The 67500-nt window shown below is 38.2% G+C and overlaps 5 protein-coding genes across 9 annotated transcripts in view; 2 read left to right on the forward strand and 3 right to left on the reverse strand.

Moving 5' to 3' along the window:
* Positions 1–4383: 4383 nt before the first annotated feature.
* On the forward strand, positions 4384–13775 carry LOC135107248 (probable inactive protein kinase DDB_G0270444; the record flags this gene model as incomplete). Its single annotated transcript, XM_064016908.1, has 5 exons — positions 4384–4485; positions 5884–6017; positions 6612–6693; positions 8129–8249; positions 12952–13775. Coding segments are annotated over exons 1-5 (1263 nt in total), but the record flags the coding sequence as incomplete, so codon positions are not given.
* Position 13776: 1 nt separating this feature from the next.
* LOC135107249 (bromodomain-containing protein DDB_G0280777-like) lies at positions 13777–14875 on the reverse strand. The gene is made up of 3 exons (XM_064016909.1): positions 14859–14875; positions 14671–14764; positions 13777–14286 (listed from the first exon to the last, which is right to left on the reverse strand). Exons 1-3 carry the CDS (start codon positions 14873–14875, stop codon positions 13777–13779), a joined length of 621 nt encoding a protein of 206 aa, XP_063872979.1.
* Positions 14876–26937: 12062 nt separating this feature from the next.
* Positions 26938–28195, reverse strand: LOC135107250 (myb-like protein I). The gene is given in 3 exon segments (XM_064016910.1): positions 26938–27468; positions 27471–27990; positions 28146–28195. Coding segments are annotated over 3 exon segments (1008 nt in total). The 3' UTR covers positions 26938–27030.
* A 292-nt stretch (positions 28196–28487) lies between these two features.
* On the reverse strand, positions 28488–30491 carry LOC135107251 (GATA zinc finger domain-containing protein 10-like). Its single transcript, XM_064016911.1, is given in 4 exon segments — positions 28488–29601; positions 29604–29828; positions 29830–29868; positions 30342–30491. Coding segments are annotated over 4 exon segments (795 nt in total). The 3' UTR covers positions 28488–29220.
* Positions 30492–48132: 17641 nt separating this feature from the next.
* LOC135107564 (rho guanine nucleotide exchange factor 7-like) overlaps positions 48133–67500 on the forward strand; it is a 61353-nt gene continuing 41985 nt past the window's right edge. For 3 of the 5 annotated variants that reach the window (XM_064017562.1, XM_064017565.1, XM_064017566.1), the window contains exon 1: positions 50991–51150. The gene's annotated coding sequence lies outside the window, so the exon portion shown is untranslated. Of the gene's footprint in view, positions 48231–50990; positions 51151–56836; positions 57228–67500 lie in introns of those variants that run through there. The other 2 variants (XM_064017564.1, XM_064017563.1) reach the window with 2 other exon arrangements.

Genomic DNA, 67500 nt, shown 5'->3' on the forward strand with positions numbered 1-67500 from the left:
TTTTGTAGCCTAGTCACCAATATTTCGGGGATTAGGCTATAGCTGGTGAATAATGTGATCTGTTCACAATTTCTACCCCTAGCTGGAAATAATTTGCTACATAATGTTTATGTATGCATAGATTGTTGGTTTATGTTCAGTTACTTTTTGCTTCAACAGTATGGTTTCAGCTGCAAGTGATTACACAACTACTACAGACGAGGACAGTATTGGCACCAGCATTCAAGAACAAATAAGGAAGAAATGAGGAGTGAAGACTGGTGCGAAAAGAAGCAAGTACTTCAAAAGCTCAACTAATTAAAAAAAAAAAAAAAGTAGAGAGAATCATAACAACAGCTGAGAATGATGCCGACTTGAAAAGCTGTTACAGAAGCCAACGGTGTCCCTGTTTCAACTGCAAATGGGGTGGCCACGGAGAGCAAATGAACCAGCAAAAACCCGCGGTTGTTTTCGCCACGCAAAACTTCGCCCAGAGCACAGTAACAAAATAGTACAGTAGTATATGCAGGAAAACCCACTAAAGCAGATTGCTGTCAAGTTTGTCAATGAAACTGGCATCACTATTAGTATAAACACACTTGTGAAGTGTCTCGATACTCAGTTGTACACAACGAAGAAGGTAGTGCCATAACCTATCTCTATGAACTCCGAAGAAAATAAAGAAAAACGAAAGAAATGTGTTGAAAAAATAATGAACAGAACTGGACGAGGGAAAATTGTCGTGTACATCGATTAAACAAATGTGAATCTCTTCCTTCGACGACCGTAGGATCGTGCATAGAAAGAAACTCGCTGCTTAGTGAAAAGTCCTACACGGAAAGGAAAAACATTCACATCATTGGTGGAATTTCACAGCATGATTTGATCTACTGGAAACGCAGAAGGGAGAGCTGCTATAAGGATGACTGTCATGAGCAGTTGCAACGAATACTCAGCACATTTGATGAACCCCTCGATGGCACTTTTGTTTGTGATAATGCACTTGTTCATACTGGCCTTGAGAGAGTGTTATTAACGAGTAAGAATTCTACGGTGTCGAGATCCTACATCCAAGCCCATATAGTGCCCCACTGTATCCCACAGAGCATCGTGAAAGCTGCTATGAAACGCGATCTTGCAGCTAATTTTACTGCTATGATGGACATTCTACTCTTGGTATGACTTTTTTTTATTTTTATTTTTACTTATTTTTTTAATGTAAAATTTTCTTTTTACTTTAAATTTTTTTTCCCTGAAAGTGTAGATGTTGTTCCGTCGTTCAAACAGAATGTTTTTTTTTTTTTTCATATGTAACTAGAAATTCATTTGAAGCATGGAAATGTGAAAAGAGGAAGATGAAATTAGCAAGGTAAAAACTGGACTAGGCTATATTTTAATTTCTTGAAAATTCCCCCATCCCCCCAAAAAAAATACTCATATTACTCAGAAACCGGTGGTATATATATATATATATATATATATATATATATATATATATATATATATATATATATATATATATATATATATATATATATATATATATATATATATATATATATATATATATATATATATATATATATATATATATATATATATATATATATATATATATATATATATATATATATATATATATACTCTTTCCTGAAGATTTGCAGCCTGCCATTTCTATCAATTGTTACCCGAAAAATAGATCACAAAGCTGAAAACGGCAATGCGGTGAATGATGAGCAGTTGTGATACTGATAGTTATGATAGTAAAAGCCTTGAATGTTAAAACGTGTGTGTTTGTGTGTGTGTGTGTGTGTGTGTGTGTGTGTGTGTGTGTGTGTGCTGCTAAAATTAAATAAATGTTTTTGAAAGAAAACATTAAAATATCTTCAACTGATTTTGGAAACACTGCAGGAATGTTATAATAGTAAATACGTAAGTATATATCGGTTGTGTGTATTAGTTTGATAGAAGCGTCTTTCATCCTTGTTCTTAAGAATATTTTGTAACAAGTATAACAACTTTGCAATACGCGAACGCCTGTGGTTTCTACACCGTTTGTATCACTGTTAGATGTAAGCTTCTTATGGCTTTTGCTACTTAAAATTCGCATCATAAAGTCTTAATGTATAGGCTAGAAGCGTTTAGATTATATTATGCTTATCACCAATGGGAGCAAAATTAATGTTCATCGCAGGAGATAGCTATGATGTATTTGTAATAGTGATAAATAAGAGATTTATCGAGAGAACGTTCCAGAATATCCTCTGACATTGTATTGACAACAAAGGTAAAAGGAAATATTCACAGCACATTCCAGACTTTATCACACAATCAAAAAAAAAAAAAAAAAAAAAGAAAGAAAGAAAGCAGCGTCCAGTATACATACATAAAGATAATTAAACATCTGAATGCGTTGTTTGCTCTGGATTTTTTAAATCGTTAGATGAGCATCACCACCACTGGGATTTTCTCCTTCGCCTTACAGTTATTTTGCCCTCAGCTGTTTATTCAACCCCTTTAACAAAACAGAAAAAGACATCGCATTGTTTCGGGAAACAAAGGAGCACTGCCTTTCCATTTGGTGGTCTTTTCTTATGTAAATAACCACTTACCCCTCTGTCTCTCATACATTTTTTTTTTTTTTTTTTTTTTTGCCAAAAAGTGAGCTGTTTCAGAATATTTGTTTATGACGGGTAATGGAACCCCGCTAGCAAAGTAATTAACGATAACAAGAACAATTTCATACAACACTAAAAGCAATAATATCTCCTGCTCTTGTTGTTGTTGCTGTTGCTGTTGCTGCTGCTGTTGCTACTGCTAATAATAATAATAATAATAATAATAATAATAATAATAATAATAATAATAATAATAGGCTACTACGTGCTGCTGCTGCTGCTGCTGCTGCTGCTGCTGCTGCTGCTGCTACTACTACTACTACTACTACTACTACTACTACTACTACTACTACTACTACTACTACTACTACTACCAAAGCCTATCTTTTTAGTCTACTATAACTTCTATTTCTACTACTATAACCACAATTTCTACTACCACTAGTACTACTACTACAAAAACAACAACAACAACAACTACTACTACTACTACTACAAAAGTATATATAGTCTACTACTAATACTAATACTACTCGTGCTGCTTCTGCTGCTCCAACTGCTGCTGCTACTACTACTACTACTACTACTACTACTACTACTACTACTACTACTACTACACCATCGCCATCACCACCATTACTGCTACTACTGTTAAAACTACTGCTGCTGTTAGTTATTGCTGCTACTGCTGCTCTCCACGTCACCCGAGGAACAGGCTGCAGGACATTTCTCAGGTTGAAGAGCGCTCTCACTGCTTGAGGGAGGAAGAAGATAAGAGGATGAACTCCGTGCCTGGTATACCAGCAGAGTTACTTCATCCAGTTCTGTGACGCAAACAATAAAACCTTTCTTATGCCACTGGGAACAGATACGGTATCATGAAAATGTCATCGTTTCAATAAAGAACGGAGAGTTTTTAATATGTTATGTGTAGGGTAAATTATTAGAAAGAAGTGAGAAGCAAAATTGGAAGTGGGACAGAGTCCAGTGCAGCGGAGAGGTCCTGCCGCTGAGTAGGCTGCCCTAGTTGTTTTAATATCCCCCCTCCCCCTAACTCTCCTTTTGAGCACCATGTTGGGAGTGCTATTGTTTGAAAGATTAGAAAGTAATGAATATCTTGCCACAGTCAAATTGTCACTAGCCCATTCAGGGAAGTGCAGCAAGCAAAATTAGTAAAGTGTCATTGCTGTTCTCAGCGTGTGGGGGACGGGGCGAGGCATGGTGAGTCATCCCCCTGTCCCTCCCCCGTCCACCCACCTCCCGCAGCCGAGTGCAACCGCTTTTGTTTCCGTCCCCTCGCTAGTCGGTGACCAGTGCCCACAGATATTATACGTACGAGAGGAAAAGCAAGGCAAGGCACGGCGACAAAGGAGGGGATACAAATTAGAGGGATTTTAGTTTTATCATACATTATTTGCTTGCTGAAGCAGTAGTCCCTGCTGATATAGGAAAGCGGTAGGAGCCTCCCTAAAGCCTGCTTGTGTTGTGGCCCCCTGAACCTTGATATAAATATTATCACCGACTCCCTGGCTTTGTCCGGATATTTGGCGTAGTGAAGAGAGGTTAATAAGCTCTCTCCTTTTGTCTGTGGGCTGTTTGTTCTTGTATCTGGCATATTTTCGTTGAGTTGTTAAATGTTACTGCGTTCCAGTGTTCTTTTGGGGACTCTGTGATTAGAGGATAACTGTCTGCTTCATCTCCGAACTCTGTCAGCTTTCGGTGGCTGTGGTTTGTCTTCCGAAAAGTTGTAGATGGTATTGCTTAGCAAAAGGAGAGAGAATATTCTATGGATGTGGGAGGTTTGTCTCAAGAGAGACAAACTTTTGTAAGTCATGACCTCACACTACATTATGGCATTGTACCAGAAAACAATGATGTGTTCGAAGTTGTGATGCCGGTCCCCGAATAGAGTCGAAAGCGGTAGTCAAAAAATTACAGGACAAGCGTCTTGAAACCTCCCTTTTCAAGGAGTACAAGCCATAGAAAGGTGGAAATGCAGAAGCAGGGAGTTACTGAGTTTACCAGAGAAAGGATGAATGATTGACAATACTAATAAACTCTCCTCTTGCATTGGAGAGGTGGACAGAATAGAGGTAAGAGAAAGAAAGTCTCGTGCAGCGAGACTTCAATTACTTCAATTACTTCAATTAAATTAAATACTCAACGCACACTTGTCGTCTCTCTTCTGAAAAAAAAAAAAAATGATAAAATCACCAATAGAGGAATTACAGTATCTTCAATTTCTCGATGAAAGTGATTTGAAGTGTCCTAAATCAACGTTATCTGTATGTTTTTTTATTTTTTTTATTAAAAAATTTACTGTGTCACTTCAAGGAAAACTATCATCCTTTAATAATCAGTGAAATATTCTGATCAGACTCTCGCTAGAATTTTACTCTAAGTTATATGATTTAAAAGAGTATGCCTTTTTTTTTTTTTCTTCTTACATTTTATTTTTACTGCATTTTGTTAGGTCAATGACAAATATGTTATTGACTAACTGCTGGATCGGACAACAATAATATATCAGGAGTTATCAATATTATACAGTGGTGATGTTCTATCTGTGGTGGCTGCAGTCTTTCTATGTATATGGAATGGATAGACTTTTCAGCATCCCTTTATATATATATATATATATATATATATATATATATATATATATATATATATATATATATATATATATATATATATATATATATATATATATATATATATTTATTTATTTATTTATTTATTTATTCATTTATTTATGTTGAGTGATTTCAAAATTTGTTTCATGTCATTTTGAAGGATGAAGGTTGCTTAATTACTTAAAGAAATTGCATCCTTATAATGTCAAAAAGTATTTACAAACAGACGATACATACTGCACTTGGTTTAGTACAATACATAAAAAATGAATAAATAAAAAATAATAATAATAAATCTATTAACACTTAATTTTATTTAGATCACACAGCAATGATGTGGCAAGTTATAATAACGGGAAGAAAGAAAGTTGTTACCTATAAATAAACTATCTCTTATTTATGTACGTATTCACTTATTTATATTTATTTGTTTATTTATTTATTTTATTTATATTTTATTTTATTTATTTATTTATTCATTTATTTATTTATTTATTTATTTTATTTATTTACTTATTTGTTTTATTTATTTATTTATTTATTTTATTTATTTATTTTTATTTATTTATTTATTTTTCTTATTTATTTATTTTTTTTTTCTTTTTTTTTTTTCTTTTTGCAATCTTACTCTTATTCTATTTTTTGCCTAGCCAGCAGTGACCCACCTGTCAGCGCCCTTCACCAGTTGTGCTCCAGTCCATGGCTGGCTTGGTCGCCACGGTTGTGACCTCGAGGCCAACTTGCTGCCTTATGAAAATTGGAAATTGAAATTGGATTGCCGATGGTATACATACGTAGTAAGAAAGTATACTTTATATTTCATGCCTCATAATATATAAATATATTCATCTATCTATCTGTCTATCTATCTATCTATCTATCTATCTATCTATCTATCTATATATATATATATATATATATATATATATATATATATATATATATATATATATATATATATATATATATATATATATATATATATATATATATATATATATATATATATATACATACATACATACACACACATACATGCTTCAAGATGTAGCTCAACCAATACAGTAGAACAAAAAGAAAACTTGCTCACGAACTCAGTAGGGAAACTTAGGACAGGAAATCAGAGTAGTAAATGATGAAATAGAAAACTTAAGAATAAAAAATCCTATGTAATGGTACATTATTTTTTTATTTATTTATTTTTTTTCTGAAAGGGATATATGAAAGCTAACGTCATACATTTGGGCGAAAGTGCAGTGTCTGAATCGCTAGTGAAATGTATTTCCTAAGTAAATATTGAAGGAGCACAGCGCATTAAGAGACTTACAATACCCGGGTGCTCATTAGGGACCATTAGCGTGTGGGTCTTTGTGGACAGTGTTGACTCCTTCCTTGATGAAGAAGCAAGAGAAGGAAGGCCGCTGCAGGGGGATGACATGCTAAGGAATGTCGGGAGAAGAGTAGCTACCTTTTTTTTATTTTTACGTATATATATATATATATATATATATATATATATATATATATATATATATATATATATATATATATATAGATATAGATATAGATATAGATATAGATATATATATATATATATATATATATATATATATATATATATATATATATATATATATATATATATATATATATATATATATATATATATATATATGTAAAACTTTACAATTTCACATTGACCTGCGTTGTTAATAACGGTGGCAAATATATTGATTGGCCGCCTTGTTATCCCATACCGGAAACACGCTGTACGTAAAGCGTTTGATTCTACAACTAGATTAAGCTGTGCATGTATATACATGAACATCTGTGCATTTGTTGTGATCTAAGGCGGATCCCATGACCGAAGCCCTTAGGGTAGCCAAAAGAAAGAAGCGAGGGAAGGAAGCAAGGGGATTTGTATGTATACTTTTTTTTTTTTTTTTTTCAAGGAAACAGATAAATTGCGTTTTCCTATGTTGCTTTAGCAGTGGGACCAAAGGTTACTTAGGATGCTAATTAGTGAGAGTGTATTAGCTGGTTAGATTAACGAGTCCATCTCCGCGCAAATTGCTTTCCTCTGTGGCACGATTATACACGCCCAGGGTGCGCACGCCTCTGCCCTCTCCACTCATTAACACGATATTAGTTCACACACAGCATCCCTCTTTCGTTCTTTTTTGCACGTAAAACTGAATTACAGCAGACTTTACGTTTATCAACTTAAATCCATTTTCGCCATAAAATTGTAGGAATATTCTTTCTTTCTTATCCGTATGACTCTTGTGCTTGTCTATATGAAGAGTTTGAGAAAACTACCAAGCTATTTGCTGTTAGCCTGATTCGGGTAAGTCTCTCTCTCTCTCTCTCTCTCTCTCTCTCTCTCTCTCTCTCTCTCTCTCTCTCTCTCTCTCTCTCTCTCTCTCTCTCTCTCTCTCTCTCTAACCATAATTGGAAAAAAAGTATTTCCCTGCTTACCATCATCGCGTAACTCAAGTCAGCGAAAGTCGCCTTGCAATGGTAGTAGTTTGTATCAAGGAGGGAGTAAAGGTGGGGACTTGCATGCCTTCAAGACCTGCAGGAGAGTTTCATCAGTAGATGCTCCATCCAAGAAGATTCTTTGTAGTTCCTAAGATTGGGTCATCAGAAGAAAAGTACGTTTGAAATTCTAGTATTCGATGGTAAGCTATCTATGTCACTGAGGGTTACGAACAAACTTTTGCATCACTGGTGTAGTAATGATGATACAATTATAGCCAGAAGTCGAATAAGACGTCATACACTCCTGTTATGATTACCGTTTCTCATTAAGCTTTACCTGCTCAGAGAGAGAGAGAGAGAGAGAGAGAGAGAGAATCTATGAATTGTAAGGTTTTGTGAAGATATTGTCGACAGATCAGGGAACATAATATTGAGGAAAAACACGAAACTCAGAAGTGGATCCATTATGTTACTCGACTAATGACCACAACTGTATGCAATCAGTGCAGGGCCACACTTGATTCTGCATTTCTCGGTGAGTTGTTTCCTTTGAATCATGCTGCCAATACGCAGTTGTTGTTTTTTTTTTAAGAATAGCAAGTAAATCACTATATGAACATCTTTTTTTTTTCAGTTGGGTTTTAACAAACGTTTAACTTTTTGTTGTATAACCGATACAACAAGGCCAGTGATGCTACTCTCACCTATAAAATTCAAAAAATTAATTAATCTTATTGATTTTTTTTTTTTTTTCCTCTAACGTTTAAAATAAGAAAAGTCTGAGTTTACTACCTAAACTCACAATACGCCACGCAGTAATATAATCCAGTAGTAAAAAGAATACATTGTTTTTTTTTTTTTTTAGATAAATAAATAAAGCTTGGAACTGCATCTTTTCCTCATTGAAGACTGAATTATCATTTGCTAAAAAATATACGATTATTATCTTCTATGCATGTTATAAATATTCTCATTCATATTTTTTTTTTTTTTTTGCGAGTAAAATATGCAAAGTAATTTATACTTCAAGATTTTTTTCTACATCTCAGGCAATATTTTTGTGCAGGACATTAGACAGTCTGCTGTGCCCCAGCCGGCGGACGACCTCCTCACCGGATGCCCACATCGATGTGGCGAAGATGATAGATATATCCTCTGGAGAACGGCGTAACTACATGAATAATTTAGAACAGAAAAACAAGCGTTATGTTAGAGCCATCATTAAGGACGTCATGGTAAATATAATCCCTCGTTGGGTGAAACGGAAAGTACAACTTGATAAGCACCATTTCTTACGGGGAAGGTACTTTGAGCGACAGCGCCTAAACAAAGAACGTCGCCGGCGCTGTCACTGTCATTACCGGCTTGGCCGCCAAAAAGGCAATCACCTCGCTCGCCCTGGATATCAACCAGCTCAGCATGGATACCACGAATCATTATGCAGCAGAATTATGAAAGTCGTCAAGCGATTCTTTATTTGCGGATCCTTACAATAAATATTACTCTGGAGAAATTAAGACATTTCAGCTCTATGATCTCTTTTCTTAAGAAATTAAGATACTTTAGCACTCTATGATTTTCATTTGCTCTTCTAAAAAGAACTGACCTTGGATTTCTGGATGAGATGGTGTTTCTGCCAAATATATGTCATTTTTTTAAGAGTACCTGAAACAAATAAATCAGTTTAAAAGTTTAAATTATAATGCCAACTTTTTATTGTAATCACAGTCTCTAATATTTTGTAAATGTAAATAGATATTTTTGTACGCGTTTTTGTAAATAACACTATGTAACACGATTTTTGTCTTTGACAAGATTGTCTTGATGAACTGACTACATATGTAGCATAATGCATCTGGAGAATGATTGCAATCTCTTGATGCCATTTCACCTCTTGTGATGTGTCTTCTCAGGCAGCCAAAGCAGAATTGTTTGGTGGTCTGCAAGCCCCTACTAAAATTTTATATTGTCAAGCAGTACTCTATAATATTCTTAGTCTTTCTAGAATGTGTTCCAGAATGTTCTCAATCTTTCTTGAATATTCTTGAACCTACTTTAGAATATTCTGAATCATTCTAGAAAATTCTTGATTCTTCTACATTTCTATTTTATTGTAGAAAGTTCTAGAATATTCTGGAAATGTTTACATGGAATAGAATGTTCTAAAATGTTTTAGAAACTTCTAAAAGCGTCTGGTAGAACATTCTGGAAGATTTGAGATTTCTGAAATGTAAGCAAGTTCTTCTAAATATGAGAAATTTCTTACTAGATCTGGTCAGTTCAAGAATGATCTTATTAAAATAAAATAAAAATCCTTAGAACGCTTTATATTCTTTCTTTCATTGTTTTAACTTATTTGCAACATTTAAAAAGCAATTAAATAAGCAAATGAGATTTTGCAAAGGTCTTTAACTGACATGAAAACCAATAGTAACCTATATTATAATAAAATAAGGCTAAAAGGTAAATTCATTGTTCCAACCACAAAAGCAAATTAATTAATAAATTCATTGTTCTAACCACAAAAGAAAATTAATTAAATTTTTTTTTTTTTTTTCTATTTTGTTTAGATGGAAATAACTGGAAAATTGTGGTTTGGGACCAAGGACAAGACAAAAGTGAAATTTTGTTACATAATGATGTAATTGCACAGTAAATTACGCAAAAGTACTGTAACTCGCTATGGATACATAACCATGTTATCATTAGGAAAGTAAATGTTGTGCATATTAAGACCAAAGATTTTGCCGTGTGTTTCGGCAGATTCCTGTTTTCGAAATGTTCAGAGCACAAGAATATTCAGAATACAGGAATTTCCTATGTTCCCACACTAGCCTTCATCATATCTACTATCTCGCTGTAATAATTCAAAGTAAGGTGTACTATTAAACAGATCTAATAATTAAAATTTAAAGATCATAAATAAGGAAACATTAACTTCTTGGTATTCTTGATCGTAGATAAGGAAGCATTAAGCTTTTCCTATTCTTTTTCACACATCATTCATGATACATGAACAGAATGTACCCCTGAAAACTTGAAATTCAGACTTTATCTCACTGATACGAAATATTTTCCACAAGCAGTGGCATCAAGACAATTGGCATCCAGTATCCTCCGAGTCGGCTCTGTTTCAGCTATCTTATCCGAACCAGTGCCATCACAATATTAAGGTCACCATTCACTCCTTTAGAAGTGAGTATTTGTCTGGTTTCTTGTGTAGAAATTGAGATGGTAACAAACAACAAAGTGAGGTCTTATGTTGCTTGAGTGCAGGAAGTACTATGCGTTGCCAACAACTGTGGCGCTGGATCCAATGATCGGCAGGCCGTGCCTCGGTCTGACTATACATGGGTTCGCTCGAGACACGTGAATGAAACATGACTAACATATAGTAAAATACGTTAATGAAACAGAAAAAAAAGAATCACCAAACCACTGCACAACTGTGTTAGTGCGTTTGTGTGTATATTATACTTGCGTAAAGCAGACGTGCTGTCAGTGGATGTAAAACACATCAAAACATCATGTTATGTTAGCTAAGGGCTGAAATCTAGGAAGTACTGGCTTGGTCAAAAGAGTTCAACATCTGTACGCCTGCAGTGCGCACAGCATTTTTATTGTGCCTCGTACATGTTAAAAGCACTTTTTTATGAAAACTGTAAGATGACAATTGTTTTCCTCTTGGTATCGATTTGTGTGATATATTTTACTCATTCATAGTTTTATCTAATTTTTACCGTTTGTTAGATAGCTTGTAGATATTTCCATGTTTTTCTATCTTCCTCTACATTTCGACATTATCCTTCATTGCCAGCTAAATTTGTTCACGAATTGTGCATTTCTAAGTAGCAATTATTTAGTAGCTGAGAATAAGACTAGGCAAGTATTCACGAAATATTTCGCGTTGAGCATCCTACGAATTCTAAGCTTTTACTCAGGTAGTCTACTTTTGAGAACAAAGGAATTCCTGGTGAGTGTGTGTGTTGCACATGGGAAAATACAAACCTAGTTAATTACATGCCAAGTATCACACAATGTATGATTTAGTAATTAAAGTATGATGCATGCAGTGCAGTTTATTTAAGAATTATCATTGTGATGTATATAATGTAGAAGACTCATGTTACAGTGACATACTTTAACAATCAAGAAAACATGCATTTGGTACAATAGAAGAAAAGCCAATGATCCAAATATTTGAGAAAATATAGAGCAACTCTTTTTCTTGGAACTTCACCCAACAAAAGCAATCTAGCACGATAATAGGGCTTGTGTTGCTGCGCCTTGTATCTTTCTTCATGGTTTCCTACTTACTTAATTTCAATGCAATATCTATTTTCCTTTTACTTTTGTCCTCTCTCTCTCTCTCTCTCTCTCTCTCTCTCTCTCTCTCTCTCTCTCTCTCTCTCTCTCTCTCTCTCTCTCTCTCTCATGCTTTCATCATATATAGTGAGTGTTTTGCTTCTAAAGATTACTTTTAAGCTAAACACAGTTACAAGGATGACAATAAGACCATCTCACTTACAGCAAAGCCAAGACAATGAGACTGCATACGTTTCAATGAAGACTAGATAATATTATTACGCGAAATTTGTATGTGATTGGTGCTTATTTTTCTATCGCAGTTACATACTTATATTTTGTTCTCGCTTTTACGACCGGTTTCCCTAGTCAATTAGGGCGAGGACGGTGCCTTTGGTTGTGGCATTTAGGAGCCGTTACTCCGAGTGGATGCCCTTCCTACCATCAGACCGTGGCCAGGATTCGGAACTGTGCGCCTGAGGACCTCTCAGCTCTCAAAGCGCGCGCGCTGGTACCACTATTTGCATATGTATATATATATATATATATATATATATATATATATATATATATATATATATATATATATATATATATATATATATATGTTACAGTCAATACCTGAATCCAGACAATTTGTAAAGTGACTTATTTTTTCAGGCAATTTGTGAACTGCCTGGTTAGGTTAGGTTAGGTTAGGTTAGGTTAGGTTAGGTTAGGTTAGGTTAGGTTATAACCTAACCTAACCTAACCTAACCTAACCTAACCTAACCAGGCAGTTCACAAATTGCCTGAAAAAATAAGTCACTTTACAAATTGTCTGGATTCAGGTATTGACTGTAACATATATACCTTTGTCTGATGTGCATGGAGCCTGAACTAGATGGATAACTCTGCACAGACATGGATCAGACTCATTTACTAATTTGTAGTGGTTGAGGAAGAGGTGGAAGTGGAGGAAGAAGTCGAAGAAGACGTTGAAGAAGTAGTTGAAGAAGTAGAGGAAGAAGTCGAAGATGACGTCGAAGAAGAAGTTGAAGTTGAGGAAGAAGTCGAAGAAGAGGTTGAAGAAGTTGAGGAAGAAGTCGAAGAGGTTGAAGAAGTTGAGGAAGAAGTCGAAGAAGAGGTTGAAGAAGAAGTTGAGGAAGAAGTCGAAGAAGAGGTTGAAGAAGAAGTTGAGGAAGAAGTCGAAGAGGTTGAAGAAGTTGAGGAAGAAGTCGACGAAGTTGAGGAAGAAGTCGACGAAGAAGTTGAGGAAGAAGTCGAAGAAGAGGTTGAAGAAGAAGATGAGGAAGAAGTCGAAGAAGACGTTGAAGAAGAACTTGAGGAAGAAGTCGAAGATGTTGAAGAAGTTGAGGAAGAAGTCGACGAAGAAGTTGAGGAAGAAGTCGAAGAAGAGGTTGAGGAAGAAGTCGAAGAAGACGGTGAAGAAGAAGTTGAGGAAGAAGTCGAAGAAGACGTTGAAGAAGTTAAAGAAGAAGTCAAAGAAGAGGTTGAGGTAGAAGTTGAAGAAGTCGAGGTAGAAGCTGAAGACGTTGAGGTAGAAGTCGAAGAAGTTGAGGTAGAAGTTGGAGAAGCTGAGGTAGAATTTGAAGAAGACGTCGAGGAAGAGGTTGAGGAAGACGGTGAAGAAGTTGAAGAAGTCGAAGAAGAGGTTGAGAAAGACGTTGAAGAAAAGGTTGGGGTGGAAGTTGAAGAAGTCGAGAAAGAAGCTGAAGAAGAAACTGAAGAAGAGATTGATGAAGCCGAGGGAGATATTAATGGCGAAGTTGAAGAATAAATTGAGGAAGAAGCTGTCGTTGCTGCGGCACCTGCAGCTGTCGTTGCTGCGGCACCTGCAGCTGTCGTTGCCGCGGCACCTGGAGCTGTCGTTGCTGCGGCACCTCCAGTTGTGGTTGCTGCAGCACCTCGGGTTGTCGTTGCAGCAGCACCTGGAGCTGTCGTTGCAGTAGCTCCTGCAGCTGTCTTTGCTGTGGTACCTGCAGCTGTTGTTGGTGCAGCACCTGGGGCTGTCGTTGCTGCAGCACCTGCAGCTGTTGTTGCTGCGGCACCTGGAGTTGTCGTTCCTGCGGCACCTGCGACTGTTGTTGCCGTGGCACTTGGGGCTGTCGTTGCTGTAGCACCTGCAGCTGTTGTTGCTGCAGCACCTGGGGCTGTCGTTGCAGCGGCACCTGCGGCTGTCGTTGCCGCGGCACCTGCAGCTGTTGTTGCTGCGTCTCCAGGGACTGTCGTTGCTGTTGCACCTGCAGCTGTTGTTGCTCCGGCACCTGGGGCTGTCGTTACTGCGACACCTGCACCCGCCGTTGCTGCGGCACCTAAAAACATAAAAACATGAAAACATAAGGGAAGCAGTAGGAAGGAATCAAGCCTTCACGTGGCAGTCCCTATATAAAACATATGTGTATCTACCTACTTCAACCTGTCATACTCATCCATTAACTTCTGCAATCTTTTAAATCCCGTAATGACTTGGCACTAATAACCTAATCACGGAGTCAATTTCATTCATCAACCACTCTATTTGAGAACTAGTGCCTCCGTATCTCTTTTTTTATAGATTTTTTTTTTAAGCTTGAACCCATTATTTTAGTTCTATTCTGATTACTGATCCTGATAATTTGGCTTATGTCACCCTTGTTATATCCCTATACCATTCTGCGATAACTACAGTACCTGTAGCTATCGTTGCTGCGGCACCCGGGACTGTCATTGGTGCGGCACCTGCAGCCGTCGTTGGTGCGGCACCTAAGAACATAAAAACATGAGAACATAAAGGAGGCAGCAACAAGGCATCAGACCTTCACGTGGCAGTACCTGTATGAAACATACTCGTACCTACCTATTTCCACCCGTCATACTCATCCATAAACTTCTGTAATCTTTTAAATTCAATAATGACTCAGCATTAATAGCTTAATCACGGAATCCATTCCATTCATCATTCATGAGAACTAATGCCTTTCTATTACTTTTTTTTTTTCAAGCTTGAACCCTTTATTTTTTATTCTATACTGATCCTGATGATTCTATATGCTGATCCTGAGAATTTGGCTTACATCACCCTTGTTATATCCCATATACCTGCAGTTGTCGTTGCTATGGCACCTGCAGCTGTCGTTGCTCCGGCACCTGGGGCTGTCGTTGCTGTAACACCTGCAGCTGTCGCTGCTGCAGCACTTGCAGCTGTCGTTGCTCCGGCACCTGCAACTGTCGTTGGTCCAGCATTTGCAGCTGTCGTTGGTCCGGCACCTGCAGCTGTCGTTGCTCCGGCACCTGCAGCTGTAGTTGCTCCGGCACCTGCAGCTGTTGTTGCTCCGGCACCTGCAGCTGTCGTTGCTCCGGCACCTGCAGCTGTCGCTGCTGCGGCACCTGCAACTGTCGTTGCTCCGGCACCTCCAGCTGTCGTTGCTACGGCACTTGCAGCTGTTGTTGCTCCGGCACCTGCAGCTATCGTTGCTACGGCACTTGCAGCTGTCGTTGCTCCGGCACCTGCAGCTGTCGTTGCTGCGGCACCTGCAGCTGTCGTTGCTCCAGCACCTGCAGCTGTCGTTGCTCCAGCACCTGCAACTGTCGTTGCTCCGGCACCTGCAGCTGTTGCCCCGGCACCTCCAGCTGTTGTTGCTCCGGCAACTGCAGCTGTCGTTGCTCCGGCACCTGCAGCTGTCGTTGCTGCGGCACCTGCAGCTGTCGTTGCTGCGGCACCTGCAGCTGTCGTTGCTGCGGCACTTGCAGCTGTCGTTACTCCAGCACCTGGAACTGTCGTTGCTGCGGCACCTGCAGCTGTTGTTGCCCCGGCACCTGCAGCTGTTGTTGCTCCGGCAACTGCAGCTGTCGTTGCTCCGGCACCTGCAGCTGTCGTTGCTGCGGCACCTGCAGCTGTCGTTGCTGCGGCACCTGCAGCTGTCGTTGCTGCGGCACTTGCAGCTGTCGTTACTCCAGCACCTGGAACTGTCGTTGCTGCGGCACCTGCAGCTGTTGTTGCTCCGGCACCTGCAGCTGTCGTTGCTCCGGCACCTAGGATTGTCGTTGCTGCGGCACCTGCAGTTGTCGTTACTGCAGCACCTGCAGCTGTCGTTGCTGTGGCATCTGAAGCTGTCGTTGCTGCAGCACCTGCAGCTGTTGTTGCTGTGGCATCTGTGGTTGTCGTTGCTGAGGCACCTGCAGTTGTCGTTGCTACAGCATCTTGGTCTGTCGTTGCTGCGGTACCTGGAGCTGTTGTTGCTGCAGTACCTGCAGCTGTCGTTGTTGCGGCACCTGCAGCTGTCGTTGCTGCATTTGTCAATGCTACAGTTGTGCTCCCAGATTGTACGAGTATTATGTTATTTACTGTTCCTTCGATAGAATCGTCTATCTGTTCCAACTCGCTTACTGTTATCACAATTGTCTGAGAAGCTTTGACCAAAGTAACCTGAATGGTCTCAAGCAAAGCAGAACTAACCTGTAGCGTACCGTCCTGGATATCATTCGTGACCTTCATGACGCTGTTAGTAGAGGATTCGACCTTTATCTTTAGTGACTCGAGTTCAATATAATTATTTGAAGAGAGCGCTTCTTGCACGGTTGTGAGTAATGCATCCGCTGCAAGGATGTCAGAAATATCTCTGGTCTCTCCACCGGTGGTTATAGCTTGTGCTGCGGTCAAGGTGTTCTTTAGAGCAGCCTCCAGCTGCGTCACCGCAACCTGTATAGATTTCACTCTGTTCTTCTCTATAATTAAGTTTATTAGCGCGGTGAACAGAGGATTTAACGTTGAGGCGCTTGTCGAAAGTGATGCAGGTTCGGTTGTTGATACTGAATAAAAAATAAAAAAATAATAATTAGGGTTTTTTTTTTTTTTAACCAACGTCACGCATTACCTTCAAACTTATTTTAGCTGCTGGTCTATTTTTGCATCTACTTGTATAGTTTCATTATGGATGTCGCTTACCTAACGTGACACAACACCGACACGTTTTCTTGCAGCCCTTAGGCAGCTCAGTCTCAGTCACCTTGCACTTCTTTCTACACTTGCCTCCTGCTACATCACATTTCTTCTTAGAGTTCCCTTTACAGCCCGTGGTGCCTGCAGAGTTTGTGTTATTAAAAAGCATTATGAGAATTATGATTCTTTCACAGATCAGAAAAGACATAACGAAAGCTTACCTTTTAACTTGCAACAAACACATTTGCGGCCTTTCTTCTTCTTACAGCCGTTCTTCACTTTCACTTCCTTAGAATCGCACTTTTTCTTGCACACTCCGCCTTGGCGCAAGCAATTACCCTTCGTGTTGCGGAAACATGCTGTGGCAGAACATAGGGAGGAACATAAGCAAGCCCCAGCAATAGTTGTGCGTTCTCGTAATTTATGCAAGACCTAGCGTCAAGTTTCAGCTCGGAGACCCAAGCGGAGGGAATGTAAAAGACACTAATGATTCATTAGTTAAATTGTGCCGCAACAAATGAGACATATAGCGCAGGGGACAGAAGCTAAGAAATATATAGCAGTTAAGGTAGCCTTGTAAGTCTACGAGTATGTTAGCCTCGAGACAAAGAACTTACCTGAGCGACAGCACTCGCACTTGGCGCCACGACACTTGCCAGCAATGACGGCTGTGCGACATGTACCAAGCGTCACGCATCTGGCTTCATTGGAAGAACATTTCTTAACCTGGCGACACTTTACCCTTCCTTCCGGCAATGGTTTGTCTTTTTCTACCTTACCTTTTTTTCTGCCACCTTCATCTCCCACTGCATTAACCTTTCCGGCTTTATCCTCACCTTCAGTATCTTTCAACATCCTGGACTCAGATTTGCCTCTCTGTATCTTAATTTTATATGCCCCATCTTTATTGTTCCCTTTTTTCTTTCGCTTTCCTTTACTTCGCGCTTTATTTTTTTTTGCATTCTTGAGACTCTCTTTTCCTCTCATCTTCGTCCTCCTTCCAGTGCTTTTGTTTCGGAGTATATTTTTCTTTACCTTGCTTGAGCCACCTTTCCTTAGTCCTTTTCCTTCCTTTTTAACTTTTTTGCTATTTCCTTTGTTTTGGCCTTTGTTCTTCGCCTTTCGAACACCATCTTTACCTCGTTTTTTATTTTCTTTTCCTTTCTTACTTCCATTCCTAACTCGCCCCTTGGCCTTCACTTTTTTGTTGTACCTTATTTCTTGCATTACATTCTTCATATTTTCAGCGCCAGGTTTACTTTGTCTTTTGGCCTCTTTCACTTTTCCCTTTCCTCCATTGGTATGTATTTCATTCTCCTTCACTTTCTTAGAACCATCTTTAAATCGCCCTATGCCGTTTGTCTTCATCTCTTTCGAGCTGTCCTTGCTTACCCTTTTAATTCCATTCTTCTTCTTCCCAGAATTATCTCTCCCTCGTTTTGTTTTAACTTTCTTCCTCTTACCGAACTTCACATTTTTTCTTCTCTGAGAAGCAACTTTCTTTTTCGCCTTCTTAAATTTCTTCTTTCGTTTTCTGCCAGACTCACCGTTTTTAAGAGTCTTTCCCTTGTAGCCTCTGCGTCTGGATTTTAGCTTAGGATGCCCTTGGGCTGCAACCCTCCGCAGTTCGGAGTCTTTACTTAAGGCCAGCGCTTTTCTTGACTTGCTAAAGGTCTTGCTGTGGGAATTCTTCCATTTTTTCGGAGGAGATCTTTCCCCTTTTTTACGAAATCTTTCAAACTGTCCCTTGCTGACGGACACGTCTTCCACTTCAAAATTTCTGTCTGCTCGATTAGTGCTGCGAATCTTGTTTTTTGGAGCCATTTTCTCTGGTAGCTCTGGTTTTCTCTTTGCTGCTCGTTCTCTTCCATCGTTCTCAAGAAGCTGTCTTTGTTCTAAAAGGTTATATGCATGTAATTAGTATAAGAAACATTAACAAATAACGATTATGTTTCACGTAAATCACGAGTATTTAATTGCAAAGCGTGTAAAAGGGATAGTATTGTACCTGAACCAGCTGAAAGACAACATATGAGAAACGCCGGACAGGAAGCAAGAGACGAGGCGACACGTTTACATCTGGAGGCCGAGACGCATTGTCCGTTCAGTTCAGCACATAGTGGAGCCTCGCTTTGTCCCTGACAACAAAAAAATTGCGTAATCTAATTAAGGAGGTACTTCTTGTGACCTCCAATACATAAGAACGTTATTAATTTATATTTGCAGTAGACATGAATGTAAAAGTTTCTTACACAGGAGAGGTTCGCTACGATGAGCACTAAGGCCGCCGCTGTTATACTATACATATCTACTGCCGTCTGCCACTTTGTGAAGACTGGGGCTGGGCCTGAAGGAGTGGATCCAAGTCTCGATCTCTCCGTCACAGGAGAACCAGAGTGCAATAGAGCTTCCCTGTATCTTACTATGGAACTTGTTCCCTCCCTTTATACGATTCTCAGAGGCATATGTGGTCTATTGTATGCATTAATTAGGTGTCACTTGGAGTCTTTGGCAAGACAATGAGCATTTCAGCAATGAGAAGGAAATGTAATGAATGGTAACTCACCTGTCTATTATGAGCGTGTGTGTGTGTGTGTGTGTGTGTGTGTGTGTGTGTGTGTGTGTGTGTGTGTGTGTGTGTGTGTGTGTGTGTGTGTGTGTGTGTGTGTGTGTGTGTGTGTGTTACCACTTTGACCACGTTTTTTTTTTTTTTTTTTTTTTTTTCTTTCTGAAATTGCCGAGATTAAGATTCAAAATGTGACTGTTAAAGTATCTGTCCAACTTGTTGCTTACATCTTCGTTCCTACGTTGCTGCAATGCCTCTTTTTTTCATATTATTATATGCCTGTTCATTTTATTGATTTTATTTTAACTTGTAAATAACTTTTTTTTTCTCATGAATCATAGAAGAGAAGGATTTTACTAACAACGCCTATTTTCGCTGGTTTGATACCATAGAGGAGATACACCACCTGAAAGAGAGAGAGAGAGAGAGAGAGAGAGAGAGAGAGAGAGAGAGAGAGAGAGAGAGAGAGAGAGAGAGATACTCTTAATAATATTGTTACGTGAAAAGACAGGTAATTATTTCTTACACATACGGAGAATAGTTTTTTTTTTTTTTTTTTTTTTTGCACAACTGGAGACTAGAAATGAAAGCCGACTACTGCTGCTATCTTCGTGACCTAGATGTGTGTGTGTGTGTGTGTGTGTGTGTGTGTGTGTGTGTGTGTCATTCACAGTGCACTAGGTCCTCCAGTGACATCATTAATATTTGTAAGTTGGAAATATTTATAATTGTTTCATTCGTTGATTATGAATGATGGGTAACAAACAGCTGTCAAGCCAAGGAGGCCTAGGGGACATTAGCTGCTGTGCGGTCATTGCAGATCGAGCACGTGATATCATCGATGGAACGCAAGAACATAAAAAAATGAGGGAAGCTGCAAGAAGCCGTCAGGCCTACTTGTGGCAGCCCCTGTAAACAACATACTTGTTTATTTTCATCACTTATCCTGGCCCTGATCCGCAACTTTGTCTAATCTTTTAAAAGCTCCCTTATGACTCAGCACCACCACCAGTCTGATTACCAAGTATATTCCTCTACCACCCTTTTCGAGAACCAGTTCCTTCCTATCTCTTTTTCTTTTAATTAACATTTTCAAACTTAAACCCATCGTTTATCATTTCTTTCTCTATCCTGATTACTGATCCTGATAATTTTGCTTGTTATCCTTGTTATATTCTCTATATCAATTAAAGACCTCTATGAGATTCCCTCTTGACCTACGTTTCTCTAGTCTAAGGAATGTAAATTCAAAAAGTTTTAATTTCCTTTCGTAAGGATTACTCCTCAGCCCTTGTACGTTTTAAGTCTTTCTCATTTGTATTCATTTTGATAGACCTATATTCTGTAATATGGGGACCAAAACTGCACAGAATAATCTATATGAGGTCTGAAGAGCTCCAGATATAACTTTAATATTACACTTCGGGACTTCTACTTTGAAGACTCAAAAAGATGTATCCTAATGTGGTGACCTTACACCACATGAAGTACTACATCATGTAAAAACAAGAAAAGAAGAAAGAAGAGAAGAAGATAGAATAAGTAAGAAGAAAGAAGAAATGGAGAAGACGGATGAAATAAGATAAAAACAAGCCGGTCACCCCATCTGAAAGGTAATTCACACTGGATATCAAGAACCAGGGAACCGGAGAAGTAAACAAACACAACAAGAGGAAGGCCATAAACCACTTGGGTGAAGTCAGCCTGGGACACAAGAGGATTAACGAAAATGCTGTAGAGGATAAAATGGAGAAAGCTTTCAAGAAGTTTAAGTGGCCAGGAAACGATCGAGGTACTAAAAGGAAGCCTGGTTAGCCTATAAAAAATACATAAATAAATACTAACGCCTATTTAAGCTCTGCCTCCAAATTTGGCTCTATATCCTGAATGGCGCTTTGTCAGGTACCACGCCTGTGGGCAGGTCATATGCATAAATTGGAAATGTGAATGGTGGCGATGTAAAAATGAAAATAAAGACAATTTTATGAGGGAAACAGGTGTTCCCAAACAAATTATATATGAGTAGGATGACGGAGAAAAAAAAAAAGAATCACTAGCAGACAGAGTTTCAGAAGGCCTGATCAGAGAGGGGTCGAGATCGATGGAGTAACTTAAAGTTGAACTTGAAAGTGTAATGCAGTCTAGAAATCAAATATCTAATGAAATGAAGGAGTAGGATATTTTATTTTATTTTCATTTTTATTTACTTATTTTATTTATTTATTTATTTATTTATTATTATATTTTATTTATTTATTTATTTATTTATTTTATTTTATTTTATTTATTCATTTATTTTTATTTATTTACTTTTTTTTTGTATGGTGTAGGTTTGTATCATGTACGAAGATTAACGTAATTAAGGAATATTTATGATAATTCATGTGATACTGATATCATGTGTGCTTTCTAAATGAAAATTAATTGTACCGATGGAATATTAGCTGTGTTTATGAATTTCATATTCTTTGTGTGTTTATGCGCGATGATGCTTTAATAATTATCGAACATGAATATTGAAGAGATAGAAAGTAACATCAAATGACCTTGAACGAACTTAAGATGCATGCAAGTTTTCGTGGTCAGTTACAGGTAAGAAATGTAAATAGTAATAATTAATCAAAATGTGAAAACACAGTAGCCTTAGAATATCATTTACAATCCATACAGCATCTCGGTCACGACACTAATACACGACTCGCTTCATTTCTGGCCTCTATGCGTCATTTTCTGTGACTGAGATCAGAGTTAACTATAACGCCTATATTTTTTTTTTTTCTTTCATCTTACAAGAGCCTCGTTCTTTATTGAGTACATATTGTCTGTGTGTTTCTTCTACCTACCCAAAATACTTTACAGTTGCTAATTTTAAACTTCATTTGTCATCTATCTGTCCTGTCCGTGTTTTCATCTTGTTTGTCTTCGGAAGGCGACTGCACCCGGATCGAACCTAATTAATATATCATTATAATAATATTCACTACGTAGAATATGAGTGAGACCCCTTCAAAGACCTCGCCTTTGAAGGAATTAATAGAAAGAAAATAATAAATAAATAAATAAAATAATAATAATAATAATAATAACAACAACAACAACAACAACAATCTAAAGGTGAGAATTCTATAACTTCTCTTCGTGAATTTAGATTTATATTTTTTTTTTTTTATTTCAAAGTTAATTTCAAAGAATGTCTTGTTAATTTTGAGTGTATTACGTAAATTCACTAAAAGTAATAAAGAAAATAAATATAGCATAGTTAACATCTCAAGCTATCAAAAAATATTGACTATTATTATTTTTTTTTTCTTTTACAGAACTTATATCAATGACGGGAAATTATTAAAACAACAATTCATGCAGTAGTGTATTTTGCATCACATATAAGGTTTGTGGTGAGGTAAAAGACATGCTAAGCTGTAGTTTGTTGTACAGCATACAGTGCTACAAGAAAATCAAGGCAACCTTAAAATATTGAGTGTAATGCAGTTAATTGACAGACAGTGTATTAGTACACGCCGGAAATATCGTCGGTCCTGGCAGAGGACCAATACAAGTGAATTGTAGTATCATTATTGGCCTTTATTTTTCAGTTTTCGGCCGGTAAAACCTATAGCCTTATTAGTTTATATATATATATATATATATATATATATATATATATATATATATATATATATATATATATATATATATATATATATATATATATATATATATATATATATATATATATATATATATATATGCATATATCAATTCATTTATTTTATAATATATATATATATATATATATATATATATATATATATATATATATATATATATATATATATATATATATATATATATATATATATATATATATATATATATATATATATATATATATATATATATATATATATATATATATATATATATATATATATATATATATATATATATATATATATATATATATATATATATATATATATATATATATATATATATATATATATATATATATATATATATATATATATATATATATATATATATATATATATATATATATATATATATATATATATATATATATATATACTATATAATTTCATTTGTCTATATATTATATTTACCGACCATGAACAAAATTTAATAAGAGAACAGCGTTGATTTTTACAAAAAACAAATATCTGCACTAGTATTTCCCTTATTCTATTTTCGTTTTCGTCATTATCCTCGTACACATTGTCGTTGTTAATACTGGCGTCAATACTGTCATTGCAGCTATAGTGGTTATTACTTTTGCTGGTATTGGTTATATTCTTCCTGTTTTTTGTTAATAGTAGTAATGGCTGCATTTCTGGTGGTGATATGTTCTTACTGTACTATGGCTCACATTACTTACAAAAGAATTCAGATTACTTAGTCAAGTTTCATCCATTGTTTCTCTGCAGTTACAACAGCATTGTTGTTGATGTAAATCCTGCTGTTGATGAAGATTATCATTATCATTATTGTTATTATTGTTATTATTATTATTATTATTATTATTATTATTACTATTATTATTATTATTATTATTATTATTATCAGTAGTAGTAGTAGTAGTAGTAGTAGTACCAGTAGTAGTAGTAGCAGTAGTAGTAGTAGCAGTAGTAGTAGTAGCAGTAGTAATTGTATAATAATAATAATAATAATAATAATAATAATAATAATAATAATAATAATAATGATAATTATTATTATTATTATTATTATTATTATTATTATTATTATTATTATTATTATTATTATTAATTATTAGTAGTAGTAGTAGTAATAATAATATTACTAGTAATATTATTAGTAATAATAATAATAATAATAATAATAATAATAATAATAATAATAATAATAATTATTATTATTATTATTATTATTATTATTATTATTATTATTATTATTATTATTATTATTACGTTCTTTGTTGCTGTTGTTGTTGGTTGTTGTTATTGTTGATGATAATGACATTGTTGTTGATGTAGTTGTTGATGTTATTCATGTGGTAGTGATAATAGTTGTAGTTGATGATGCAGTTGTTGACAATGTTGATCTATGATGTCACCCGTGATGTTGCTGTTGTTGATGATGACACTGCTGTTGTTGTTCATGACACCGTTGTTGTTGTTGATGATACTGTTGTTGATGACAGTGTTGTTGTTGTTGTTGATGCTGTTGTTCTTGAAGACGCTGTTGTCGTTGTTGATGACACTGTAGTTGTTGTTGATGATATCGTTGTTGTTGATGACACTGTTGTTGTTGTTGATGACGCTGTTGTTGGTGATGATACTGTTGTTGTTGTTGTTGATGATGTCACTGTTGTTGTTGTTGATGATCCTGTTGTTGTTTACTATCCTGTTGTTGTCGATGACACCATTGTTGTTGTTGTTGTTGTTGTTGATACTGTTGTTGTTGATGTCACTGTTGTTGTTGATGATGATGTTGTTGTTGATGACACTGTTGTTGATGATGACACCGTTGTTGTTGCTGTTGTTGTTGTTGTTGTTGTTGTTGTTGTTGTTGTTGATGTTGCTGTTGTTGTTGATGTTGCTGTTGTTGTTGTTGTTGTTGATGATGATGATACTGTTGTTGTTGTTGATGTCACTGTTGTTGTTGATGTTGTTGATGATGATGATACTGTTGTTGATGTCACTGTTGTTGATGACGTAGTTGTTGATGATGATGATATTGTTGTTGTTGTTGTTGTTGATGTTACTGTTGTTGTTGATGACGTAGTTGTTGATGATGATACTGTTGTTGTTGATGTCACTGTTGTTGTTGTTGAGGATGATGATACTGTTGTTGATGATGTCACTGTTGTTGTTGTTGAGGATGATGATACTGTTGTTGTTGATGTCACTGTTGTTGTTGTTGTTGTCGTTGTTGATGATGATACTGTTGTTGTTGATGTCACTGTTGTTGTTGATGTTGTTGTTGTTGACGATCCTGTTGTTGTCGATGACACCATTGTTGTTGTTGTTGCTGTTGTTGTTGTTGTTGTTGATACTGTTGTTGTTGATGTCACTGTTGTTGTTGATGATGCTGTTGTTGATGACACTGTTGTTGATGATGACACCGTTGTTGTTGTTGCTGTTGTTGTTGTTGTTGTTGTTGTTGTTGTTGATGATGATGATGATACTGTTGTTGTTGTTGATGTCACTGTTGTTGTTGATGTTGATGATGATGATACTGTTGTTGTTGATGTCACTGTTGTTGATGACGTAGTTGTTGATGATGATGATATTGTTGTTGTTGTTGTTGTTGATGTTACTGTTGTTGTTGATGACGTAGTTGTTGATGATGATACTGTTGTTGTTGATGTCACTGTTGTTGTTGTTGAGGATGATGATACTGTTGTTGTTGATGTCACTGTTGTTGTTGTTGTTGTCGTTGTTGATGATGATACTGTTGTTGTTGATGTCACTGTTGTTGTTGATGTTGTTGTTGTTGACGATCCTGTTGTTGTCGATGACACCATTGTTGTTGTTGTTGCTGTTGTTGTTGTTGTTGTTGATACTGTTGTTGTTGATGAAACTGTTGTTGTTGTTGATGGTACTGTTGTTCTTGATGATACTGTTGTTGTTGATGAAACTGTTGTTGTTGTTGATGATACTGTTGTTGTTGTTGATGATGATGTTGATGATGATGTTGAGGACTCTGTTGTTGTGGTTGATGATGTTGTTGTTGTTGTTGTTGTTGTTGTTGTTGTTGTTGTCGATGATACTGTTGTTGTTGATGCTGTTGTTGTTGATGATACTGTTGTTGTTGTTGATGATGCTGTCGTTGTCGATGAGGACACTGTTGTTGTTGTTGATGATACCGTTGTTGTTGATGTTGATACTATTGTTGTTGTTGTTGATACCGTTGTTGTTGTTGTTGATGATACTGATGTTGTTGTTGTTGATGATGCTGTTGTTGTTGAGGATACTGTTGTTGTTGATGATGCTGATGTTGTTGTTGATGACACTGTTGTTGTTGTTGATGATACTGTTGTAGTCAAGATAGGGGGCAGCGCTACGGTAGTTACATCGTTGGGAATAATAGGAAGATCTGTCACACCCATGGCCTCCAGTTCATTCCTTATGCTCTCACTCATATCTATTAGATCGTTGGTCATCATTTGAATCATATTTCCCGCACTCACGCATGTGTTACCCTCTTCGATTAAAAGTCTAGCGTCCTCTTCATTAGTAACACTAAGGGACATTACTTGTGTAAGAGCTTGACTTGTAAGTGAAGCTATTTCAGCAGTCATGTTCCTTTCAATAGCCAAAAGTAATGAATCTACCGTATTTCCAAACATTATAACTTCTGCAGAAGCTGCAGCTTGTCTCTCTCTCCTGAGTGACCTACTTTGAGATGCTGCTATAATGTCTGCAATATTTTGTACTATTGCTGCAATGTTATTCGTGGCAGTCGTAAGAGTATTAATATCATTGACTAAGGCTGTTAACTGATCCGTCAGAGATTGAGTTGTTGTTGTTGTTGTTGTTGTTACACTTGTAGTTGTTGTTGATGATACCGTTGTTGTTGATGATACTGTTGTTGTTGATGATACCGTTGTTGTTGATGTTGATGTTGTTGATGTTGTCGTTGATGATGTGGTTGATGATGCTGTTGTTGTTGTTGATACTGTTGTCGTTGATGATGTTGTTGATGATGATGTTGATGATACTGTTGTTGTTGTTGATGATGTTGTTGTTGAGGACACTGTTGTTGTTGTTGATGTTGTTGTTGTTGTTGTTGTTGTTGTTGTTGTTGATGATGTCGTTGATGATGTTGATGTTGTTGTTGATGATACTGTTGTTGTTGACGATGTTGTTGATGATGATGTTGTTGAGGACACTGTTGTTGTGGATGATGATGTTGTTGTTGATGATGATGTTGTTGTTGAGGACACTGTTGTTGTGGATGATGATGTTGTTGTTGATGATACTGTTGTTGTTGATGATGTTGTTGTTGATGATAATGTTGAGGACACTGTTGTTGTGGTTGATGATGATGTTGTTGTTGTTGTTGTTGTTGTTGTCGATGATACTGTTGTTGTTGATGATGATGTTGAGGACACTGTTGTTGTGGTTGATGATGTTGTTGTTGTTGTTGTTGTTGTTGTTGTTGTTGTCGATGATACTGTTGTTGTTGATGCTGTTGTTGTTGATGATACTGTTGTTGTTGTCGATGATGCTGTCGTTGTCGATGAGGACACTGTTGTTGTTGTTGATGATACCGTTGTTGTTGATGTTGATACTATCGTTGTTGTTGTTGTTGATACCGTTGTTGTTGTTGATGATACTGATGTTGTTGTTGATGATGCTGTTGTTGTTGAGGATACTGTTGTTGTTGATGATGCTGATGTTGTTGTTGATGACACTGTTGTTGTTGTTGATGATACTGTTGTAGTCAAGATAGGGGGCAGCGCTACGGTAGTTACATCGTTGGGAATAATAGGAAGATCTGTCACACCCATGGCCTCCAGTTCATTCCTTATGCTCTCACTCATGTCTATTAGATCGTTGGTCATCACTTGAATCATATTTCCCCCACTCACTAATCTATTAGCATCTTCGATTAAAAGTCTAGCGTCCTCTTCATTAGTAACACTAAGGGACATTACTTGTGTAAGAGCTTGACTTGTAAGTGAAGCTATTTCAGCAGTCATGTTACTAGCAATAGCCAAAAGTAATGAATCAACCGTATTTCCAAACATTATAACTTCTGCAGAAGCTGCAGCTTGTCTCTCTCTCCTGAGTGACCTAACTTGAGATGCTGCTACAATGTCTGCAATATTTTGAACTATCGCTGCAATGCTATCTAAGACAGTCGTAAGTGTATTAATTTCAGCGATTAGGGCTGTTAACTCATCCGTCAGAGATTGAGTTGTTGTTGCTGTTGTTGTTGTTACACTTGTTGTTGTTGATGTTGTTGATGATGTTGCTGATGTTGTGGTTGATGTTGTTGTTGTTGTTGTTGTTGTTGTTGTTGTTGTTGTTGTTGTTGTTGATGTTGTTGATGATGTTGTTGATGTTGTGGTTGATGCTGTTGTTGTTGTTGTTGTTGTTGCTGCTGTTGTTGTTGTTGTTGATACTGTTGTCGTTGATGATGTTGTTGATGATACTGTTGTTGTTGATGATGATGTTGATGATGTTGTTGTTGTTGATGTTGTTGATGACGTTGTTGATGTTGTGGTTGATGCTGTTGTTGTTGTTGTTGTTGTTGTTGCTGTTGTTGTTGTTGATACTGTTGTCGTTGATGATGTTGTTGTTGATGATACTGTTGTTGTTGATGATGATGTTGATGATGTTGTTGTTGATGTTGTTGATGATGTTGTTGATGTTGTGGTTGATGCTGTTGTTGTTGTTGTTGTTGTTGCTGTTGTTGTTGTTGTTGATACTGTTGTCGTTGATGATGTTGTTGTTGATGATACTGTTGTTGTTGATGATGATGTTGATGATGTTGTTGTTGTTGATGGTGTTGTTGTTGTTGTTGTTGTTGTTGTTGTTGTTGTTGTTGTTGTTGTTGTTGATGATGATGATGTTGTTGATGATGATGTTGATACTGTTGTTGTTGATGATGATGTTGAGGATACTGTTGTTGTGGTTGATGATGCTGTTGTTGTTGTTGTTGATAGTGTTGTCGCTGATGATGTTGTTGATGATAATGTTGTTGTTGATGACACTGTTGTTGTTAATGATGTTGTTGAGGATACTGTTGTTGTGGTTGATGTTGTTGATGATATTGTTGTTGATGATGTTGTTGTTGATGATACTGTTGAGGACACTGTTGTTGTGGTTGACGTTGTTGTTGTTGTTGTTGATGATACTGTTGTTGATGATGCTGTTGTTGTTGTTGATGATATTGTTGTTGATGATGTTGTTGTTGTTGATGATGATACTGTTGTTGTTGATGATGTTGTTGTTGATGACACTGTTGTTGTTGATGATGTTGTTGAGGACACTGTTGTTGTTGATGATGATACTGTTGTTGTTGTTGATGATGACACTGTTGTTGTTGATGACAATGTTGTTGTTGTTGATGATGTTGTTGAGGACACTGTTGTTGTGGTTGATGATGATGCCGTTGTTGTAGGTGATGATACTGTTGTTGATGATGTTGTTGTTGTTGTTGTTGTTGTTGTTGTTGTTGTTGTTGATACTGTTGTTGATGATGCTGTTGTTGTTGATGATGATACTGTTGTAGTTGTTGATGATGTTGCTGTTGAGGACACTGTTGTTGTGGTTGATGATGCTGTTGTTGTTGTTCTTGTTGCTGTTGTTGTTGATGATGATGATACTATTGTTGTTGATGATGATACTGTTGTTGTTGTTGATGATACTGTTGTTGTTGATGATGATGTTGTTGTTGACGACACTATTGCTGTTGATGATGATGCTGTTGTTGAGGACATTGTTGTTGTGGTTGATGACACCGCAGTTGTTGACACTGTTGTTGTTGATGGCACCGTTGTTGTTATTACTGTTGATGTTGTTAATAATACAGTTGGTGGTGATGTTATCGTTGTTGTGCTGACGTCTGCAAAGAGGACGATAAGATAACAACACTGGTCATGGATGGTGTAATCAACTGCAGAATGTGCGAATGGAAATAAGTTGTTTAAAACGAAGCATGAAGGTCTTTTGTGCTATCTGTGGTTTGCTGAAAAGTCGAAAAGAACGCATGAGCAATGAAGCATAACAACTAAGATGAAATTCTTATGTCATTTGGCAACATCTTAAGTCAAAGGCTACAGACTAACTGGCAGTACTACTGTACGACAGTACTACTGTATATTTTGGTGTCCAGATTACTATCACGTTGTCAAGCTGAATTTTCAAGGCGGCGGCGGTTAGGCGCACTGTTGAAGTGACAAAGTGTTGCTCATGATATCGGAACGCAAGTGCTTTCTCGTTTGCTACAGACGCGGGAATATGTCTGTTCTCTGGGCTGTCTTCTGCCATTCAAAAAAAAAAAAAAAAAAAAAAAAGTTAATAAATGTATGGACAAGGAAACAAAAAAAAAAACTAACAGAAGATATGGAGAGAATAAGCTAGAGAAAGAATAATGGAACCTATGGGAAGAGTATGCAGAAAGAGAAACTTTGAAATAGTTTGAAAATCTATGAAAATTGATATATATATATATATATATATATATATATATATATATATATATATATATATATATATATATATATATATATATATATATATATATATATATATATATATATATGTAACTTATTTATGGAATTGTAAACTATGGTTACACAGTATTTTAAGAATTCAAGGAACTTAGATCATGGTGTGAGCTTTTCTTCACATCAAACAAGATAATTTTCGATCTTCTGTTTCTTTATTTCATCATTTCCGTTACTGTAACAACAAAATTTCGTCTGTCGTTTCTGTCCTTAAACGATTCATTATACGCTTGATAGGGACACGTTTTATTTCTGTAAATTTCATTAGGCTAAAAGAGTAGCTACAATCACCACACCACTACACAGGAAACGATGACTTTTGGGCACATCAGTAAAAAGGAATGTCGGCCTTCCACTTCAAAACACAGTAGTAGAGAGAACATTTGATGACCTCTACAAATAAATTAAAAGAAAAAACAGTTGTTAGATGGTAAGATAGCCTCGACATACATTAATTTTATTTGTTCGTTCATTCATTCATTCATTCTTTTATTTATTAGCCCAAAAGACATAACATGTTGAGTGTTAAGAGATCACATTATTAGACATTTTGTGGAGGAACATAATGTATATTCGCTGATTCACTTTTTTTCTTTTTTAATTTGATATACTGCTAACAGATTGTAACAACTTATGCATCGTCTTTATGTCCATATTTTGTATTTTCTATGTTTTACCCTACATGTTCAGTTACTGACAATGTTCACTGAGGAACGATGTTGTAGGAGAACAAGAACTAGAACAAGAACAAAAAGAACAAGGAAGAGAGAGAGAGAGAGAGAGTGGTAGGTGAGTGGAAAGGGTTTCACTACACATTTTACGTTACTCACCCTTAATACAGCATAAGCAGACTTTGTTTTCACACTTGCCGACGATGTGGCCATGGCAGTGTCCCTTCTTCGCGACGCAGTGACCACGCCCATGCATGCATTTCTTGGGACACTTGACACAACATTTACATTTGTGGGAACGGCAACCTTTCTTTATCTGCTTTTCCCTCTTCTTGCACTTTGTCTTACACTTACCACCTTTCTTTTGGCATTTTTTTGTGGAAGTTGATTTGCAGTCTGTGAAAGAAAAGCAAGACTTTTTTTTATGTAGGAGGGACACTGACCAAGTGCAACAAAAATCCGATAAAAAAAATAAATAAATAAAATAAAAAAAAATATAAAAAAAAAAAACCCACTGAGATGCCGGTCCCTGAATAGGGTTCGAAGCGGTAGTCAAAAATTGAATGAAAATTGTCTTGAAACCTCCCTCTTGAAGGAATTCAAGTCATAGGAAGGTGGAAATACAGAAGCAGGGAGGTAGTTCCAGAGTTTACCAGAGAAATTATTGAAAATACTGGTTAACTCTTGCATTAGAGAGGTGGACAGAATAGGGGTGAGAGAAAGAAGGAAGTCTTGTGCAGCGAGGCCGGGGGAGGAGGGAGGCATGCAGTTAGCAAGATCAGAAGAGCAGTTAGCATGAAAGCAGCCGTAGAACATAGCTAGAGATGCAACATTACGCCGATGAGAAAGAGGCTGAAGACAGTTAAAGGAGAGGAGTTAATAAGACGAAGAACCTTTGATCCCACCTTGTCTAAAAGAGCGGTATGAGTGGAACCCCCTCCCCCCCCCCACAGACATGTGAAGCGTACTCCATACGTGGACGAATAAGGTCCTTGTACTCGTACAGAGTTAGGTTGAGTTAGGTTGAGTTAGGTACAGGGGTGGTTGAGAAAAACTGGTGGAGACGTCTCAGAACGCCTAACTTCACAGAAACTGTTTTAGCTAGAGATGAAATGTGAAGTTTCCTGTTTAGATTATAAGAAAAGGATAGACCGAGGATGTTCAATGTAGAAGACGGGGACAGTTGAGTGTCAGTGGAGAAGAGGGGATAATTGTCTGGAAGGTTGTGTCGAGTTAATAGATGGGGGAATTGAGTTTTTGAGGCATTGAACAATACCAAGTTTGCTCTGCCCCAAACAGAAATTTTAGAGAAATCATAAGTCTGGCGTTCTGTGGCTTCCTTGCTTGAACTGTTTACTTCCTGAAGTAAAGTAAGACGTGGAAAAGTGCAGGGTGGTATCACCAGCGTAGGAGTGGATAGGACAAGAAGTTTGGTTCAGAAGATCATTGATGAACAATAGGAAGAGAGTGGGTGACAGGACAGAACCCTGAGGAACACCACTGTTAATAGATTTAGGAGAAGAACAGTGACCGTTTACCACAGCAGCAATAGAACGGTCAGAAAGGAAACTTAAGATGAAGTTACAGAGAGAAGGATAGAATCCGTAGGAGGGTAGTTTGAAAATCAAAGCTTTTTGCCAAACTCTATCAAAAGCTTTTGATGTCTAAGGCAACAGCAAAAGTTTCACCAGAATCTCTAAAACAGTATGACCAAGACTCAGTAAGGAAAGCCAAAAGGTCACCAGTAGAGCGGCCTTGTCGGAACCCATACTGGCGATCAGATAGAAGGTTGCGAAGTGATAGATATTTAAGAATCCTCCTGTTGAGGATAGATTCAAAAACTTTAGCTATGCAGGAAATTAAAGCAACAGGACGGTAGTTTGAGTGATTAGAGCGGTCATCTTTTTTTTTTTTAGGAACAGGCTGAATGTAGGCAAACTTCCAGGAAGAAGGAAAGGTAGATGTTGACAAAGTTGAAAGAGTTTGACTAGACAAGGTGCAAGTACGGAGGCGCAGTTTCGGAGAACAATAGGAGAGACTCCATCAGGTCCGTATGCCATCCGAGGGTTTACTAATATGATTCTCTCTCTCTCTCTCTCTCTCTCTCTCTCTCTCTCTCTCTCTCTCTCTCTCTCTCTCTCTCTCTCTCTCTCTCTCTCTCTCTCTCTCTCTCTCTCTCTCTCTGTCTGTCTGTCTGTCTCTATAACAAGTGGACAAGGAAAACATTCAGTTAAATGATAGAATAATATAAGGCCATGATTATAGATGTAACAAAAAAGAATACTAAATGTTTAATCAACCTTGATCAAACTTAGCTAATGAGATAAGATACGAGTATAGATAGAATGGATAAACTTGATGTGGCAGTAACAGAAGCAATGGATGTCTTCTGAATCAATAATTGATTTGATTAAGATAGATAGAGAGAGAGAGAGAGAGAGAGAGAATAGCCCAAGCTTACCTCTAATTTAAGTTTACCTTAATTAGGAAGCAAACAAGACTTTTAATACAACGTCAATATATATATATATATATATATATATATATATATATATATATATATATATATATATATATATATATATATATATATATATATATATTATTTTATTAGCTACGGAACGGAATGATACGATGATACTTACTTAAGCAGCACTCGCATTTCTTCTTCTTGCCACACTTGTCGGGGATCACTACACCTTTGCACTTTCCCCACTCAGTGCAAAGCCCGCCTGCCTTGACACATTTCTTCATTTTCTTCGGGCATTTTTTTTTCTTCCCTCTCCTTTCGTCCTTGCTCTTGCTCTCGACCTTCTGATCTTGTTGTTTGCTACCCTTGCTCTTTTCCTTCGTCTTTAGTTCCTTGTGTTTCTTGGCCTGTTTCGCCTCGTCCTTCTTGGTTGCATTGACGCTTTGATCTTTTCGCTTACTAGACACCTTTTTCTTTTGTTTCTTCTCTTTTCTCTTTTTGTTTTTCCCCTTTCCCTTCTTGTGTGTCCGATGAGTTTTCTTCTTTTTGCCATTCTTTGATTTTTTTTGTTTTTTGACTTTCTTCTCGTTTTTTACCTTTTGTTTTTGTCCCCCTTTCGTTTTTCTCATTCCCTTCTTTGCTTTGTCTACTTTTCTGTTTGGTTTCTTTTCTTTTTTACCCATCTTTTTCTTTTTCAGATTCACCTTCGACTCGCCTTTGCCAGATTTAGTTTTCCTCTTTTTCTTTAGTTTCGAAATTTGTTTCTTTCTCGCCCCTTTAGTCTTCCTCCTGTTTTTGTTTGCTTTGCTTTTTGTAAATGTTTTCTTTTTCTCATCGATCTTCTTTACCTTTGATATTTTCTTCCTCTTTTTACTGCCTTTGAAGTAAGGATGATTCGTTTTATCCTTGTTCTTTTTCCCCTGTTTTCTTGTCTTCTTTATCCTCTTCGAGTTATTACCGTTCTTTTCTCTTCCATCCTTCTGTTGCTTTCTTTTTGTCTTACGATTTTCCCAAGACTTCGATCTTTTATTGTTTCCAGGTTTCTCGTTTGAGTTTTTTATAGCATCTGACTTTTTTATTTCCCTCGATCCATTCCCTTGTCTTAATTTATTTCCCGTTGCAAAGACATTATTGAGTGACGACTTTTTTCTTCGCACGGAAATCTCACTCATCTCATCAAGGATATTTTTTTGCTTCATTCTGTTTTTCTTCACCTTTTTCTTACCGTCGAAACCCCTTTTCCTGTTCTTGCGGCCACGAGACGTTTTGGAGCCAGACAGGCAGCAGTACGGTGCTCCTTCGGGGCATTTCAATGTTGAATCCAGCTGGAGACATTTTCCATTTTTGTAGCACCTTCCTCCTGCGGCCTCACATTCGCTGCTTCCGTGATCACCACCTGCATCAGCAGCTACCGTGGAAATCTAGATGACAAAATGATTAGGCTGATAACGGGTTTCCCATGAAACTATAGTGATGACAATAATTACTTATCTCTGTGTGTGTGTGTGTGTGTGTGTGTGTGTGTGTGTTGTCCATATTAGAAGGAAAACTCTCAAAAGGGAAATTTCATCAGTTCTGTTTGCGACAACTAGATAATAATGATGATTCCTATTAAGTTTCCTATTAAGCTGTAGTTCCTGAGATAGTATTCTCAAATGTTTCCGTGCCCTATCTCAAAATTAATACGTTCTATTGAACATTTTGGGGAGTTCTCAAGAGTGTTTCCAACAATTTTAATGATTGCTTAACAAGGGTTCCGCAACATCACGGGGAAAAATACCCATGAGAGCCTGACGAATGATCTCGTGACCTTTAAAAATATTCATTGGGGGAGAGAGAGAGAGAGAGAGAGAGAGAGAGAGAGAGAGAGAGAGAGAGAGAGAGTTACTTGCCTCATTTTCTTTTTGTTATGTAAAATTTGACCATACGATCGTGTTACGATTAGATTATAAGACAGAAATAGATAAACTACTTATAAAGTAAAAACACGGAAATTTTACATTCATCAAAATTACAATGAACTGCCACTTTCGTTTTCACCGCATTTTGCGTTTTTCCTCGGTTACAAGACCTCGGATCTGTTGGCAAATTTGTTAGCTGGCAAGGTTTGTAAAAGAAATTGTCAGGAAAGCAGAGGTCTTAAGAATAATAGAAAACGCTGAATACAGGAAAAGGTTAATCGACTAATGAAGGTTACCAAATCGTGTCACTCTACATGTAGTTAGTTTTATATTTTTCCATTTTTATTAGGACATAAATGTAAATTGGAGCATTTTTCGATTTTTCTCAATGACCCATTTTCTTCCCATTTATTTGTATTCACTTTTATTTATGTCTGTTTTTGAAAATTCACTCTCAGTGAAATTATATATGATGAAAATTTGTATCTCGTTGTGTAATATTCGAAAATAAATTTACAAAAAAAATTAACGAAATCGGAATAAACGGTATCATTAATTTGCGTCGTAAAAATTATACTTTACGATGCAGCGGATAACCGCCTTATACCTTACGTCGTCATTCAGGCAGGGAGCGTCGCTTATGATGATGAATGGAAAAACGACAAAATAGAAGCATGGAAAAAGCAAGCAACCAGTGTACCAGGAATGAAAGGCTTTAAAAGTGTCTTATACAATAGCACAACTTGCATTCAACACGTAGGAATCCCACCGACACCATTCAATTCAATATGATCGAGACCTTACTTTAGAAAATAAATAAATAAATAAATAAATGAAAATAAAAAAAATAAATAAATGAATAGATAGATAAATAAATAAATAAATAAATAAAAATTCCGACTTGGACAAAAGTTACCAGCAAAAACACTTCAGCATTTCGAAGCATCATATTTCAGACACATCATTTATTCTAAGCTGTGGCTTTCTTGATCAGAATCTACACGTTTCCTATGACCAGAACTGCTTTTGTTATTTTCTCAATTCGATTTTATGTACCATTATTATACATGGAAATTAAGTTTCTTATTAAATTTCAAGGTTGCTCCTGTCTCTGAGGTATATTTGAGAAATCTTTCATTTATGTTTGTGAACCTTATTTCCTTCCACATGTTAAAGTGAATGGCGTGCCTACATAAACAGAACTACGATGGAAACACATTAAATATATCGGGTTTCTGTTAACAGATAAATTCATCAAACGATCAATTAATTAAAAAGTGATTATCTCCAGTAAATAAAAGTGAACAAATTACCTGCAGCACCAGAAGTGCCAGCCAGCACCCTAGGAGGATCAGCGTGGACGTCCTCATGGTGGTGGGACAAGAGTCCGACCCACTATGTCGCATTTGTTCGAATGGAGGTTTTTATGAGTAAGGCGAGTGATAGTACGCACATATGTGACGGTCGCTGAACTTACCACATGAAATATTATTTTGACGTGTTGGGGGACACAGGTCAGATAAATCGGAACTGTCAATAGAGTTTTTTTTTTTCCTAGCTAGTGGCCTAGCTGACAGACGCCACGCGAAGTGGCACTCTGTATTCTTTTTTTCATTATTATTATAATTATTTTAAATTATCAAGAGTAAATTATAAGCTACCAGAACGACAAGAGAGAGAGAGAGAGAGAGAGAGAGAGAGAGAGAGAGAGAGAGAGAGAGAGAGAGAGAGAGAGAGAGAGTGGTAGGTGAGACGAGGGACGAGGGGAGGCATGCAGTTATCGAGATCAGAAGGGCAGTTAGCATGAAAATAGCGGTAGAAGACAGCTAGAGATGCAACACTGCGGCGATGAGAGAGAGGCTGAAGACAGTCAGTTAGAGGAGAGGAGTTGATGAGACGAAAAGTTTTTGATTCCACGGTCTAGAAGTGTGAGTGGAAACCCTCAGACATGTGAAGTATACTCCATACATGGATGGATAAGGCCCTTGTACAGAGTTAGCAGCTGGGGAGGTGAGAAAGGCTGCGGAGACGTCTCAGAGCGCCTAACTTCATAGAAGCTGTTTTTAGCTAGAGATGAGATGTGAAGTTTCCAGTTCAGATCATAAGTAAAGGACAGACCGAGGATGTTCAGTGTAGAAGAGGGGACAGTTGAGTGTCATTGAAGAAGAGGGAATAGTTGTCTGGAAGGTTGTGTCGAGTTGATAGATGAAGGAATTGAGTTTTTGAGGCATTGAACAATGCCAAGTTTGCTCTGCCTTAATCAGAAATTATGAAAAAGATCAGAAGTCAGGCGTTCTGTGGCTTCCCTGCATGAAATGTTTACTTCCTGAAGGGTTGGACGTCTATGAAAAGACGTGGAAAAGTGCAGGGTGGTATCATCAGCGTAGGAGTGGATAGGACAAGAAATTTGGTTTAGAAGGTCATTGATGAATAATAAGAAGAGAGTGGGTGACAGGACAGAACCCTGAGGAACACCACTGTTAATAGATTTAGGAGAAGAACAGCGACCGTTTACCACAACAGCAATAGAACGGTCAGAAAGGAAACTTGAGATGAAGTTACAGAGAGAAGGATAGAACCAGTAGGAGGGTAGTTTGGAAATCAAAGCTTTGTGCCAAACTCTATCAAAAGCTTTTGATATGTCTAAGGCATCAACAAAAGTTTCACCAAAAACTCTAAAGGCGGATGACCAAGACTCAGTAAGGAAAGCTACAAGATCACCAGTAGAGCAGCCTTGACAGAACCATACTCGCGATCAGATAGAAGGTTGTGAAGTGATAGATGTTTAAGAATCTTCCAGTTGAGGATAAATTAAAAAACTTTAGCTAGGCAGGAAAATAAAGCAATAGGACGGTAGTTTGAGGGATTAGAATGGTCACCCTTTTTAGGAACAGGCTGAATGTAGGCAAACTTCCAGCAAGAAGGAAAGGTAGATGTTGACAGACAGAGCTGAAAGAGTCTGACTAGTCAAGGTGCAAGCACGGAGGCACAGTTTCGGAGAACAATAGGAGGGACCCCATCAGCGAGGGCATGGAAAATATCATTACGAAGAATTTTAATAGGTAGCATGAAGTAGTCAGCGGGTGGAAGAGAGGGAGGAACAAACCCATAATCGTCCAAGGTAGAGTTTTTAGCAAAGGTTTGAGCGAAGAGTTCAGCTTTAGAAATAGATGTGATAACAGTGGTGCCATCTGGTTGAAATAAAAGAGGGAAAGAAGAAGCAAAGTTATCGGAGATATTTTTGGCTAGATGCCAGAAGTCACGAGGGGAGTTAGATCTTGAAAGATTTTGACACTTTCTGTTAATGGAAGTGTTGGAGAACAGGGTATAAATATAAAGTGCATGAGATTCTGGTGATGGAAGGCTTAAGTACCTTTTGTGGGCCACCTCTCTAACATGTATAGCACGAGAACAAGCTGTGTTAAACTAAGGTTTGGAAGGTTTATGTCAAGAAAAAGAGTGAGGAATATACGTCTCCATGCCAGACACTATCACCTCTGTTATGCGCTCAGCACACAAAGACGGGTCTCTGACACGGAAGCAGTAGTCATTCCAAGGAAAATCAGCAAAATGCCTCCTCAGGTCCCCCCATCTAGCAGAGGCAAAACGCCAGAGGCGCCTTCGCTTCGGGGGATCCTGAGGAGGGATTGGAGCGATAGGACAAGATACAGATATGAGATTGTGGTCGGAGTAGCCCAACAGAGAAGAGAGGGTGACAGCATAAGCAGAAGGATTATAGGTCAAGAATGTTGGGCGTATCTCCAAGACGGTCAGGAATACGAGTAGGGTGCTGAACCAGTTGCTCTAGGTCATGGAGGATAGCAAAGTTGAAGGCTAGTTCACCAGGATGGTCAGTGAAGGGAGAGGAAAGCCAAAGCTGGTGGTGAGCACTGAAGTCTCCAAGAATGGAGATCTCTGCAAAAGGGAAGAGAGTCAGAATGCTATCCACTTTGAAAGTTAAGTAGTCAGAATTTCTTATAGTCTGAGGAGTTAGGTGAGAGGTATGCAGCACAGATAAATTTAGTTTGAGAGTGACTCTTTAGTCGTAGCCAGATGGTGGAAAACTCGCAAGATTCAAGAGCGTGGACACGAGAGCAGGTTAAATCATTACGCACATAAACGCAACATCCAGCTTTGGATCGAAAATGAGGATAGAGAAAGTAGGAGGGAACAGAAAAGGGGCTACTGTCAGTTGCCTCAGACACCTGAGTTTCAGTGAGGAAAAGAAGATGAGGTTTATATATATATATATATATATATATATATATATATATATATATATATATATATATATATATATATATATATATATATATATATATATATATATATATATATATATATATATATATATATATATATATATATATATATATATATATATATATATATATATATATATATATATATATATATATATATATATATATATATATATATATATATATATATATATATATATATATATATATATATATATATATATATATATATATATATATATATATATATATATATATATGTATGTATGTATATATATATATATACTACTTCAAGCTTCCCCACGTTCAACAACCTGCCATCATCTGTACATCCATGGTCATTTATGCTTGGTTTGCCACGAGTTTATTTGAACATATGGCCATCGAACCTTTATCACGTGCCCCTTGGTCGCTTTCATCAGTATGTTGTAGCTTTACGTTGTGCCTTCTGCTATCTGATCACCCTTTCCGACTCTTTGTGTTCTGTCTGCTGTAGCAGCAGATGTGTCACCTGATTTTTTTTTTTTTTTTTTTTTTTTTTTTTTTTGAGGGGTGCTGTCCATGGCTATTAAAATTAAGAAAAATAATTAAAGAAAAAGGCCTGCTCAGAGGCCAGTCCTTGAGCAAATGTCAAAAGTGATAATAATAAAAAAAAAAAAAAAAAGAGTTCAAATCATAGGAAGGATGAAATACTGAAGCAGGCAGGGAGTTCCAGAATTTACAAAAAAAAAAAAAAAATGTGTTATTAAAAATGCTGGTTAACTCTTCCTTATGCTTCTGCTTATGCTGTCACCCGTTGGGCTCCTCCGATCACATTCTCATATCTGTAACTTTTCTTATCGCTTCAATCCCTCCTTAGGATTCCCCGAAGCGGAGGTGCCTCTGGCGTTTTGCCTCTGCTAGTTGAGGTATGTGTTGATTTTCCTTGGAATGACTACTGCTTCAGTGTCAGAGACCCGTCTTTGTATGTTGAGCGCATAACAGAGGTGATAGTGTTTGGCATGGAGGCGTACATTCCTCACTCTTTTTCTCGACCTAAACCTTCTAAACCTTGATTAACACAGTCTGTTCTCATTCTCTACATGATAGAGGTGGCCCACAAATGGTACTTGAGCCATCACCAGAATCTCATGTGCTTTATATTTCTCCCCAAAACCATGCCATATCTGTTCTCCAACTCCTCAAAAACTCCTTCATTAATAAAAAGTGTCAAAATCTTTTAACGTCTAACTCTCCTCGTGACTTCTGGCACGTATACATAAACATCTCTAATAACTTTGCTTTTTCTTCTTTCCCTCCTTTATTTCAACCAGATGGCACCACTGCTATCACATCTATCTCTAAAGCTGAACTCTTCGCTCAAACCTTTACTAAAAACTCTACCTTGGATGATTCAGGGCTTGTTCCTTCCTCTCCTCCACCCTCTGACTACTTCATGCTATCTACTAAAATTCTTCGCAGTGATGTTTTCCATGCCCTCGCTGGTCTAAACACTTGTGGACATGATCGGGTCCCTCCTATTGTTCTCCGATACTGTGCCTCCGTGCTTGCGCCTTGCCTAACCAAACAGTTGAATGTCATTGAAGAAGAGGGGATAGTTGTCTGGAAATGTGCAAGTTGATAAATGAAGGAAGTCTCTTTTTGAGGCATTGAACAATACTAAATTTGCTCTGCCCAATAAGAAATTTTGAAAAGATCGGAACTCAGGCGTTCTGTGGAATCCCTGCGTGAGCTGTTTAATTCCTGAATGGTTGGACGTCTATGAAAAGATGTAGAAAAGTGCAAGGTGGAACCATCAGCGTAGTAATGGATAGGACAAGAAGTCTGATTTAGAAGATCATTGATAAATAATAGAACGAGAGTGGGTGATAGAACAGAATCCTGAGAAACACCACAGTTAATAGACTTAGGAGCAGAACAGTAACCGTCTATCACAGCAGCAACAGAACGGTTAGAAAGGAAAATTGAGATAAAGTTACAGAGAGAAGGATAGAAGTTGTAGGAGGGTAGTTTGGAAATCAAAGCTGTACGCCACCCTCTATCAAATGTTTTTGGTATGTCTAAGAAAACAGCGAATTTCACCAAAATCTCTAAAAGAAGATGACCAAGACTGAGTAAGGAAAGCCGGATCACCAGCAGAGCTGCTATGAAGGAACCCATACTGGCTATCAGATAAAAGGATGTGAAGTGATAGATGTTTAAGAATATTATTGTTGGGGATAGATTCAAAAACTTTAGAGAGCCAGGAAGTTAAAGAAATGGGACGGTAGTTTGAGGAATTAAAGAGATCACCCTTTTCAGAAACAGGCTGAATGTAGGTAAACTTTCAGCAAGGAGGAAAAGCAGGTGTTGATTAACAGACCTGAAAGAATTTGACTAGGCAAGGTGCAAACAGGGAGGTACAATTTCGGAGAACAATTGGAGGGACCCCCATCAGGTCCATAAGTCTTCCGATGCTGTACTTCAACGTCTGGCTCCTAGCGTCTTCATCGCCTTTTGCAGCTTCACATCGACGCCTGTTGTATTCCTGTGTTCTGCCGTTGCCTTCTACAACACCACTTATTTTTCACTCCCAGAATCTCGTTGTCCCTGGTGTGTTACTAGCTTTCTCTGCTGCGATTTGGTCAACATTTTTTCTTCTCCGGATTTATATAAGTTTGCTGCCTTTGTATCCATATGCATGCTGCTCCGGAATGCATGAGCAGTGTTTTATTTCGATTACCTCGGCCCTCCCTCCCTGGCCCTCCCTCCCTCGGCCCATTCTTCTACCTAACTACCACACCTGCTTCACAGCTCTCCAAGGACTGGTTTGTTCCCCTACTCGGCTGTTTGTCACGCCAGTGGCAAGAACATTTAATTTTAAGGTAGCGTGATGTGAGTGGACTTGAAAGAAAATTTGAACAAAGTCAATATATACAATTTATTTACACCAACAACAGAAGAGTTACGGGGTATTGTAGCAACGTGGTGGTGTTAGGTCTCGGATTACTGGAGAAACTATCAATAAGTCAATGTGTTTTGTTACCTGTTAAACAGTGACATCACTTCACTTAGTTTTAGAGTTTGTGCACACACTCACAGCACTGAGCTCAGCGGAGATACACCGGCAGGCTTGCTTGGTAACACAATTCCTGCCGCACGCCCAACCGGTTGCTAATTCCTTGGGAAAGCGCCGCCGGCAAAAGCCAGCGGACGTAAACATAACATCAGCACCTCGTGATCAGTCTGTGTTAGGTAGCGACATTTCAACAGACGCAAAACAATGGAAGTTTCCTACACTACATGAACAAAAATCCTACCTATTCCTACCTTACTTATTCTTGCCAGAATGACTCCCTTCCAATCATCCCTCTGCCCTAACACTATTACAGTGCACATCACTTGCCCACCAGCCAGACCACTAGCTTCTCTCTATTACTCTATATAATTTTATATGACTTTTTGTGTTTTACCCATTTGCATTTTCATATTATGAGTAATGACATTTCTTGTACCCACTCACATCTAGGCTGACAGCTTACCACCAATGTCTCTAGTCGTCTGTTACGTCGCCAATACGCATATGCAACCTGGGTTTGGTGATAAATTGTTGTATTAAGGTGGTGATACTACTCTTAAATAAGGATTCAAGAAATTCCATTTGTTAGAGAAAAATTTATATTTTGATCAGATTTTTTTTTTTCTCTCTTTTTCTTTATAAAGGGAGTTTAGATTTAGTGATTTGGACTTTATTGCTCAGAATGGTCTGTCACTACAACATCAATGATCGTTTTCTCTTCTGGAACAAGTTGCCCTTTATTTATTTTATTTTATTTATTTATTTATTTTTTCTAAGGATAGAGTTGTTCTTTTTCGTTTACATGGCATATTTTAACTTGTGGCAATATTTTCCTATGGCAATGTTACATAGCATTCCTATCGTATACAACATTTTTTTGTACACGCGATAATATGATGATATATTTTTAGTTTATAGATTTTTTTTTCTATTTACGTACCTGATGTTTGTACCTCAGAGATATATTCAGTGCATTGGAGTTGTATTTCTTTAATAATAGCGTAACTGACTCAGGTTAAGAATCAAGTTGTTTTATTTATCGTGCCTGATTAATTTATGAACATTATCTGTCTAATAAGGGGCATGTGTTACCTTTTACGTTTTGCTATTTCTTTTCTTTTCATATGTATATAAGGTATATAAGCAGAAATTATATTGACGATGATAATAATAATAATAATAATAATAATAATAATAATAATAATAATAATAACAATAATAATAATAATAATAATAATAATAATAATAATAATAATAATAATAACCTTTGGAGAAGTTCTCTCTCTCTCTCTCTCTCTCTCTCTCTCTCTCTCTCTCTCTCTCTCTCTCTCTCTCTCTCTCTCTCTCTCTCTCTCTCTCTCTCTCTTTGTCTTCCCACGGAATTTTTCCATAAATCAGAGTGACCGGTCGCTTAAGTGAAAGCTAGAAGGAAGCAGGCAGACTCTCAAAGTGAAAGAATGTACGTAGAGGGTTTTATAATACATTCCTTGTAGCGAGGACAATAGAGGACACAGGTGTCCCTAGATCAGAGGTCTCCAACATGGGGACCCGCGCCTTTGTTCGTTAACAGATGAGGCTCATCATTTGCACTTCCCGTGGCTAGTGGGGCTGGCGTCATGGCGTTCCCTGTGGTTTCAGGTTTCCTGGCTCGTATTCCTAAACGTTTTGTTTTGTCATTGAAACCATTTTCAAAGGCCATGAACATAAGTTGTCGGGTTCTCGAGTTTTTTTGTTTTGTTTTTTCATAGATGATGCAGAATCCTACTTAACTATTATTTCAATCATGAAAACATTCGTGAAAACATCAGTAGCTCCCAATCAACCTGTTACTCGTAAAAGTAATCCGGATAAAACGCTGGAACGTTGCCGAATATGTGTTCCATATTTCACACTCTTCATGTTAATTAACCCTGATATTACATTACAAGATCTCATTAACAATAAGTTATGAATATTCACTTTTGATTTTTTTTTTTTTTTCTGTCCTTCCGAGGTTTGGGATTCCGGCACCCCTGAGTTTAGCTTTGTGGCCCATGAGATGAAAAGTTGAGAATCCCTATCATAGATGCCTACAGGACCATATGTGAAGTTGTCGATGTGGCCTCTCGATAAACAGATGTTAATAATAGACTGTGTGTGTGTGTGTGTGTGTGTGTGTGTGTGTGTGTGTGTGTGTGTGTGTGTAGGGGAGTGGGGGGGGGAGTTATATAAGGCCACACTCACTTAACAGATAGATCCTGCTTTTTTATTGCATTAGTACATACGTTTGTCATCCCTGTGAGAGCAGGTGTCGCAGGGAAAACAAAGATATGAAGCACTGCGTCTTTCTTTCATGCTAGAGAAGAGACATTTCTCATAATTTTGTTACAACTTTTTGTATGTTATTAGTAATATATATTCAGCTTCTCTTATAGTTATTCGTACTGGTAAAAGGCATACATATCACACTTCACAATCAGATTTTCTTGTTTGGAAAGTATATGAAATAATATATTATCCAAACATTTAGCATACCTTTGCTTTCAGATCACAGTACGTTGCAACGTTAGTAGCTTTACTTGATAAAACAAACCTTTGAAAATAAAGAGTAAAGTCAAAACAATAAATTAAGAAAAAGCTATCCTGATTTCGCTCCCTGTTGAATATAGATAATAAAAAATAATTAAATTACAGAAGAAACGAGTGATTAAATAGCAAACTATATTCAAGATAATACAAGATGATTATTAGCTAAAAAAAAAAAATTCAGTAGTAGAGAAAAGGTAACTTTAATACAAGAACATAAATTTAGTTATCAAATAAACTCAGAAATAAACATTTAGAGCATTTGCTCGCTTTTTTTTTTTTTATTTGTGTGTGTGTGTTTGTGTCTGTGTGCTCATAAAAACTTCAAGTGTCCTATACATAAGCTGTTTGGTTTGTCTAAACCCTTTCATCAGTTTAAGAGGTACAGCGGTGACTTCTTAGGTTCGTTTGAGAACGTAATTTGGAGCACACACACACACACACACACACACACACACACAAAAATATATATATATATATATATATATATATATATATATATATATATATATATATATATATATATATATATATATATATATATATATATATATATATATATATATATATATATATATATATATATATATATATATATAGTGTTATTATTATGTGCTAGGTGGAAAATTATTAAAGTCGTAGAAATTTTCGTCAACAGCACCACCTCTATCACCATAATCATCATTATCATCGCCATCATTATTACAGATAGTCTTCAGCACTAAATGTCATATATGGAACGCAGCGCAGAAGATTGCTTTGTGGCATACTACATTTATCACCATTGGTGAAGGTGTGAGATCCTGGTGTAGTTAAAACTGACGAATATTAGGAGTGTTTCTTCACGTAAACTAACTTTGGCATGTTTACCTCTGTCTTGGGTGGTGCACACCGCGTCTGCTAGGATCTTGGGAGATTATTAAGCGGCGTTAAAATTTGTTTCGAAATTGCCCATGAATATTTTGATGTTCACACACTCACACACACACACACACACACACACACACACACACATTCCCCTGGCAACACATCTGCTTACCACGTGCCACGTCCACAGCCCGCACACCCTATCCCTTAATAGTTTGGTACACTTGTGTCCTTTGTATTGTCACCATGACACATTCATTAGCCAACTATCTCTCTCTCTCTCTCTCTCTCTCTCTCTCTCTCTCTCTCTCTCTCTCTCTCTCTCTCTCTCTCTCTCTCTCTCTCTCTCTCTCATTTAGACAGATTAATAATTTATTGACAACAGTATTATTCTCAGGTTTTCAGAATGAACTACATGCCCTATGCCGGTAAAACAAGTTACCCTGACCTCATTCTTAGTGTCACGTTCCAAGTCCCAGACAATTACTTGTACTCACACACAATATCAGTTATAATCTACTTGGCTGTATGGAGCACCCCAGAGTACATGACTTTTCTCAAAAGTACTTGGAAATAACGGGATACATGACAAGTACTGTGTACTCTTAGTACACAGTACAAAAAGATGTTTTAGGAAGAAAATTGTGTCATGTAAGAAATTAATTAAGATTAATGTATTACAAATTTATACATTATAGTATATAACACTCAGACGTAAATTGCGTCTCACAGGTTTGAATTCTGGTATTTTGTTTTATTATATATTGAGTACCCATATAACAATTATTCAGAACAGAGTACCTATTTTCTATGTTTAAAATAGCGACCTAATACTTTTATTTATGTATTTTTGGTTTTAAAGTAGAGGAAAATATGAAATATTCTTTTTTTTTATGAATCGTCCTAGGAACGAAGATACATGAATATATCAAAAGATCCCGGAAGGGTGAGTGAACTTAGGAAAGTTTGAGAACCGCTGCTGTACACAGTAGGTCACCTCGAAAAGATTAAAATCGTACAGCTTGATACCAGAGACTCTGAACAACACAATATATATATATATATATATATATATATATATATATATATATATATATATATATATATATATATATATATATATATATATATATATATATATATATATATATATATATATATATATATATATATATATATATATATATATATATATATACTAAGGGGAACAGATAAACCAGAAACATGAAAAACATGAGAAACAATAATTATCCAAAACAAGGATGATAGAAAATGTCTTTGTTGATCTAAAATAGAGAATGTGATGAAAGATTCCAGATACACAACTCAGGCTGAGACATCTTACAAAGTGTTTAGGTTCAAAATAACGGAAATAACAGAAAAAAATAACTGAAAAAAAAAACGAAGAGATGAAATTCCGTCTGGTTTAACATCTCGAAGGAAAAAAAAGAGAGCAACTTTTTTTACTAAGTTCAAAAATCACAAACTTTAGAACATGAAAAAAAAAAAAAAAAAAACAAGCAAGCAAGAAATTACTCGAAAGAAGGACAGATACCAAGAGGAAAATTAAATAAAACCTAAGACATTCGTGTCGCGTTGGAGGATTAAGCAGCAGACATTTGCAAAGGACGAGGGGTTTCCACAGTTGCCCGTGAGACATGACGGGACGATGACTAAGTAGGTGGACGGAAGATCGGTGTTATAAGGTAAGTTGAATGTACACTACATATTTTTTCAGTTTCTTATCTACTACTTTTAACAGGCTCTCGTGAAAATTGTTGCAGTTTTCATGGATGTTTTCGTGATTCTAGTGATGGTTCAACGAGGACTATGTATTGTCAACGGAAAAAAAAAAAAAGGGGGGGTGGATGGGTGAACTGCACTAAGTATATCTGTGAACTTCCAAAATGGTCTTTATGAGTGAGAACCCTATTCATTTCATAATAAGATTCCAAGTCTCCATACTTTGAGTTATTATTTATTTATCTATTTATTTATTTATTTATTATTCATTTTTTCATTATTTTTTTACGGCAGGCAGTAAGGTGGTGCTCGTGGATGAGACAAGACGAGGACACTGCGCCTAATTTCCAAATATTTATATGCATGTCTAATTAATCATTGTAAGGAAAGAAAAGGAGGATTATATAAGTTACTGCCTTTCCTTGTATGGCAGCTACGTTCTTCACGACCCGTTATAGAAAACGATCAATTTTCGAGACTGACTGTGTCGTAATTCTCTGGCTGTTTCTCCCCATAAACCAGGGCTTTTATTAGCATCTTTTTTTCTATTACATCATTAGTGTTATTTGCTTCTATCGTGTACTTAATTTTAATATCCTAATTATCATCATGAATGAAAAAGCTGATTATACAAGGTTAGTGGTAGCAATATCAGAAAAAATAGTAACGATAAATATTTTTCAATAAGTATTGGCTGCCTTTGAAAAAATATATATATATATATATATATATATATATATATATATATATATCCTACAACTACAACTCCCTATTACAATAGAAAAATTTTTATGCGACTTTTTATCTGATCGCACAGCATCCATTAAAGTTAATCATTACATTGGTCCTACATTTAATTTAAACTGCGGTGTACCACAAGGGAGTGTTCTGTCACCAACACTCTTCACAATTTACACCAATGATATTCAACAACCTATACAAACCCTTAACATCAGTTTTGCAGACGACATAACACAAATAATTGGCTACCCAGGAAGGTCCAAGAACATGCTCAATATAAAAACAGAGAGAGCAATAACAGCAATTAATAACTACGAAAGGAACTGGAAAATAAAAACCAATGTTAATAAATTCACCCCTCTGCACCTTGGAGCAAAACTTACCTTTCCACTCATCATTAACGAAGAAGAAATAGAATTTAAAAGTACCGGCAAATGCCTTGGTCTAACCATAACTACAGGTGGCTACTACAAACATATACAGGAGCGTAAAAATATAGCAATAGCATCACTACAAAAACTCTACAAGTTACATAACATGCCAGAGAAAATAAAAATACACTTAGTAAAAGCACTAATACTACCAATACTTGATTACCCTCCAATCCCTATGCACACAATGAGCAATAACCAAATTAGCAAACTTCAAAAAGTTCAAAACAAAGCACTTAGATTTGCAACAAATCAGAAACACCCTTACACCATGACAACAGAACAAGTACACATACACACCAAAACAGCACCTCTCAATATACGTCTACACTACAGAGCAAAGACAATTTGGGAAAAAATTGATGAGTTGGGCCTGCCTAACTATCAAAGCCTAAAAGACAACTCAGATCAAATAGTAAAATACCACCGTGATTTCCCTAGCAGCCTACAGGCATGCAAAACAATACCCAACCCAATATATTAACAAACCGAAAATAAAGGAAACATACTCACCTTAAAACACTTACCTTTACTCACTGTATTCCTGAAGATGGCCAAACACAAAAACTCAGCACACACGGGGCATCTGGAAAGGAAAGAATATTATGTAACTCCAACACTCTAAACAGCACACACACACACACATGCTTCACATGGGACTCGTAGCTGGCCTCCTCTCTCCCCACTCCGCGCCCTGAGTCGGCGGTGAGGCGGAATGCCAAGCCGGTGTTCACCACACCGTAGTGCACAGCCGAGGGGTACTGGCCACTGGTAGGGCTTGCTGGCCCCCAGCAAGCGGTAGATGGGGAGGGGGTTGCACCTCATCCTGAGTCGCTGACACCCGGGGACCTACCAATAGGGGGTAAGAGTTGTGTGGTGTCGGCGAGGGAGTAGTGGTAGAGTCTCTCTCGACTCGCCTGCGGTGTAACAGGGAGAACAATCGCGGCCCGTGCCATCACATGAAGTCAGCACACAGAACACAAACATTCTCACAAACACATAATACACAGTATAACATCAATAAGTAAAATAGCAAGGTGGACAGCCCACCATCTTTAATCTTATACTTCTTTCATTATTTCTCACTATCCTCTTATACTCATATTATTCTTCCTTCACCCATCTTTTCTATAAATATAGATATATATATATATATATATATATATATATATATATATATATATATATATATATATATATATATATATATATATATATATATATATATATATATATATATATATATATATATATATATATATATATATATATATGAAAAGTTGTTACTGTCATCATCACCTAGCTTAGCATCCTAATCATCCCTTGTGGAGTTGTACTAGACTGCTTCATAAGCTTGTAAAACTGTAATTAAGAATATATATATATATATATATATATATATATATATATATATATATATATATATATATATATATATATATATATATATATATACAGGGAAATTACATGACTATATAAATGCCTTTAAAGTTGTTTTTTTTTATCATCATTGTGTCTTCAGTACTAGATAAGTATATATATAAAAAAAAATACACACAAGGAAAGTTGATAGGGTCGTGCCCAAAGAAAGTGTGTAGGCTCGTGGCAGCCGTGGTGAGGGTGTTTACCTCCTCGGCGGCAGCGCTTCTCGCCGCGCCTGGAGGTTATTTGGCTGCTTTTTGAACATTACCACACCCTCTCCTACGCTCAGGTAAGCCCAGAGCAACACCTTAACCATAAGAACTGTGTGTTACGTACTTCTCTCAGTTACTGTCTTCGCAACAAGACTCAAACGCATAACCTTAAGATCACAAGATTTACCAAGTAGGAGAGACTTACTTTGCCCACCTGGATAAGATTTCTTGATATTCGTATATTTTCATAAAAGCCTTAAAAGTTTTGGTCTTGGTCACTGAAACTTAGTAATAACATACAGTGTCATAAATAATGAATACAGATGTACCTGCCCATCTTCATCCACAGTGTCTTAAAAGAAAAAAAAAAATCACGTGGCATTCTTAAAATTTTGACAGGTTGATCTAGAAGTTGAGATATTTCTTGATAAGAAGTCCGTTCCCCCCATTCCCCCAACCCCACCTTACCACTCAAAGAAGCTTAGGGGCCCGTGGGGAATCGGGTTTTTTTTTTGGGGGGGGAATGAAAAACAAGTGAAATAAGGGCGTTCAAAAATCTAAGGAAATTTACCTTAATATTTCGAATTTCCCTAACCTATCCTAGCCCCTAGACTTCCCCCTCCCCCTTGGGGACATTAACCTAACCTAGCATAAACTAATCTAATCTAACCTAACCTAACCCAGCAAGGGACCCCAAAAATTATACCGCTATGTCTTACTGGTGTGGTGTGGAGATTCTCAGGGTAATGGAGGTGGGTACAGATTGGCGGTTTCCTTAATAACACATGGAACCTCTTCCCTATATCTGTATATAGCATCTTAACCATTGCTTTTGCTAAATATCTCACATAGTGATTTTTTTCATTGTTGAACACTGGCACTGTTTGCTTCACCTCCCTCGACTGGGTAGCCATATTAACAGGTGACAGTGAGCCTCTATCAGAACACCTGATGCATCTCTTAAAGAAATGAAAAGTGTAACTGAACCTATCATGGAAAGTCATAATTGATAGCCTCAGGAATGGCCTCACGAATGGCAGTGCATGATTGGAGGGATCAGGTGTATAGATACCATGAAATCCTAATATGCCACTACCCACAAATCCCAGTTATAAACAAAAGAAAATCATTTTAATGTTTACTCGACTGTTGCAGAGCTCGCTGGACTTGGAAAATATCAAATTTCTCCACACTCGAGTGCTATTACAACCATACTAGACACATGCCCACCAATTTTTTTATGTTTAAGGCAAGGTCACCGAACCCTTCTCCATGACATGCAAGTTTCGTGCTTATATGTAACATGGACATGATATCCAGGTTAACCGAAGTTGAGAATTTGGTGCATAGAAATGTCTGATTTGTTTCATAATACGTCTTTTAATGTTGTCTCAGTTTTTTGCAGAGATATTCACACAAGTGTTAACGGATGTTTTGGTGCCTAACATGTTATACATATTTGTTATATGTTTGTAATGACCATCATGTTTACAAAAAGTAAAATGGTCAATATGTTGATTATTACTCCTGCATGAATTATTTAATAAACAGCTCATAGGAATGGCTGTCCTCAAGTCCAAAATTGCACTGTTTTTACCATTTGTTGCCTTGACTTTACCACCAAATATTTAGAAAAACACTCAACACTCGTGGGAAAATGGAGGCTCAGTCTGGCTGGACCCATGGTCTGCCAGTGCGAGTTGCCATGCTGGGCAGGACACGCTGACAGCTAATGCAGCTATACACGGGCCCACTTTTTTTTTTTTTTTTTTTTCATGTAATTCTTTACATATTTATTTAATTAATGTATTTTATTCTTACTCAGACTTTCCCACACTCACGTTCTCCTCCAGTTTCTATCATGCACTCACACACACTCCCGAACACTCTGCCACAACTTCTTATGGACTTCAAAATCATACTTGAAACATAAAAAGAACTTACTCATATTTTAGTCACTAGATAGGCATTGTGTGTGTAGTATTAATGTGTTGGATAACACACACACGCATGCAGGCATGCACATGTTGCCATGCATTACGAGCAGGGAGAGAAAGAGAGAATGTTATGCATTTCCTTAGATACCACACACACACACACACACACACACACACACACACACACACACACACACACACACACACACACACACACACACACACACACACACACACACACACACACACACACACACACAACAATGCCTGTCTCACAACATAAAAGTGATCATATCTTGTGCCTGGAGAGAGAGAGAGAGAGAGAGAGAGAGAGAGAGAGAGAGAGAGAGAGAGAGAGAGAGAGAGAGAGAGAGAGAGAGAGAGAGAGAGAGAGAGAGAGAGAGAGAGAGCTGTCCAGTGTGGCAGTATCTTTGCTTACCCAATGTGGTAATTGCAACAGAAATGCATAACTGGCAACTCACATTGGTGGGACACAGGCCCAGCCAGCCCTGGACCCCACTTTTCCATGAGGGCCAAACATCTTTCTCACAATGGTGAATTTTTTATTCATTTATTTAATCTAACACTGTAATATGAGTGCTTTCTTAATTCCCTTTACCCATTAGCTATTGACTGTAATGACAAGAGAATTTTGAAGGTTATCCCTGAGGAGCAATGTAAATGAATACGAAAGATATTTTATTGCTTATAGGAGGGATTTCACATTTATACATTCTTTGATCAACCCTGTGATACCATTGCTTTAACCAACTAATTACTGCAGGTTTACCTATTATTTTTCATAACTTTGCAGTTATTTCTGATGTCATTCTGTCAGTTTCTTAGTTTCTGTCATTGTGGTTATTTGTCATCATTCATGACAAATATGACTTGGCAGCATTGTATTTCTGAACTGTACAGCAGCCAGTCTGTTGATGCCATTGTCTTGCCATCTATCATCAGGATGTTCACTTCCCCCATTTATCCACTGCAATCTTTACTGTAGCCTTATTTTATAACTTTATACCTTTTTTCTTGGTGTTTAACAGAATGATAAATACTGGTGAGATAGTGTTAATGCTGTTAGAGATGTCATAATTACAGGATATGGAGATGAAATTAGGGAGGCTTAGGTTGGATGGGGCAGTGCCATTATTTGCATTTCACTGCAGGCAATAAATTGAAGTGGAAGCAGATGTTATATTGTCCTTGTGTTGCTTTGTTTATAAATTATACTGGCAGGCAGTGGTACATTACTTGATCAGTACCAAACCACTAGCTATGTAATATCAGATGGATGAGAGCTCAAGGCAGCTTGTTGAATCAAAATTCATTTTTTTTTGTATAACCCATTCTATATGGCAATCTGAGTTGTACTAATATGGATCAGTACACCCAGGTATAGTTAAATTTGCTGTCAGCTTTCAAACTAAAATCTGTACTTAAGTTCAGCCATCCACTAAATAAGCTTTTTTCTAGAGTTCTTAATACATCAAATAGCATGATTTTAAACTGCACAAATTTGTTTCCATAAAATTTTGGGATCCATTGAGAGTATTCTTATATATCATTGACCATGGTGCAACATCACAGTTAGGTTCATGGTGAATATTTGTGGACAGCAAATTCCCATTGATTCAGTCTTTAATTCCAGTAAGCTAATGTGAGTTGAACTATCATGAATCAGAATTTGGTAGTGCAACTCATGGAATTACAAATTTGCATTGTGGTTGGGAAATATTTATGTACTTTTACTCATTCATGCAATTGTGTGTACTGTGTATTACATAACCAGTTGACAGTTCCTAGCTACAAACCCTTATGAATATATGGTATGGGTACTTGTGTTAGGATGAGCAACACTGAATTTTAGGTAATTTGATTAAAGTTAAAGTGCTAAAGATATGGTTTATGATTAACATCTACACTGACTAGTACCATTACAGGACACATCAGGTGAAGCAGGCTTGTGTTAGAAAAATTGAGCCATGGTTATTATAGTTTCTGATAAATTAGATGTGTGCAGAGCATATAAAATGGAGCAGGCTTGAATCAGAGAATGAACCATGGATGTCATAAGTGTGAATGAAGGGAATGTAGGGCATATCAGGTGAAGTAAGTGTGAGTCAGGAAGTGAACTATGGTTTTTTGTGTTTACCACTGCATAAGATACTCCTCCACACGATATTTTGAGGAAAAACTGTCTTATTTAATCTGTTATTATTATTTTGGTACAATTATGTAAGAAAATCATTATTTTTGTGAATGTAATTACAGTGAATTCATGAATTAAATTAAGGGAAGGTTGTCTAAAGAATCCTAAACTCTGGATTTTTAATGCTTGTTAAAAAAAGGCAGCATATGTAATTGTTACATACAAACCCTCAACAGACAAGGATTTTTCAACTTAAAGTTGATACAAAACTGATACATATGTACATATATGAATAACAATCATAGGATGAACTGCAAAATATTTTTTTTATATGAAAGCATAGATACTACTATATAAGATTGTGAAGAAAGAAATGTGAATCTTTTATCACTTTATCTCTCTGTATCTGTGGATATAGTGTAACAGCAAGAGATTAAAAAGAAAAAACTCAGCATCCAATGTTTGTTATGCTCATATATCTAAGGCACTGAGTTCTGCCTTCCTCAGTAAGGAAATTAATTCCTGATGGGGGTCTTTTATTGGAAATTTATCTTACCTTCAGATTCATTTCTCAGTATTTCTATGAAGTACACAAAATTACTTTACACTAACTCACTATCAAGATGTCAAGGCAAATTTAGAATGGAGAGGGAAAGTGTTGGGCAAGCAGAAGGCAAGTCATACAAATGGATTGTTGTGAGGAAAGGAATGTGAAGAGAGGAAGGAGGGATGCATGCTATATATATATACCTGTAGTAGTTATAAAATGAAGATGGCTGTCAATAGAGAAGGATAGAGGGCGTGGAAATGCATTGCCAGGTAGTGAGTAATGGGAGGAAGGATATCAGAGCAGTTTAGAGTTGGAAAAGAAGCAGTGTTCTTATGTTTATGAGAAATGAATCAGACAAGTAAGAGGAAGAGGAAAGCATAAAGTGGTCAGAGCTTATGGGTAATGAAGGAGCCACATAATGCGTAGTGGTAAGGAACAACCTCAGGAGAAGGATGGAAAGGAGTAACATAAAAATAAGAAGAAAATAAATAAGAAAGAAAAAAAAAAGTAGGGTGAGGAAGGTAAAAAAAAAAAGAAGGAAGGAGGAAGATGAAAAGGAAAGTGTTGAAGAGTAAAATAAATGGATTGCCAGAAAATGGTAAAAAGTAAATGAAAGAAGATAAAAGTAAAATGCTGGAGAAAGAAAAAATAATGATCGTCAGAAAAGAGGTAAAAAAAAAAAGAGAAAAGATCAAAGTTACCATTAGGAGAAAGGAATTATGAGGATGAAGCCACGAGGAGAGAGAAGGAAGGTGGAGAAAGAGAAGCAGGGAGAAGACGGAAGGGAGCATAAACAGATGATGCAATGATGGACGGAAGAGGGAAAAAACAGATGGGAGGGAGTGAGCAGGAACGAGGAGAGGTTTGAAAAAGGAGGCGTGTGGCTGAGTTGGGTTGGGGTGGGGGGAGAGGATTGGGAGCTTGGGGTTAAGAGGGTGTCACTCTGCCCAAATATACCCTCACATTCTTGGCACAGGCCCGTCCTTCCATTCCCCCGTGTCTCCCCCTTCCCACCCCACCCAGCTCGCCCTTCTTGCCTGAACCCCCCGTGGCTCGACATTCGCCTTGGTGCTGCCTCCTGGGTAACTCTGGGAGACGAAAAGCTGAGAGGAGACGAGACCCAGACGCGGGCTTACGCAGATACGAGAAAAGCTTTGTCTTCACGCCATTGAGTCCTTATACATAACGAGTGCTACAGACCGCAGCGATAGCAATGATCGTAATAGGTGATAATGCGCCCGCGTGATTGTGTTGGCTGAACAGGAGGAAGTGAGAATGTGCTGATAACAACTAGAACTGTTTTTAGTTGTTTAGTGGTGTGGAGGCGATGTGAAGGTGACGCGTTAGTGAGGTGTGCTGTGCGTTCCAGCGGCTGGCTCTGTGGTGGTTGTGGCATTTGGCACCTGTGAAGACCACCAGCATATCAGCAGGAGTAGCACCAGCAGTGGGGGAAGCAGACTGAGGAAGAGGAGGAGGAGGAGGAGGAGGAGGAGAAGCAGTAGGCGGTGGCTGGTGAGTGTTTTCTTACACACACACACACACACACACACACAAAGGTAATTTAGTACTCGTAAACTCGAGTAAGCTGTGTGTGTGTGTGCGTGTATATGTGTGTCAGCACGTTTAGGGTGGCGGAGTGACAAATTGAGAGTGACGTCATGCAGATGCCTTTCGTCGCTGATAAGATGATAACACACTGCAAGGCGGTAATAATTCAGTTTTGTGTGGAATACTGTAATTTTTTTCCGGCGGTTAGGTAAATTAGAGAAGAAGGGATACGTTACTTTCATCTAGTGCATAATGAACACGAACTTTTTTTTTCTCAACTAGTATTCGTATAGGTAAATAATGGTTAGCTTAACTATTACCAATACCTCAAGTTATTTTTTCTTCATTTCAGTCCCTTGTGTCTCTTGCTGTTCACGTCAACTCTCTCGTCCTTTCATTTTTATTTATTTATTTATTCTTTTTTTTTATTGATACGTAATGTTTTTTTTAATGCACATGCACTGAGAGAAGGAAAGATGTGTTAAATGCTCACTGATAAGACCGATAATGAGCGTGTTCTTTGCATCGCTATCCTTCCCTCTTTGCTTCTTAGTTCGTTCCTTCGTTCATTCATCTTTACTTCTTACCTACTTTCATTGCCTTTCTTCCAATTTCCTTATTTATTTATTCTTTTTTACTTTTCTCCTCCCTTCCTTCCTTCCTTCCTTCCTTTCTTCCTTCTTTCCTTCCTTCCTTCCTTCCTTCCTTCCTTCTCGTCTTATCTTCCTTCCCTCCCTCTCCCTCGCACATACTTTCCTTTCCCTCCCCTTCCAGTCAGTTCTTCCTTACTTCCTTTCTTGTTTTCTCTACTTTTCCTCCTTTTCTTCCTTCTCACCTTCGTATCACACGTCTTTCCTCCCTTCCTTATCTCCCTCCCACCTTCCACCGTCCTCTCCTTCCTCCCTTCTTTCCTCCATTACATCACTGCCTTTCCGCCTGAAGGTCATGCCTGCCGTGTATAGCTGTGAGGTCCAATGAAGGCAGTCGTTGATGGTAGGAATAGTGGTATGTAAGTAGTGGTTAATTGGGAGCCTTGCTTGCGTGGCGTCGTGGTGTCGGATGAGTGTGTGGCGCCAGACTTACGTAGCTAGTCGTACACGTGTAGAGAATCAAGCCGTAAAACCTGTGGATATATGAGGATTAGTGAGTGGTAAAAATGTGAATAACGAGAGAGAGAGAGAGAGAGAGAGAGAGAGAGAGAGAGAGAGAGAGAGATGTGCGTCTACATATATATTGATGTCGAAAATACGTTTTGCTATTGAATTATGCAAGTAAATAGAAACTAATCATAGACAGAAAGACCCACAGTACAGTAGATAGGCCTTTTGGTCTTTATGGGCTGTTCGTGAGGACTGTTCTACTTGAAGTGAGAGGTATGCTAAGGGGCAGAAGGGTCATAGGGGCAGAATTAGCACACACACATACACACAAAGAAAAGGACAAGGAAAACAAAAAGTGTAATGACAACACCAAAGGATAGTGAAGAAAGTTGACAATGAGGGAGGTACTTGGATGGAAGCCAATGTGTCTGAAGGTTGGGAGAGGGGGAAAGGATAAGAGTGTCCCCTCCCCATGCATGGTGGTGGTAGTGGTGGTGGCGGCGGCGGCGTCATGCAGATACAGAAAGTAGAATGGGAGAAATTGTTTACGCTTATGCCTTAATCTGCATATTTGTAGGTGTCACAGCCATGTCAGCTTCAGCGACCAGAGGATGATGGTCTTAACTTGAGAAGGTTAATGATGCGAGAAGGGAAGGCGTTTGTCTCACCCACAGCTGCCGGCCACCTGTCGAAGTGCAACCTGTGACCACCATCTCTCAGATCAGTGCTCGGTCAGCTGCGATGTAGTACTCTATAGAGGGGGAATTGCACACTAGGTATATATATATGGAGAAAAGAAAACTCTCGGAAGTTATTGATGTGCGTTGTCCAGAACTGAGATAGTTAACCAAAGTTTCAGAAAATACATCGTAATCTTCTGACCTGTAGTGATAGTAAAATAGTAGTGCAATACATAACTTCTTTTGAGTAATCTTACACGATTCCACTGAACAAAAATAAATCTGCAAGCACCGGAAGGTTTGAACTACTCCATCTTTCCTCTAGCTGGCACTGGGGTCTTTCGAAATTGTACTCGAAACATGCACTAGACCGTCTTATTAAGTTTGAGGAGACGCCACAGCAGTCAGAAGGTTCAGAGTAGAAACAATGGGACACAACTACCGTCTCTTCTCTGCTGTCATCGTCTGTTCTTTCCCAGCTGTGTAATGTGCTGTCACAACGATGCCACTCTGGATTTTATTCCCTTTGAACTTTTATATAGAATATACATGCATAGCATAATCAGGGTCACAAATCCAGCAGAGCACAGTGGAAGTGAGTGGAGCAGGTTTTCTAACTTCCCACTTGATTATGGCGGGCGAGGCGGCCTTCGATTAGAGCCCCCAGGGAAGGCCGGGCCGCGGACGAGCCGTGCTGTGTCGTATTGAAGAAGGGAAAATCGTATCCATTTCACACACACACACAACTAATGAAGTGGTGCATAATTATTTAACACTGAAGGACCCGAATCTAATCCTTCCTGTTCTCTCAGCGCCACTCATCCGCCTTGCTGGGCACAGTGCCGGTGCGCCGCCGCTCCGTCCGCCACCTTCCCCACCCATGTATTTTTCCGGTGACACGCTTTTTTTTTTTTTTTTTTTTTTTTTTTTTTTTTTTTTTTTTTTCTGTGGCAGTCTTTGGGTGTGTTCCAAGTGATGTTATGCCACGGCCGGCCGCCCTGGTGCTGCTTGTTGGCGTGTGATGCAGCTGCGGTGGTGGTGGTGGTGGTGGTGGTGGTGGTGCGATCATATTTCCGAGAGGTACGAGAAAATACCATTGTTATAGTTTACGTAAAGAGTAGTACATTAGATGAATAGGAGGTTGGGGGAAGAGCCAGTTATAGGATTTCGATGACCTTAACAACCGCTTTCTCAAACGTTTCGGTGTCTTTGTTTTGATCCCTATTGACAGACTCCTGTGGAAGTTACGGATTTTCAAAGATGTTTTAGTCAATAGTAAATTATAATTCAATAAGAATTCTCCATATCAGTACACTCCACGAGAACCAATTTTTTTTTTTTTTTTTTTTTTTTTTTTTTTTTTTTTTTTTTTTTTGTATCCTTTGCAAACAGTCCATATGAGAGAAATCAAAGCATTTTTATTTCGATGGAGGGAGGAAGGGCAAGGATGATGGTGCTGTGGGAAAGGGGAAGACGTGAGGTGGTGTGGGTGATGGTGTGGCGTGTGAAAGAAGCTAATGGCAGAATGGCAGGTGTTGGAGTACTTCTGTAGGTGGAACATGATGTTTTTAAAAGCACTTCATTTTACGTGTGAAGAGACCGGCTAAGGATAAAAAGTTTTGAGAAAAATAAATAAAACACAGCAAGTTGCCACTGTACCTCAAAAAAAAAATAATAATAATAATAATCACACGAAGATTTCCAAAGCGGAGACCAACTGAGTTCCTGATAATGAAGCTGAGTGGAGAGAGCGTGTCATGGTGAAGGTGTGACGAGTATAGTAGTGATGCTGTGAGGTGAGATGTGCGGCGGACGGACAGATAGAAAGATAGCACTCATCATTAAGCCTCGAAAATTATCCTGTGTGTGACTTAACCTGACATACAGATAACTAATAAAATTAATTAGATTATCAATATTTACCTCATGCATAATCTTCCCGTCATGATCGTTGAGTGACATATATAATATTTTCACTATTTTTTTTATTAAGGAGTTTTTTGGTACTGCTTACGTACAGAAAGAGAGAGAGAGAGAGAGATTATCACTTGTATTTATCATGTTCCTGTCATTTCGCCACTGCCAGTCCACCACCACCACCATCATCAGCATCAGCCTCTACGATACCAGTGCAAAACTAAGGCCTTTCACAACTTTCACGTATCCCTCCCCGCTACCCTTCTGTTTCAGGCCAAATTTCCATCTCATCTTCCCATACAGTTCTCTGTCTACTCTGCTGTCTTGTACCGATTCTTAGCGCGTCCCAAGCCACCTTAGTGCATTCCATCTGAAGAGTCACAAGGGAGGGAACTGACTCGCTATGCATACAGGCTTCCCTTTAAAAATAGTCGAAAGAAGGCGCTGAAAGGTTCAAAGCGATCCAGAGACACAGAGCGGCATGTCGTACGTATTAATGAGAGAGAGAGAGAGAGAGAGAGAGAGAGAGAGAGAGAGAGAGAGAGAGAGAGAGAGAGAGAGCATCTCCGCTCACAGTTTAATGTTCAAGGGCATGGGGGAACATATTTCTTGCGGCGCATCACAAACTTCACAATTGGCAAAGGTGGTTCTCTTGTGCACCTGCCAGATGAGCCTGTAACCCATTTGAAGCACCCCACCCCCCACACACACACACGTACTATCCTTTCTGTTCTGCTGTGAGTCTTGATAAAACAGAACCTAATTTAAGGCCCGGTTCACACCAGCCTGTCACCGTCACCGCCGTCACCGTCCGTGACGTCACAAACGGTGAGCGATCGGAACTGGGACCCTCGGCGCTGACGGCCGTCTCACCGTCCGAGATAAAATAAATTCATCTTTTGACGGTGGGACGGCGGTGGTGCGCCCATTATGAATGGTGATGGATATCCCTGATATCATGAAAGTGTGAAATATTAGTATTTGTACACAAATAAAGAAATAAGATCATGTTATTTATAATAAATATTTAAATATATTTTCCTAAAGGCCGAGGTGAAGACTATTGTTCGATGAATCTGGAAACGCGGCAACACCGCTCACCATACACCCTCAACACAGCTGATCCTGTGGTAAACACATAGCATTCGAGCACGTGTAGTAAGGACCAGCTTGCACTAGCTTCTGAAAAGTGGCTGCGGCAGGCTATCATAGAAGTTGTTTCTATCAGCCCTCATCTCCGTTTCCATAAGGATATTGTGCTTTCCTTGTAGCGGCCTCTCCAGCAGTAGTTGTCATGCCCATATTGCCTGTCTCCTTCGCCTTGCTGGCCTAATTGGGCGGTCTTCCGGTTCTGAATCGTCCAACAACAAGAGAGTAGCAATGATGAGATCCTTATGGTCCGTCTTGTTTTGGTACGTGTGTGGGACTGATGACTGACGAGCTCATCTCCTCCGAAGCTGACGGCCGTCATGCTTGTGACATCACAGACGGATACATGGGTAACGGTGACGGGCTGGTATGAACCGGGCCTAACCTAACCAATTTTAAGCACCCAACTCCCCCTTAACACACACACACACGTATTAACTTTTGTATTGTATAGAGATTTAATGAGGGTATGATATTTGAGTAACTTAAGAATTCTACTGAGCAAAAATACAACAGCAAACACTAACAGATCTGAACTACTCGGTTACTGTCATTGGATTATTTTGATAAGCTTGCGGAGAAACCATAAGAGTCAGAGGATTAACTGTGTAGTAGCATATTTAATTACATAGCAAAGGCCACGTTATTTGTAATCGGCATTGGCAAGTAGCTCAGGCTCATTTACCAAAGGCAGATCGAGTGATACCATCAGAGAGCCTCGAGTTGTGTTAGAAGGTGTTGGAATGTTTTTTAAGGTTATTTTCATAGCAGTGTGTTGTGGTGGTGGCAGTTGTGGTATTGTTAGTTAATGGCTCTCTCTCTCTCTCTCTCTCTCTCTCTCTCTCTCTCTCTCTCTCTCTCTCTCTCTCTCTCTCTCTCTCTCTCTCTCTCTCTCTCTCTCTCTCTCTCTCTCTCTCTCTCTCTGTGTGTGTGTGTGTGTGTGTGTGTGTCTCTCTCTCTCTCGAACCTTCTACCTCCATCCGTCACTCCATCTTCCTTCCTTCCATCTGCCACTTATATTTTGTCTCCCTTCCCCTTTTTTCCCTTCATCTTCCTTTTTCTTACCCCCCTTCCTCCTATCTTTCTTTATTCCTCCATACTTGTATCAACATTTTTTTTTATTTTCCTTCTTATTTATCTCTTTATTCGCCTCTCCATCCACCTTATCTCTCCCTCCTTGCCTCTCCTCTCTCACCTCTCCCCTCACCTCCTCTCTCATCTTCCCTCCTCCTCCTCTCCTCCTTTCTCTTCTGTTAATGCATTTCTAACACCTTTTCTTATTTATATAAAAAAAAAACACACACACACACACTAGGAAACATGTTGAGAGCTTGAGGAGGAGGAGGAGGAGGAGGAGGAAGGGGCAAATATGTTGGGGGTGGGGGTAACAGTGTGGTGGAGAGGCGGAGAGAGGAAGAAACTAAATGAGTGAGGGGGAGATGGGGGATGATTTGGTATGTTGGAGTGACTAAGGAAGAAGGGGGAAGGTTGGGGAAGGAGAGATTAGGTTTAGGTTGACTTGATGAGTTGGGAGAGAGAAAGAGGTGGGAGGGAGAGAGGTTAACCTGGTATGTTTAGGAAAGTGGGGAGGGGAGAACGAGGGAGGTGTTAAGGAAGGAAGAGGGGAATGTGAATGATGCTATGTGGGAGGGTGAGAAGGAGGAAGAACTATTGAGGAAGTGAAGGAAGAAGAGGAGGAAGAAATGAATGCACCTGAGTGTTGATTAAGTGGGAGATGGAAGAAGGGGAGAGGGGACAAGAAGAAGCAGGAGGACATTAGTGAATCTCGAGTGTCAAAGTAAAGAAGAAATTGTTGCATTCTGAATACTGAGAGTCGATCGATAGATAGAACAAGGAAGACGAGGAACGCAAATTAATACAAAGGAAGAACAAATAGCCACACACTTTAGCCCTGCCAGCTTGTTGGTGATAAGCAACAACATCTAATTCAAAGTAAAAAACGTAAGAACATTAGGATGACATATATGAGTTGAAAGGTAAAGGAAATCTATGAGAGGAAAGTGGTGTTTTAACTAAGAGTGTGCCGTAAGGGGAGGGAGGAGGGGAAGAGGGGAGAGGTGTGGCAGATGGAATGAGAACGGAAGGTTTGCAGGTAAATTTAGTGTGGAGAAGTGGGAAGAGTAACGAAATGAGCACGTAACCTAGTGTGTTGGGGGTACGGGTGGGGAGAAGGTGGGAGAGGTGATGTAACTTGTTGGGGAGGTGGGAATGAGGATGGGGGTGTAACATATGTGTCTGCGATGGCAAGGAGAGAGAGAGAGAGAGAGAGAGAGAGAGAGAGAGAGAGAGAGAGAGAGAGAGAGAGAGAGAGAGAGAGAGAGAGAGAGAGCGTAAAGATGGGAGAGGGAGAGTATAAGAGGATTTATCAGCTTTTGCACAGAAGGGGGCAATGACCTGTTCTCTCCCTTCTTTGCTCGCTTTAAAAGTAACACACACACACACACACACACACACACACACACACACACACACACACATCAAAGCAGGAAACGTCACCCACCTTGTCCTTCGTTCTTAGAGAGAAAAAAAATGACAAAAAAAAAAAGGTGGTTGCTCCCTTGTACTGTGTCGCCCTGTCATCCCTGTCACCTCCTCATTTTCCTCCCCTTTCTTTTCCTTTCTCCCCATCTCGCCGCCATTTCACCTACGCCGCTATTATGCACCAATCAGCATGCCTCGCGCCTTCCACCCACGCCGCCCACGCCCTCTCACCTACCTTCCCCATCCCTCCCAATCCTCCCTCCCTCCCCTACTACTACTGTCGACCCAGAAGCGTCAGAGATAAAAATAATAGCGAATATGTAGTGTAATAACTGTCTTGCTTGTATATGTCGGTGTTTGTCGCAGTGTTTTGTCTAATAGGTTATATTGCGTACTTGTTTACACTCCCTTGATGCACATGGCTGCTCCTAGTGAACTCGTGACCGGGTTGTTCATTGGTACTGTGCTTGGCTCGTGGTCTAAATATCACGAGTTGGATCCTTGGACCGCATTCTTGAAAAAAAAAAAAAATGGTGTCCTATCTCTATTTCTTTTAACGTGTTTTGGTGGAAGTTATGGGGGTTTTCATGGGTTTCATCGTGATTCCGGTGATGGTTTTATGAGCAGTTTCTATCATTAGTGGGAAAACAGCCATAAGAACAGGACTAATCGCCTCTTTGGCCTTTGAAAATTGTCCTGATAAGAGTTCAAGGCGTTTCACTGGCCATGGTTCGAGGCACTATCCAGTTGGGGGAGATAACGGCCAAGGGTCTTTCTTAACCCCGCCTTAGGATCTAGTTGCGTCGCCATAACTCAACCAATATTCACCTTCTTCTGAATTTGCAAGTCATATGGATCCTTCTTCCCACCTCCGTGGTACCTTAGTGTTAGGATTAACGTAGCACTGCCCATATCACGGGTGCGGGAGTTCTTCTCCTTCTTCTTCTTATTATTATTATTATTATTATTATTATTATTATTATTATTATTATTATTGTTGTTGTTGTTGTTATTATTATTATTGCCGTCGTCGTCGTTGTATTTATCGTCTTCCTCCTTTTTTTTCTTCTTCGCTGTCGTCTTTTCCTTTTCCTTGGTCTTTGTTGTACAGCTTTCTTGAGTGACCAACATTATTTATTCATTTTTTTTCACTTTACGGTTCCTGTTATTTCATTTTCACTCTTCCTCATATCAAATTCGCCATGTTTCCCCTCCAGCTCCCACCAGTAATCTCCCAGTTCTTCCCTCCTTTTTTTTCTTTATTCTTTTCTTCCTTCTTCACAGTTTATATCCTTTCCTCTTTCATCTATTTGTACACTCATCACTCCCTCCCATCCCTCTTCCCTCACTCCCTCCCATCGCCTTCTCTCACTCATTCCCTCCCATCGCCTTCCTTCACTCCCTCGCTCCCTTCAGGTATTCGCGTCAGTGTCATGCTGCCCCTGTATAGCCCCGTCAAGATAAGCCTTTGAGAAGGGAGTAGCAGAAGCCGTATTACGTAGATGTATGACGCAGCACCATGAACACGTACTTGGTGGCGTCTCTGCGTCATCTGTAAATGTGACGTGCGCGCTCCTTGATTAAAACTATTAAAATGGAAAATTAAGTAAGCTTATGCCCTTCCCTTGAATGAGGTTTCTCTCTCTCTCTCTCTCTCTCTCTCTCTCTCTCTCTCTCTCTCTCTCTCTCTCTCTCTCTCTCTCTCTCTCTCTCTCTCTCTCTCTCTCTCTCTCTCTCTCTCTCTCTCTCTCTCTGATTGGGGAAGAGCAGGAAATAGATGCTTGTGTAAGGGAAGAATTTAGTGTGGGAGGTTAGTAGGTACTGTTTTGGGTTTGGGAAGAGGGGAGGGGATGGAGGAGAGTTTAGGGGGCGGGCTGCTTTGTGGGGAGTGAGCAGTCGTGGCTGTGGAGGAAGGGAGAGGAGAGGGCGAGTCTCTCGTTGGAGATTAAAAATAGACTGTGGAAATGTTATGCTCTCTCTCTCTCTCTCTCTCTCTCTCTCTCTCTCTCTCTCTCTCTCTCTCTCTCTCTCTCTCTCTCTCTCTCTCTCTCTCTCTCTCTCTCTCTCACGTATGCTGAATATATATCCAAATTTGTTTTACATTGCTGTACATAATATTTATTGAGTAATAAATACGTACGTAGTGGTGTGTTTATGTGTGTGTGTATGTGTGTGTGTGTGTTAATTTTTAGTGTTCATTGCTAGTTGTATATATGTATATATTTACATGATTTATCTTTAACGAAATTAGCAGTGTGTGTGTGTGTGTGTGTGTGTGTGTGTGTGTGTGTGTTCATTCTCCCTGTGTGTTTATAAGTGATGGAATGTTATTACTTTTGCATTTCATATACTTCATTCACGCTGATTGTTTACCTGATTTCATGTATCCTCCTCCTCCTCCTCCGCCAGTGACCCAGATTCACGTAACAAGTAGGTTCCTGTATCATTCACAGAAATAAGAGTCAAGGCCGCGTTCTCAAACAGTTCGGAGTCTCACCTCGACAACTTTTTTAACAGGCTTCATTGGAAGTTAATGGTGATTGTAAGGCTGTTTGAATTATTCTGGTGACAGGTCAGCAAGGATTGTGCCGTGTTGATTGGGAAAACACTCACGAGAAGCCGGTTAATCATCTCTGTGGCCTTTGAAAATATTCCTTATTGGAGAACAAAGCGTGCCAAAATTCGAACTGTTTCCTTACCGAGCTCACAAGTATTTATTCTCATGTTTACCTTTTGCTATCGTATTACTATTGTTGTTATTATTATTATTATTAGTAGTAGTAGTAGTAGTAGTAGTAGCACTCACCGCTTACTGGATCTAGTTCTTTTACTTATTACTAGTAAATGGTTTTCTACGGGTTTCACTTCTTGGTGATTAATCGTCTTAAT

Source organism: Scylla paramamosain, chromosome 15 (assembly GCF_035594125.1).
Source record: "Scylla paramamosain isolate STU-SP2022 chromosome 15, ASM3559412v1, whole genome shotgun sequence".
In the NCBI taxonomy this organism is placed as follows: domain Eukaryota; kingdom Metazoa; phylum Arthropoda; class Malacostraca; order Decapoda; family Portunidae; genus Scylla; species Scylla paramamosain.

Excerpts from the sequence above, each read along its gene's own strand:
- LOC135107249 (XM_064016909.1), bottom strand. Across the intron at positions 14,287-14,670 it reads ACTGTAGTTATCGCAGAATG|GTGCCGGAGCAACAACAGCT; the intron begins GTATAGGGATAT and ends CGACAGCCCCAG.